General features: G+C 34.1%; 1 non-coding gene across 1 annotated transcript; it reads left to right on the forward strand.

Annotated features, from left to right (window-relative positions):
• Positions 1-26,310: 26,310 nt before the first annotated feature.
• On the forward strand, positions 26,311-26,416 carry LOC128292217 (small nucleolar RNA R71). Its single transcript, XR_008282202.1, has one exon. It is a non-coding gene; the product is annotated as a small nucleolar RNA R71 (small nucleolar RNA).
• Positions 26,417-72,089: the final 45,673 nt, after the last annotated feature.

Genomic DNA, 72,089 nt, shown 5'->3' on the forward strand with positions numbered 1-72,089 from the left:
ACATTTTTTCTGTAGTCACATCTGTTACGATCTACAAACTAACCCTTCTTGAATTTCTAATCATGTAACTCATGCCCGTAATTTAAGATTTCAACAGTTTTGCGATCTAGAAAGCCCACATCGAATCAACAGCCTCAACCGTGTGGGCCATTTAAATCTGATCACTATCTCCCTTAACGGAATCCAACTAGCCTTTTCCCACCTGGACTCGCCAATTTGTTTGCAAGAATTTGAATACAACACGGGCGACTTGACTTCCCAACTGTACGCCAAACAACTCAAATCCAATGTGCACTTTTTGAATTAAAATTAAATTAACTTTAAGGGATGATTGTGACTATCTCATATACCGGAGAGATAAAGAATACCGTGTTGAAAGGTTTCTAGTGTGGGTTCATATCTCACTATTATTTTGTTGGAGCAATAACCGGGTTAAAGTTAAAAAGGAATTAGTGAAACATGAGATTAATCATGCTAGTTGGTGTATGTAAACGGATTTAATGAGAAAGGTAGAAGGTGAAAAGGGAAAAGGACCTAGGAAGCAGTTAAACAAAATTTGTAAAGAAATAAGGAAATGGAATGAAAATGGCAGAATACTCTCAAGGGAAAGAAAATTGCTACAGACGTGTGAAAGAAAAAAGAAAGAAAGAAACGGCTTTGTATTTCCAATGTGTCTTTTCATGCCACAAACACTAAATATTTATACACATTTCTCATGCTAAATCTAGCAAGATTTTTCCTTAAAAATATTAACTAAAATCATATTTAAACTATTTATTGAAATTTGACAACTTCAAAAATCTAATTTTAACTAGCCTACAACTAATTCTTTAATTCTTCAATTTGGCCATCCTTTATACTTTTTGTTTCAATTTAGCTTATTTTGTTTGATTTTGAATTTCGACACTCCAATTTTGTCCTTGATAAGAAAGACACAATTTTTGTAGCATCTTATTAAAAAATTAGCCAAAAATAAATAAATTAAAAGCACGAAATTAACTTGCTATCAACCCATAACTTGCTCATCTTGTCCTCCCCTTTTTTCCTCTCTTTCCTTTTCTTTTGTTTCTTTCCCTTTGTCACATTTTTTTCATATCTTTCTCCATTTTCCCTTTTTACTTTTCTTTCTTCTCATATTTTTCTCCTTTTGGCTACCCCTTTCTCTTCTCCTTGCCCCCTCTCTTTTTCTTATGTTCCCTACTTTTTTGTTTACACCATATTGCACCACCACCCGCACCACCAACAATTTTCTTCTTTTTCGCCGTCCCCCTTCCCATTCCAACCCTTTTGCACCACCACCACCCGTCACTATGGCACTATTGCCACGCTACTGCTGCGCCGTCATCATGTCACCACCACCATCATTCTTCTTCTTGTTACCTCCCTTTTCTTCTTCTTTTGGTTGTAGCTGAATCTACCATTGTTCTTCTTTCTTTTTATCTTTCTTTGGTTGAAACTCTATTCTTCTTTTCCTTTTATCAACCATTTCAAATCTGTGTAACAAAAGTGTCCTCTAAATACATATCTAGTTAATAGATCTTATTTCTGTCTTGGTTGAATCTAATGTTAGTGTTAATCAAATGTGATGTTTGCTATGTGTATTTTCCGATTATGGTGCAGATCTAGACATGTTAAACCAAATTTGCATTGTTGGAATTGCTATTGTAATAGGACTGTAAACAGGAGATAGCATTTAGGTGAGACCTGATCAAATTGATAGCGAAGGAATACATTGGTTTAGATCTAGTATTGTTTGGACATACACAATAAGGTGTGTATCTTAACTAAGGCTTCCTTTGGAAGCCCACTAGCCTCCAGTTAGACATGATTGTTATGAGTTTTGGTGCAAATGCACCATTTTGATCCCTTTGGATGACATTTTAACTTTGGCCAGTAAAAGTTTTGACCTCAATGGAGTTGGAATTTTAGACGAGGGTATTTTGCTCCAATTAACTCCAATTACTTTTTCTTTTCGTCTTTTGCTCATAATTTTTTTCTTTTTCTTTTTCTCATTTTAGAGTTGCTTCATTATTTCATCTTTCAATAATGTTTTATTATTCTAATTTTTTAAATTTTTACTTATTTAAATTTTTATTATTTTAATAAATAATTAATACAATTAATAAATTTTATAATTAGATAAAATAAATATTTGATGTATAAATATTTATATATATACACATAATATTATTTCAAATAAAATTAGTTTCAATAAAATTTAATTATTTATTATATTTATAATAAAATATTTTTTATTTTTATTATTTAATATTAATAAAAATATTATTGGATATAGATATAATTTTAATAAAATTTAATCTATTTATTAATTTCATAAATATTAAATAAAATATAATTTTTGTTAAATATTTACAGCTTTTTTTCCCCTATTCTATTTATGTCTTCTAGATAAAATCTTTAATGGTCATTTTCTCTTTTCATTATAATTCACCTCACTGCTATAGCTGCGTTTAAATCCAAACACACACCCCACCGCTGTTTCTAATCTCACTACTATAGTATTCAATCTCACCATTACAGTAATTAATCTCACCATCATCGTTATTTTTAACCTCACTAAAGGTAAACATATTGCACATCCAAACTAAGCTTAAGTATATATCTATGTTTGATGATATCTAAGTGATTATATATATTATCTGTAACCAACCGATGGCATAAATGCCTTTGGAGTGATAGTGGAATGAGATTTGGACTTTTTGTTAGGGTTGGTCGTATTTAAGTGCCCCTAACAAAAGTTTATTATTTTGGTCGAAATTGTGTACACTACAATTATATGATTTGTACTATTTTTCTGGTTGGAAAGATCATTCAAACCTAAGGTAGGGAGGTAAATCAAGGAGGCAGAAACCCAATGCAAAATCGATCAAACCCTCCTTATCAACCTCCGCACATACAAAGATCTCAAGATAGATCCATAGGGGAGTGATTATATTGTATGTGGTTAACAACTAGATCGAATAAAAGGAGAAATACAGTCAATGAAAATGGATATACGAGAGGTACAATTGAGTGTACCTTAACCCGTAATGCCTTGACTGATTTTAAGGATAGCTTCTAGAACCGAATGAGCTATATGATAGAGATGATGATCAACCTTCAAAGGCAAAATGGTACCGGAATCCTGAGAAACACGGAGGATAATCCTCAAAAGGATGGGAAAGAGCACATGAACGCGATTGCCTTACGATCAGCTAAAACCCTTAATAATGTTACTGCTCTCATTCAAATAGGCAAGGATCTACAAAAATCTTTCCAAGAACCCCTAAACAAAAATAGGAGTGAAAAGTTGATCGAACAAGTAGCCAAATCGGTAGCTGAACTGGTAATCTCTAATCTTGCAACTACAAAGATACCATTCCCATCGAGGATCGAGGACACAAAGGAGCGTCGAAGCAAAGTTTGTAAGCTTTCTTAACTTACTTAAGTCCCTTAATGTTAATTTAGCGCTTTTGGAGTTAAATGTTAAAATACTAAAATATGTCAAGTACTTGAAAGAAATTATGTTGAGGCATAAAAAGTTGAAAAAGGTTGAGGAAATGAACTTAGATTCCTCTTGTAGTATTATCATTGTTAAGAAGATACCCCTAAAATTGAAAGATCCGAGTTTTTTTACAATTTCAATAGAGATAAGGGATAGATATTTTAGAAATACCCTTTCCGATTTAGAGGACAACATTACTTTAATGCCACTATTGTTCTATGTGAAACTGATATTAGGGGAACTAAAAAACACATCGATACCATTGCAATTAGTTGACAGGTCTTTAGTATGGCCAAAAGGTGTGCTAGAAGGCATGTTGGATAAAGTGAGAAATCTTATAGTCCTAGTCGATTTCATGGTCTTTGACTTCAAAGAAGATTAAGAGGTCCCCATGCTGTTGGGTAGACCATTTTTAGCTTCAATTAGATCCACCATTGATCTTGAAAGAAGTGAATTAACCATAAAAAGTAATAGTGAGATAGAGGTGTTTAAATGCAACCATGACTCCAAATATGAGGAAAAATTAGGTAACGAATGTTTTGTTGGATCTAGTGCCCTAACTGTAATATTTTTGTGAATATACACTAGTAAGTTTTTCTCGAACAGATTGGTTAATAAAAAAAATTATCAATATAATTTGTATAATTTTCCACACATGTTCCTCATTAGTTGTCTAAATGTTTAACTAATACTAAGCAGTATTGCGTAGTCGGATTGTAGTACGGAAAGATAGCTTGTATTAGTAGACAAACCTAAACATGTCCTTAGTCTAATAAAAAATGACCAAACTGATTAAAAGACTAATATGTCATGATGCCTTGTCTTGGGCATCAGAGTGGATGACTCCCTGAAGATAGAGACATAGATGTGACTGACTGGACCGATAGTAAATCAGACAGAAATCAAGAAGAATAAGTCTTAAATCCATTTATAGATTTATTCACTCCTGACTTTCATAGTGTGACATAACTAAATCCTGATGTAACAGTTTGGTTTAGACCCTAGTCAGAATAGTGGTTTTCGGACCACAAATCTGAGTCAAAAAAATTTTAAATATTATTTTCTGTGTTTAAAATATGTGAATTGACATGTTTTTAATTGACCATTGGATGTTTGAGTGGACATTAATAACCTTGTATGTTAATGGTTTAAATGTTAATTAACTAAGCATATAATGGTAAATGGTGTATTAATATGTGTTAAATAAAAGAAATGTTAAAATTAGCTCATTTTAAGTGTTCTATTGCTGAAAATACTAAGTAAAAGAAGAAGAAAAGTTCAAGTTAGGGTTCGACACTTGTGGTTGTTAATTCAAGGTTCGTTTCTGATCCGTTTTCGATAATTTCTATGTTTTTGTGATTGTTGCTTTGTATATTAACAAGCCCATGTCTCAATTTATGATTTTTTTGATGATTTTGAGTTGAGCCATTGATGAAATTATAAGCTTTTTGAGGTTAGTTGTTGGTAAATGAAAGATATGTTTTGGGTTAACATATTTTGTATTTGAATTTTTGCTGAATTTGAGAAAGTTGGACTAAATTGTGAATTTTGTAAATTTAGGGACTAAAATGTGAAATAAATGAAATATGTGGACTTGTATGAGTGCTATGAATATTCGACTAAGCATAAGTATAGCAAATTTTGTGTATTTTTTGATATTTTTGATTTGGGACTAAATTGTCAAAATATGAAATATGATGGTTAATTTGTAAAATTCCCTAAATGTGTGTTTGTGGATTGATTTGAATGGTTTGCTGAATAAAAGAGTTAAATTTGAATTTATATAGATCAAGAACTAAAGAAAACAAAATTAGATTGGGGAAAGTCGAAAGTTGTCGAGTAGCGATTCCGTCTATCCGAATCCGTACAACACAAGTTGATATAAAAATAAATGTGTTTGAATTGATTTATTCATGTATATATGTCATTGTATTGTGATGAATGATAATATGAGAGCTGAATATGAGATATCCGAGAAAGTATCGAAAAAGTTCCGACGTCTGAAAAGCCCCGTACGAACCTTAGGAATAGTTAGGATACATATGTCATGACATAGGATTCGATATGTGTTTTCGTGTAAGACCACGTCTGCGACGTTGGCATCGACTTATGATTTAAGTGTAAGACCATAACTGGGGTGTTGGTATCGTATTTGATTTCGTGTAAGACCCTGTCTAGGACAGTGGCATCGATATTTGTTTACATGTAAGACCATGTCTGGGACATTGGCATTGTACGAGAATTCCGAGCTATCCATGTATCCTTATGATTCCGAACTGTTCAACGGGCATTCCATGAAATGAATGATTATATGTGATGTATATTCGATTCAGGTACGTTTGAAATGTATACTATGTTTGAAAAAAAAAGTAAGTATATGTACAAGTGATGATATATGTTGTAAGTATGAGAAACTATGCTATATTGTAAATGAATTGGGAATATATTAAAAGTATATGAACTATGTGGTTTGAGATAGTATTTGGCCAGGGAGTATATGTAATTTGATGATGCTTTAATGTTTTGAATGTTAAGTTTATTTGTATATGGCTTACTAAGCTTTTGAAAGCTTACTTTGTGTGTTTTTCAACTGTTTTATAGATATCGTAGCTATCAAGAGCTCGGCGATCGTCAAGGATTGTCACCACACTATCGAACCTTATTTTGTTACCTTTCGACATTGTGAATATAAGAATATGGCATGTATAGGCTAGAAGTATTTGGATATGTTTTGTAGTGTATATATCATGCCATGTGATATGGCTAGTTTGTGGTTGAACTTATGGTTTGATTTTGGTATATGTTATGTGATGCAAATTATGCTTATGTGATGTATTTATGAATGACCAAATGAAACAGTCAATTTTGGTAAGTTTTGGAATGTGCATATTTGAGAAATTGGTAAGTTTATAGCATGTGATTAATGAAGTAAAATGAGGTTATGAAACAAATGTTTAGATATGATTTTGTCTTATGTTTTGGCATAATTTGGAATGACTATTAAGCATGAAATTGGTTGATAATGTTATGGCATGATTGAAGTATGTATTGGTTATGAAATAGTTGAGCATTTGGTATGCAATTGATGTTATGGTTTTAATGGTTGTAGGAAGGACCTTTAATGGGTGTCATTTTGGCCTTGTAAATGGCCTGTTTTTGTCCACACGGGCATGTGTCTCAGTCGTATTGCTCGAGGGCCATTTCAAAATGAGCCTGGGTAGACCACACGATCACACACAAGGGCGTGTGCTAGGCCATGTGGCCAAGTCAGTTTTGACCACGAGCTAGACACACGAGGGTGTGGTCAGTCGTGTGGCCAAGTCAGTAGCCTCCCTAATTTTTACACGGCCTGGCACACAGGCTTGTCTTGTGGCCGTGTGGACAAGTCAGTATGTATGCCCTGTTTTGACATGGCCTAGACACTCAGGCATGTCTAAAGTCATGTGAGGCACACAGCCTATTCACATGGGCGTGTGGCCTATACAACTTTGAAAAATATTTAAGTTTTGAGAAATTTTGTATGAGCTCAGTTTAGTCCCGACCCCTTTTAATTAATGTTTAAGGTCTCAATGACCAATATAAGGGACTATATGATAATGTTTGACTATGAATGTGAATGATGTATATGAATTGTCTGTAAATATTCCGATTTGCATGGTAACGCCTTTAATCCTAGTCCGGTGAAGGATACGGGTTAGGGGTGTTACACCTGAGTGGATGACGGACTATGTATGTGTGACTCGTACACTTTGATATAAGTAAAAACATGAGTTCAAATAGATAAGGAACCAAATGTTGGTGCATTGTTTTATGACTTTTGTAGTATGTATCATCATTCACAATAGTGAAATCAATAGTTGACTACCTTCGGACGTACTTACCGCCTCCGGACGTACTAACATCTAGAGTGTGAATACTACAATCAAAAATAGAATTACGAGGTGGTATATACAAGTATACGTGTCTAGTCGTAATATAGTTTTACAACAGCATGGCTGAGTACTTCGAGGATCACACCCAAGGGAGGTGATTCCTAGATCAATTCTAACCTACATACTAAAAGATCAAAATAGTACTTTAAATTTCGTTATAGTATGAAGAATATAAAATAAAGGATTTTTGGTGTTTTTATAATAATAGTAGAAATAAAATGATATAAAAAGATAAAATTCAAGAGATTAAAATGAAGATTAAATCAAATTTGATCATGGGTGATTAGCTTGCTTTGGTAATCTCTATCAACTTTTGTTTCGGGTTCATCGGCAATCAACTAGTCGCTACCCTAGAAGGATCTTCCGATACTCCACTAACATAAAAAGTCAACAAGAGTCACTTATCTTCCGACCTCACAATCCACACTAGTTTGGGTTTAAGTTGTTCATGGACGGGCAATACCAACTTTGGGTTAATTCTTACTTTCATGTCTTCTCGGGGTTGTCAAGCCTAGGGTTTGTTTCACGTTCTACCTTTCCCAAAGAACTAATCCGTTGAGTAGCCCTACAAAATAGTTAACAGATCATACCTTCACACGCTAATCCCCCACAGAGAGATTATTTCCTTATGGCATTCATAAACAATATATAATCGATGTAAAGAGAAAACATACTAATTAAACTGACAAGATACAGTAAATGAAAGAGCCTGATTGTATTGAGATTAAGCACAAATCCACAGAGTTTGAATGATTCCACAATCTAGATCTTTTGAAAGAAAACAATGAACAAATAAACTAAAATCAAGAAACATAAGAAAGAAAGAAAACGAAACTTAACCTAAGGAAATAAACTAGGTTAATGAAAAAGTGTCCATAACATGTGCCAAAAGAGCCTATTTATAGCCTTCAAGAGGTCGTCGTCTTGAACCTAGGTCAACTGACATTTTTTAGCTTTAAGTTTGATTTTACATACCAAAATGCCCCAACTTCATGTTGAATTTCCATCCCAAAGTCGATGTCGCAACACTCCAGGACCTGTGTCGCAACATAGAAGTTAGCATGCTTCACTTTGGGATGTTTTTAGGGGTCTGTCGCGACATCCTTAGTCAGTGTCGTAGCATCGAAGGTAGTTTCGTACTTTCTCTATTATGCACTCTATGTTGCGACATTGGGCCTCCCATGTTGCGACATAGTGTCTAGTATTGGCCTGAAATGCCTTCTAATAGTCTTTTGCACACTCACGAAGTACGTTAGCTCTCCCTTTGGACTCATTCGACCCTTAAGGTCAATAAAATACTCAATTCACACATTTTATTAGATATAAGTAAAACTAAAGAAACTTAATTAAAATATGACAGAAATGCTTGTATTCAAGCTCCTTAAGTGTGAAAACTGGTTTAATCTGCTACACCGAATTACAGCAGATCAAACTCCCCCCACACTTAAGTCATTGCTTGTCCTCAAGCGACATAAATAAAAACAATAAAATGAAGACCCTTGAGCAAATATGATACAATTATTGACTTTGGAGCATATGAATTAGGCATTTCATACTTACAAATAATCTTAACATGATGAGTAGTTAACTTACCACTTTTGACCACAAACATCTAAGTTTAGTATGTTACAAAGTATATGTAACAGCTCGGTTTAGACCCTAGTAAGAACAGTGGTTTCGGGACCACGAATCTGGGTCAGAAAAATATTTTAATATTATTTTCTGTGTTTAAAGTATTTGAATTGATATGTATGAAATTTTCGTACGAAAATTTCATCGTTGTGTGCTTGATTTAATAAAAAGGACTAAATCGCATAAAATGTAAAAGTTACATGCTATTAGTTAAAGGTGTCAATTGGTCTTGGCTTTTTAATATGATGGCCTTAAATGGTAAATAGCCCATTTATAAGATAGTGGATGATATTTGGTTTGGCATTTGTGCAAATATGAATTTATTTTAATGGTAAAATGGTAATATGTTAAAAAAAAGTTTAATTAAATAAATCAAAAGCCATGTTTTTTTGTCTTTTTATGCTATCATCTTTCTCCATAGTCGAATGTGAAAAGAAAAAGATGAGTTTGGAAGCTTTGAATATTCAGCACCTTTGGAAGCTTAATTCGGGTATGTGTTTTACTCGGTTTTTTTATAATTTTTACGTTTTTGAGATCGCTGCTTCGAGTACTAGTAAACCCATGCCTTAATTTTTGGATTTAATGAAGAATTTGAGATTTTTCATTGTTTATTATGTGATGAAATTGTTGTTTGATGATGAATAATAAATCTTTGATGTTTGATTTTCGTGTTTAATTAAGTGATTTTTGATAAAAATGTGTATTAAGGACTAAATTTAGAAATTTGAAAATTGAGCGGTCAAAACGTGAAATAAATAAAAGAAATGGGTTGCTAGAGACCTAAGATAAATTCGGCCTAACATGGGTTTGATGAAATTTTGAGTAATTTGTGTTATTTTGAAATAGGGACTAAATTGTAAAAATGTGAAATGTTAGGGGATAAAATGAAAAATGCCCAGATTATGTGTCCTTAGATAAAATTTAATGAAATGTTGAATAAGTGAGTTAATTTTGATATTAATTAGATTGGAAAAAGTGGAATCCAGATTTGGATTGGGGGGAAAATCAAAGTGGTTAATTAGTCGTCTCGTTTCGATTACCGTTGTCCAAGGTAAGTCTATAAGCAATAAATGTTTTAAAATTTGAATGTATATGATCTTTATATGCTGAATTTAATTGTGTGAATTTTTATTAGTTATAGCCGAACGTATAAATGTTTATGAGATTTGGGAACAAGTTCAATTCAATTAAGATATGATGTTTGAAAAGCTTAATATGAACATTAAGAAATAATTAGGATTTTCGAAATATGAATTATGTGTAAGACGACTTTGTATCAGTGATATTCGGGCTTTATTGCCTAGCAGGCTTTGGGCCGGTGTATTAAATCAGGCTTATTGCCTAGCAGGCTTTGTGCCAGTGTATTATATCAGGCTTATTGCCTAGCAGGCTTTATATGCCGGTGTATTATATCAGGCTTATTGCCTAGCAGGCTCTGTGCTGGTGTATTGTACTAGGCTTTATGCCTAGCAAATTTTATGTGAACAACGGTAAAAGTAATCAAATGTGTTAAATGAGCTAAAGTGATTAGGTATGTGAATGTGGTTTCCTAATTTGAAATAAAGGTAAATTGGCTGAAAGATATGTGATAAAAATGTTATGTAATGCTATTTTCTGACGCATGAAAAATTGATTTAAAAGGCTCAGGTATGTATTCATACTAAATTATGAAATTATGGCAAGTGGAATGTTCGAATTAATGATATAAATGTTACATGTTAATGTGAATTATATGTATGCATATGTGAAAGTATACATTCGGTTTACTTATGTATTCATGACATAAATGAGAGTATATATGTATAGGAAAATCTATAATTGGCCAAATGAAAAGTATAGGTGATTTTGTAAATGAAATGTATATGTTTTCATATTTGGCAATTGTAAAATATATATTCGACCACATATTATGTATATATATGTGTTATTATGGTTTGCTTTATGAAGATATGTATAAAAGAGTTTAAATTTTCGGTTATATATACATTGATAATATGGCTTTAAAAGGGTATGTTATTTTGATTATAGATACATGTATATTCGATCAAGGTAAAATTTGTACATGGAAGTATATGTTATATATGAAATTGTGAGCTTGAAAATAAATGTGATCATGATAGTATAAATTAGTTTGATTAAACTAAGTTGATATTAATATTGAGTTATTTATTTGCTTATGACTTACTAAGCTCTCGAAGCTTACTCTGTGTGTTTTTCCTATGTCTTTAGAGTTTCAATGAATTGCTCGAGTTGGAAGTTGTTGGAGACGTCATCACACTATCCGAATATCATTTTGGTAACTAATGCTTTAAGATTTGGTTATGTGGCATGTATAGGCTTGTTTTGATATATTTGGTTTTGAAGTTTGTATATTTATATATATAGCCATACGAAAATGGCTTGATTATAATGTTAAAGTTAGTGTGAATGTGGCTATGACTTAAACTTATTTTGGAAGTATCAAATGTGGTATAATGTGTGCTGGATGATTGTATAATATGGCTTGGTGATGAGGTAAAATGATGGATATATATTTGGTTGTAAATTGGCTTTATAGGTTCGGATCCAAACGGCTAGAAATAATGTTTATGATTATATAGATTTGATCATGATATATGTTCATATGGGGAATTAGGTTTCATGCTACTTATATGAGGTGTGTGTGATATATGAATCAATTTGGAAACTGTTTATAAAGTGTTGTGTATTCGGTTATGTGATGAAATTATATATGATGATTATAATCAACTTTGTGATTTGGCAATGATAGTTTAAATCATTTAGTCAAGTGTTTAGTAAAATGTTAATGTTAAATTTGTTGTATTGGTCTTATTATAAAGATTATTTATGTGTAAAATATATGTGTTACTATGCCGTGGAAATAGTTTAATTTAGATTATTGTGTTAACCTAATAATTCATGAGATGAATAAATATATATATATGAATTGGCTTGATTATTAAATTTGTAAATTGATTATACTTTGATTAGTAGTATGTGTTTTAAAATGGTTTATATTAATTAGGTAAAATGAGTACATGACATTGATGTTTAAAAATTTTATACTTGATCATTTGGTGAGGTTGATTATACCAAATGTGTTTTGGTTTATTTGCCATGTGATATTGCATATTAAGTATAATATGCGCATGTATTGGAATAAAATAAAATGCATGATTATATTTGGTTAAACTTAGTTAAAAAAAATTGTTGTAAAGGAGTTAATATTACTATGTGCATGATTGAATTGTATGACTGTATTGAGTGGTAATTTGATCGGTAATGCCTCGCAACCCTAATCTGGAGAAGGATACGGGTTAAGAGTGTTACAGTATACAAGTATTAAAGGTCTCACCTGTAGGAATCCATCAATAGATCATACAAGTAATTTTATTATCTGAGCAGAATACAAAGTCATTTATGCATATGTTCAGTGTAATGTCCATTCATGTATAAGGATATTTTAGGTCACAAATGACTTTTCAGCTTGTAACGTTCTGAACCTTAGGACAAGTATGAAATTCAAAAATAGTAAGCATAAAAAATGGTTACAAACACAAAAATAGTTTGACACATCGTATTGGTTTATACGCTTCCCCCTTAGTGACCTTTACCCACTCATCGCATAATTTCTCCTTCTCTCACCTTCATTGTCTCTCTATAGGAAATCATAGCATGACATAGTAACTATGGCTAGCCTTACAAGTTTTTATGCACTAACGAATGAGTTTTTCTTTCTTTTGTGACTTTTTTACTTTTCCCTTTTTCAATACATCTCACTCATGAATGTCTTTTTGCTAATTTAAGACTTTTTATAATCTTGCTAATTCCCTTTTTGGATATTTTTTTTTTGCACATTAGACTAACTTATAGTTCCTATATCATGCCAATATTTCCTATTTCACTCTATTTTTACGAACTCCACCATGATGTATTTACTTAACCCTCAATACGTATGGCCAAATTCTATAATCGTACAGTGCAGGACCAAAGGAAAAAGGCAAATACACATTAACATTTTCAGGTTTGGGGCTTGTAATGAGGTTCATCAAGAAGTTTCAAGAAGCTCAAAACTTGGTATTAAAGGTGAAATATAAATAGGACAACTTTTTGGCTCTTAATGGAGTTCCTCTTGTGATTGTGTTCGCTCGAACTATTTATGTCTCCTTCATGTTGGGTTCCTACATAGAAAATTTAGCAAAGGGAAACAAAATGAAAAATCTATTTATTATTCCTACTTCTACAAATTCTAAATTAAAATCATCCAAAAATTAATACAAGTCTTTATAAAATTAAAATAGTTCAATTGTCATCCTCATCCATCTCTTCAGTCCCATCATTCTCCTCATCGTCTCCTTCCTTCTTACTTTCATACACTTCTTCTTCTTGTCCTATATACATTGTAACACCCCGAATTTGGGCCTAGAAGTATTGGGCCTTGAGTGGGGGTCCGTAAGGAGGTTGTATATAGGTATTTAATTGTGCAATGAAATGAAACAATTAAATGTTTGCTATTAGTGGTTAATGGCTTTGAGAAGTGTTGGAGAAATCTTGGGTTCAAACTTGGGCTTTAGCAAAATTTTGGTATTAAGTGAAAAAAACCGGATGCTTGGATGAGGGTTTTTAAATTATTGTGTTAAATAAATGACACAAGGAAGCTTGTAGTCTAGTGGTTGTGGTGTCATTAAGGTTGTATGGGAGCCTGGGTTCAAGCCTTGGCTCTTGCAATTTATTTTGTTTTTTTTTTAAAGGAACCTGGACTTTGGCCTTTAGACCTTATAATTAATTGGGGATAAAATATGACACAAAAAGCCTTGTGGCTTAGTGGCAAGTAGCGTGTGGAGCATTTAAGGGAGGCATAGGTTCGAATCCCATGGCAAGCAAGGAGCATTTATTTTGCTAACAGGGGGCGGCAAGAGTTGGTGTTGAATTTAAACTCTAATGTTGGAGGATCCCACATCGGAAGCTAACATAAGAGTGGTTGTGAAGTCGGCTTTAAATAGAGGAACCATGAAGAGAGTAAATGTACCTTTCTTGGTCGATCCCTTTCATTGTATGGCGTGCTCGTTTGGGTTGGGCGTCGGCTAAGAGTGCTCGAGTGTGGATTAACTCAGGCCTCCTATCGTGTGTATTTCTTACTACTCTAGTCAGTAGGATGGCTACTTGGCCGCGATGGGTCGAAAGGGGTCATATGGGCCTAATGGGCCTACAAGCCCAATTGGATAAGTTGTTTGATTGTGTAGTAAATTTGGGCTAGGCTAGGTGAATCTAATATTTGTGGCTAGATTTGGGCTAAACGGCCACACGAGCGCAGGGCCCATTTGGTGAGAATGGGCTTTAGAGCCATTAGTATTGTTATCCATGTTTAAAATACTTTGGTTTACAAAATTACCAAAATACCTCGCTTTGTAAAATTACTAAAATACCATTAGTTTATAAAATTACCAAAATACCCCTAGTTTGTAAAACCAAAATACCCCTAGTTTGTAAAATTATCAAAATACCCTAGTTTGTAAAATTACCAAAATACCCTAATTTGTGAAATTACTTGAAATACCTCGACTGTAAAATTATTGAAATACCTCGACTTGTAAAATTACCAAAGTACCTCGATTTATAGAATTACTGCTTTTACCTCGATTTGTAAAATTACCGTTTTACCCTCGATTTATAGAATTACCGCTTTTACCCTCGCCATGTAATTACTATTTTACCTCGATTTATAGAATTACCGTTTTACCCCTAATTTACATAATTACCATTTTACCCCTGATTTACATAATTATCGTTTTACCCTCGATTTACAGAATTACTGTTTTACCCTCGATTTACAGAATTACCATTTTACCCTCGATTTATAGAATTACTATTTTACCCTTGATTTACAAAATTACTGTTTTACCCTTAATTTACAAAATTACTGTTTTACCCTCGATTTACAAAATTACTAAAATACCCTTGGTTTGTGAAATTACCGCAATACCCTCAATTTGTAAAACTACCAAAATACCCCTGTATGGTAAAATGACGAATATGCCCTTATGTTCCGTATGGTGATGTGCTTAGGATTTACATATATTGATATTGGAATAGTTAAGTTTGAGTGATGTGGTGGTTATCGAGGTGATTGATTATGGAAACGTTTCAACTTCAACCCGTAATGTGTGTACTAACCTCGTAATAGCTTAGATTAATATTTTTGAAAAGTCGAAAGCTTCATATTTTAGTGATTTGGGAATTAATATTTAGATCTATTTTCTCACGCATGTTTAAGTTGGATTCACAACGGATATGGGGTAGGAAGGTATTTGGAACGTTCTTCAACGAGTAGATCTCTTGGTAAGTATTCAACCTTCTTTCCATTTGTATCTTGTGGTTTAAGAAAAGTGAAAACCCTCCGTCGACTAAGGCTAAAAGGGTTTTTGGTGTTATTTGGTTTGTTGGTGCTAGTGAGGATTAAAGGCTACCGATCGAGGAGTGTGTGAAAAGCTTGGATCATCTGAGTGACTAAATCTAGTCATCAACTTGCAAAGGTATGAACCTAAGGGCCATTGTGGATGGTGGCGAATGTGTAAGTGATGATAATAGGTAGTTTTCGATTTGGTTTAATATTAACATGGTCTAATCTATAAGTGGTTGATTATAGGAGAAATCGCATAGGAGATCTCGTCAAGGAATATCGCAAATCGTGTGTAATGAACCCTTTTCATAGTTTAAAGCGATGAATGCGAAAGTCGAAATGCCAAAATTCGGCATTTCGAGGACTTGTGAGCAAGCTTAACGCTCACTAGTTAGTTAGAATCGATGAGATTATGATCGAAACATTGGAAACGGTAAGAACGTGATTTTTGGCATTCACGGTAAGTTGGGCCTCGAGGGTCGCAATAGGGCCCAATAGGCTTTCGGGCCCATTTGGGTAAAATTGGTAGAAAACGAAATCGTTAAATTGCATGATAAGACTATTAAAACCGTTATGGAATATAGGCTAAGTGGGCCTAGACGACGTAATTGGCTAAGTAGGGCCCATTAGGGTTTTAGGCCCAATAACCGGATTTCGCTAAAATGGGCCGTAATCACTGTTTGCACCCATGGATTGTTAGTAATCGTTAATGAACATGGAAACCCTAATTTTGGTAAAATTACGAGATTACCCTTATAATATGAAAATGACCGCTTTGCCCCTAGGTAAAATGACCATTATACCCCTAGGGTTTATGTATGATTTTAATACATGGGATTTTGATAAATATGGTATGTATGATATGCACATGAAATGTATGCTATGCACATGATATGTATGATATGCACATGAGGTAATCATAAATGCATTGGGTTGGGTTTTATATGGATGGAGGAAGTGAAAAGGGCTTATGCCCCGCTTATCAAAAGGGCTTATGCCTCGCTTATCAAAAGGGCTTATGCCACAGTTATCAAAAGGGCTTATGCCCCGCTTATAAAAGGGCTTATGCCCTGATTATTGAAAGGGCTTTTGCCCGCTTATTAAAAAGAGGCTAGGCCTCCGGTTATATGATAAAGCAACTATGCCGCCAAAGGAGAGTTTGGCGGGGTGGGTCGAGTTAATCCCCACATGGTGTGTTGGTTGGTACGGTGGAGAGTAGCGGATGGTGGGTTGAGTAGTCTCCCAAATGGGTTGCATTCGTCATTGAAATTATATGTGACATTGAAATGGGCCTAAGGGCCATACTGCTTATAGTAAAGGCTTGCCCAAGAATATGAAATATGAAAAGGCTTCGCCCAAGAATATGAAATATGAAAAGGCTTCGCCCAAGATATGAAATATGAAATATGAAAAGGGCTACTGCCCAGTGCATGATTGAGATTGGATTTGGGCTTAGACCCAACAGTCGTTATTGTTTTGGGCTCGAAAGGGGCTTGTTGCACATCGAAGTTTCCAAACTCACCCCTTTCCTTAACCTTGCAGGTGAGCCTTGATGTGGGGACTTGGGATTGTCTTTGGACTTTTAAATAAGTGTTGGTTTTCATTTAATTTCCTTTAATTATTATTTATTTTGGGTTGTAATAAGGCCAATTTTAACTTTCCTTTTATTTCTTTTCTAATTATTTTAATTTTAATAACTTTAAAATTGGTTAATAATTATTCAAATGGGCTAAACTTAGGACGTGTTTTCAAAATGATACTTGTTTTCAAAATATCTCAACACCACGATTAATCGATTTATCAAAGACGCCCACTTAAACAAATTTAAACTCGATATAACAAAGTGTGGCTATGGTTGTAGGCATGTCTAGGATTGGATCCAATTAAAGAGCTTGGTACTTAAGCGCCTTCATGGCTCACCTCCTCTGTCTCGGATACCTACACGGTGCCCGGCTTCCATACACTTTGTTAACTCAATAAAATGTATGGTTTTAAAACACTAAAACGGAACATGGGTTTTCAACTCCAATGTGGCACGCCGATTCGGCCACAACGTCTGGGCCGAGTTTGGGGTGTTACATTTAGTGGTATCGAGCTAAGTTGCAACAACTCTACTGTGGATCGGTCCGAAAATTTTTCAAAATTTAGGCCTAAGAAGGGTATTTTTGGAAATGGTTTTTGAAAAGTTCATTTTAAAGATGTTTTGCAGAGTATATATGTTAAAATGGTCCAAGTTTTTTTGTTTTAAATCAAGAGTTTTAAAATAAAGGGTGTTTTCAAATCAAAGTATTTAAATTTCTATTTTCGGTGATCAAAAATATGGTTTTCGAGTTTTAAATGGATTGAGAAAGAAGTGGCATGAATCCCGGCACCAAGTCTGTAAGTATTTCTATTCCTCATATTACACTGTATTAAGATATTACTGTAGATAGAACTGAGACCATATCATGACATTATGACTAGGGCAACCCTAAAAACTCTAGAATACCGAGACTGTAGCTAGGCTATGATTCTGTGAAAATAGAAACTTTAAAATACTATCTCTACATAAGACATATGAATAAATAGTAAAATTTTTGAGATCTTTGTAGTTAATTGATATGTGTACTTGGTAATGTAGAGTATTGATATGGATTCGAGGGTAAGCAAAGTCTACCAACTTGGGTTCTTGTAACTTCTGAGCTTGGTACTGAGGCACTGGCCGAGTTAGTAAGGCAAGTGGTAGAGGAAGTATTGGATACCAAACTTAAGGAAATTAGGGAAACGCTTCAAGCAAGGTGCATGGAGTGTAAGAAAAAGGAAGGATTCTAGTTCTTAGAAAACCAAGCCTCGTTCTGTGAAACATGTTAAGGCACGACCAAACTATCCAATCTACAAAGACTGCAACGGACGTCATCCGGGTGAATGCCATAGGAAGACAGGAGCATGTCTTAGATGTGGGTCCAAGGAGCATCGAGCTCGGGATCGCCAAGTTTATTTTATTTAAATATGTGTTACGAATTGTATGCGTGCTTGATAAATGTTTCTTTACTTTGGTAATTAGATGTTCTGGGTCGTACTAAGAATTATTTTTAATTAGAGTGCGTAGCGGAAGCATAGAGGTTTGACTTGAGTAATACGGTTAGTTGATAGTTGGAAATTTCGAGGACGAAATTTCTTTAAGGGGAGTATAATTGTAACACCCCGAATTTGGGCCTAGAAGTATTGGGCCTTGAGTGGGGGTCCATAAGGAGGTTGTATATAGGTATTTAATTGTGCAATGAAATGAAACAATTAAATGTTGCTATTAGTGGCTAATGGCTTTGAGAAGTGTTGGAGAAATCTTGGGTTCAAACTTGGGCTTTAGCAAAAATTTTGGTATTAAGTGAAAAAAAAACCTGGATGCTTGGATGAGGGTTTTTAAATTATTGTGTTAAATAAATGACACAAGGAAGCTTGTAGTCTAGTGGTTGTGGTGTCATTAAGGTTGTATGGGAGCCTGGGTTCAAGCCTTGGCTCTTGTAATTTATTTATTTTTTTTTAAAGGGAACCGGACTTTGGCCTTTAGACCTTATAATTAATTGGGGATAAAATATGACACAAAAAGCCTTGTGGCTTAGTGGCAAGTAGCGTGTGGAGCATTTAAGGAGGCATAGGTTGAATCCCATGGCAAGCAAGGAGCATTTATTTTGCTAACAGGCGGCAAGAGTTGGTGTTGAATTTAAACTCTAATGTTGGAGGATCCCACATCGAAGCTAACATAAGAGTGGTTGTGAAGTGGCTTTAAATAGAGGAACCATGAAGAGAGTAAATGTACCTTTCTTGGTCGATCCCTTTTGTTGTATGGCGTGCTTTCGTTTGGGTTGGGCGTCGGCTAAGAGTTCTCGAGTGTGGATTAACTCAGCCTCCTATCGTGTGTATTTCTTACTACTCTAGTCTGTAGGATGGCTACTTGGTCATGATGGGTCGAAAGGGGTCATGTGGGCCTAATGGGCCTACAAGCCCAATTGGATAAGTTGTTTGATTGTGTAGTAAATTTGGGCTAGGCTAGGTGAATCTAATATTTGTGGCTAGATTTGGGCTAAAAGGGCCACACGAGCGTGTGGGCCCATTTAATGAGAATGGGCTTTAGAGCCATTAGTATTGTTATCCATGTTTAAAATACTTTGGTTTACAAAATTACCAAAATACCTCGCTTTGTAAAATTACTAAAATACCATTGGTTTATAAAATTACCAAAATACCCCTAGTTTGTAAAATTACCAAAATACCCCTAGTTTGTAAAATTATCAAAATACCCTAGTTTGTAAAATTACCAAAATACCCCTAATTTGTGAAATTCTTGAAATACCTCGACTTGTAAAATTATTGAAATACCCTCGACTTGTAAAATTACCAAAGTACCCTCGATTTATAGAATTACTGCTTTTACCTCGATTTGTAAAATTACCGCTTTACCCTCGATTTATAGAATTACCGTTTTACCCTCGGTTTGTAATTACTATTTTACCCTCGATTTATAGAATTACCGTTTTACCCTAATTTACATAATTACCATTTTACCCAGATTTACATAATTATCGTTTTACCCTCGATTTACGTAATTACTGCTTTTACCCTCGATTTACGTAATTACCATTTTACCTCGATTTATAGAATTACTATTTTACCCTTGATTTACAAAATTACTGTTTTACCCTTGATTTACAAAATTACTGTTTTACCTCGATTTACAAAATTACTAAAATACCCTTGGTTTGTGAAATTACCGCAATACCTCAATTTGTAAAACTACCAAAATACCCTCGTATGGTAAAATGACGAATATGCCCTTATGTTCCGTATGGTGATGTGCTTAGGATTTACATATATTGATATTGGAATAGTTAAGTTTGAGTGACGGTGGTGGTTATCGAGGTGATTGATTATGGAAACGTTTCAACTTCAACCCGTAATGTGTGTACTAACCCTCGTAATAGCTTAGATTAATATTTCTTTGAAAAGTCAAAGCTTCATATTTTAGTGATTTGGGAATTAATATTTAGATCTATTTTCTACGCATGTTTAAGTTGGATTCACAACGGATATGGGGTAGGAAGGTATTTGGAACGTTCTTCAACGAGTAGATCTCTTGGTAAGTATTCGAACCTTCTTTCCATTTGTATCTTGTGGTTTAAGAAAAGCTGAAAACCCCTCTGTCGACTAAGGCTAAAAGGGTTTTGGTGTTATTTGGTTTGTTGGTGCTAGTGAGGATTAAAGGCTACCGATCGAGGAGTGTGTGAAAAGCTTGGATCATCGAGTGACTAAATCTAGTCATCAACTCGGCAAAGGTATGAACCCAAGGGCCATTGTGGATGGTGGCCGAATGTGTAAGTGATGATAATAGGTAGTTTTCGATTTGGTTTAATATTAACATGGTCTAATCTATAAGTGGTTGATTATAGGAGAAATCGCATAGGAGATCTCGTCAAGGAATATCGCAAATCAGGTGTGTAAGGAACCCTTTTCATAGTTTAAAGCGATGAATGCCGAAAGCGAAATGCCAAAATTCGGCATTTCGAGGACTTGTGAGCAAGTTTAACGCTCACTAGTTAGTTAGAATCGATGAGATTATGATCGAAACATTGGAAGCAGTAAGAACGTGATTTTTGGCATTCACGGTAAGTTGGGCCTCGAGGGGCTGCAATAGGGCCCAATAGGCTTTCGGGCCCATTTGGGTAAAATTGGTAGAAAATGGAAATCTGTTGAATTGCATGATAAGACTGTTAAAACCGTTATGGAATATAGGCTAAGTGGGCCTAGACTACGAATTGGCTAAGTAGGGCCCATTAGGGTTTTAGGCCCAATAACCGGATTTCGCTAAAAATGGGCCGTAATCACTTGTTTGCACCCATGGATTGTTAGTAATCGTTAATGAACATGGAAACCCTAATTTTGGTAAAATTACGAGATTACCCTTATAATATGAAAATGACCGTTTGCCCCTAGGTAAAATGACCATTATACCCCTAGGGTTTATGTATGATTTTAATACATGGGATTTTGATAAATATGGTATGTATGATATGCACATGAAATGTATGCTATGCACATGATATGTATGATATGCACATGAGGTAATCATAAATGCATTGGGTTGGGTTTTTATATGGATGGAGGAAGTGAAAAAGGGCTTATGCCCCAGTTATCAAAAGGGCTTATGCCTCAGTTATCAAAAGGGCTTATGCCACAGTTATCAAAAGGGCTTATGCCCCAGTTATAAAAGGGCTTATGCCCCAGTTATTGAAAGGGCTTTTGCCCCAGTTATTAAAAGAGGCTAGGCCTCCAGTTATATGATAAAGCAACTATGCTGCCAGTGGAGAGTTTGGCGGGGTGGGTCGAGTTAATCCCCACATGGTGTGTTGGTTGGTACGGGTGGAGAGTAGCGGATGGTGGGTTGAGTAGTCTCCCCAAATGGGTTGCATTCGTCATTGAAATTATATGTGACATTGAAATGGGCCTAAGGGCCATACTGATTTCTGATAAAGGCTTCGCCCAAGAATATGAAATATGAAAAGGCTTGCCCAAGAATATGAAATATGAAAAGGCTTCGCCCAATATTATGAAATATGAAATATGAAAAGGGTCATGCCCGATTGCATGATTGAGATTGGATTTGGGCTTAGACCCAACAGCCGTTATTGTTTTGGGCTCGAAAGGGCTTGTTGCACATGAGTTTCCAAACTCACCCCCTTTCCTTAACCTTGCGGTGAGCCTTGATGTGGGGACTTTGGTAGGAGGGATTCAGAGTGGCCACGGTGATTGTCTTTGGACTTTTAAATAAGTGTTGGTTTTCATTTAATTTCCTTTAATTATTATTTATTTTGGGTTGTAATAAGGCCAATTTTAACTTTCCTTTTATTTCTTTTGAATTATTTTAATTTTAATAACTTTAAAAATTGGTTAATAATTATTCAAATGGGCTAGACTTAGGACGTGTTTTCAAAATGATACTTGTTTTCAAAATATCTCAACACCATGATTAATCGATTTATCAAAGACGTCCACTTAAATAAATTTAAACTCGATATAACAAAGTGTGGCTATGGTTGTAGGCATGTCTAGGATTGGATCCAATTAAAGAGCTTGGTACTTAGCGACCTTCATGGCTCACCTCCTCTGTCTCGGATACCTACGGTGCCCACTTCCATACACTTTGTTAACTCAATAAAATGTATGGTTTTAAAACACTAAAACGGAACATGGGTTTTCAACTCCAATGTGGCACGTCAGATTCGGCCACAACGTCTGGGCCGGGTTTGGGGTGTTACATACATTGACTCAAACATTTTAGATTTATAAATTGGGATTCAGATGTTATTTTTCCATGAAAATTCTTGGAATCTTGGTCCCGACTCTTACATCCACTGTATCATCCAATCAAGCTTTGGATGGTTGCTTTCACCGACGTCTTGTTAAGCTCATGTCAACCTCTATGATAAGGCTGGTGTAGCGGCCACTTCTTTTGGTTGCTTGTTCCAATTCTTTATTTGTTTGGCTTACAATTCTATGTACTGTTGGAACAAGGTATTGCCAATAACAATTTTGGAAGGATTCAGCGACTTCTCAGAGGATTTCATAGGTATACTCGCCTTTTTGCATAATGTAGTCACTAGGTGGGGAAAAAAGATTTCCACCTTCCGGCTACCAATGCATCTTCTCATGTTCTGATGAATCCATTTACCTATATATACTTGTTTTTTTTACAAAATAGCATAGAGTAACACTGAAGTAAAAGTATTAATGTCAAAAACATTTAAAGCAGATACAATTCTTATGCATACAATTCAGATCTACATTTTGGCCTTAGGAAACATGATTGCTTGATCAAAGGATACTGGATATTGGTAACTGCGCGATATTTCCATTCACCCCTACCTTCAGTCAAGAATTTTATAATGTTATCCATATCTATGTCTCGAAAATATTTCAGATCAGCTTCATCAATAATTTTTTTCATAGTATGGAGCATTATGAAAGTCGCAAATAATACACAAGGTTACTCTAACCCCTTTCCCTCACACAAGGACCATATCCCAAATATAACCTTCAGTGTTTCTAGACTCTTGGTACCATAATGATGCATAAAATTTTTGAGCAACGGAGACCAAAGCACTCTCTTTAGGGATCGTCTAAAAATGTTCCTACCTATGATATCACATTAAAGGCCATATTTCCTTACACAAAATCATGGATGGATCAAATCACATCTCTTGGATGAATGTTTTCCTTGAAGTTCATTAAAATATTTTTTAACATTTTTATTTGGGAAAATAAAGGGATTTTGAACCATCGATGGCTCCGTTTCCATGGTTCGCCTAGCTTTCCTAAGAGGCATGATATTTCAATCCAAAGCAAACAATTCAATCGAACAGTAAAAATTTTGAGTTTAGAAACCCTTAACCTTTAATATATGGTCAAATTTTGTTTGAATTCATTACTTTTCGCTGATGTTCCCATTCCTTGTTGCCCCAAATATGGTTGAAGGGTTTGCGAAGAATAAATAGAATTTTTAAGAAATTGGCTTTTAGGGTTTAAGATATTTTGATAGATTTGAGAGAATTTAAAGGATTAGGGGTTAAGAGGTGTTTAATTAGAAGTATATATGGTTTTATGTTATAAAATAGGGTTTTAAAGTGTTAAAAATCAGGTTAAATGAAGAATAAGCTACTGGGTTTCGTAAATGGGTTGGGTTAACCCTTTAGAAAATTGTAGCGATGCCGCGACACAAGGGTTCCGTGTCGCAACATCCCTGGCAGTCACCGATGTCACGACACAAGGGTTCCATGTCACGACATGTTTGTCAGTTTGGAAGTATGAAGGAAATTGTCTGCTATGTCGCAACTTACTAGGGAATTTTCGCGACACCGACTCTGTTTTTACTAAAAAAATTCTAACTTTAAGGATGTTTCAGCTTAGAGATAAACCTACATCAAATAAAAGTCAAAATCTAAACTGGTGATTAGTTACATATACAATAATTTACAAAAGTTAAGCAGTTCAACTAATTTTTAAGTTTTACTATTGATTCATCCGACGGTGTCATCAGTTTATCGATGGAGGATTTTCCCATTCTGTCAGTATTGGTCGATCTTCCATCTTGCCATTCCGCCTGTACCCATTTGTCCCTTTCCTTAAACCTATTAATTTTTTCTACATGGATAAAAGGAAGCGCGTCCCTTGACTTGGGGACTTTCGAAATAAATAAATTTTTACATTGCTCCCCTAACTTCCTTCTATCGTCTGCGCTTGATTGATGACCACATTTAAACATTTCTGTCTCACTATTGATTTTTATAGTTAATTCATTTTTCTCTAAATCAATGGCGGACCTAGAAGTAGCTAAAAAGGGTCTTCCTAATAATATTAGTATCTCACGACCTTCAAAATCAAGTACCATAAAATCTATAAGGATAATAAAACTTCAAACTGTGACTAACAAGTCTTCCAACACCCCTTTTGGATGTGTCCAAGACTTGTTAGCCAACTATAATGTTATTTGAGTAGTTTTCAAATCCCCTGACTCGATTTTTTTAGAAATCGAGAGAGGCATTAAATTAATACTAGCTTCTAGATTGCATAAAGATCTATTAAAATGAATACTCCCTATCTCTATGGGAATAGTAAAACTTCCTGGGTCTTCTGATTTTTGAGGTACATGTCTTGAAATAATCACGCTACAGGATGCATTTAAAGTAACTTGTTCTCCTACCTTAATTTTCTTACCCTTGGCCATCATTTCTTTTAAAAACTTAGCGTATTTGGGAACCTTTTCAATTTACTCAATCAAAGGTAGATTAAACATTTAATGTTTTAAACAGGTTTAGAAAACTTAAAAATTCATCCTCATCCTACTTTTATTTTTCTTCCAATCTTGAAAGGAATGGGATTTTTGTACTGTTAGAATCTTTAGTTATTTCCTTCTCTGTTTCTATTGACGGTGTGATTACCTCCTATAATTCTGGATCATCTTCTGCTTCTAGGGGCATTTCTTGAGGTTCGTCATTCTTCTCCGCAATTGCCTCCGAAGTGGTGGTTTGTAGGCTACTCAATACTTTGCCCGATCAGAATGCAATTGCTTTCATATGCTCCTTACCTTCTCTCCATAGATTATCTTGCGTGTTGTTGGGAACACTTGTGCCTATTTGTCTTTTGATGTCACCCATTATGCTCATCAATTGGCTCATTTGAACCTCGAGTTTAGTCAATGTTCTTGTTAAATTGATGCACTCAGACTGCACCTGTTTGACATCAGTTCTTATTGACTGCATTTCTCCCTCAATTCTATCCAACCGTTGACCACATGCATTAGGGTCATTTAGGTTGACCCTAGAGGTTTATTCAAATAAGGATGTTGGTAATTAGTATTTTTAACTTGATTTGAATTGTTACCTCCTCATTGGCTTCCTATCCATCTTAAATTTGGGTGACCCCTCTAGCCAGGATTGTATGAGTTCGAATAAAGGTTTCCACCCATATTCCCAATGTAGTTTATATCCTAGGTAGGATTATTGATATAATGGAAGAGTGGCTTAACTCCTCCATGTATAGACGGCGTAGAAGTAGATTCAATATGGTTAAATCTATCCACTATTTTTTGGTATTTATCATCCTCCTGGATAGCTTTGACCATAGCTAGTTTCTAGCCATATTTAAAGCATTCAATTGGCCACTGATAAGAGTTTAGTCCAATGTTCTCAATGATTTCATACACATCCTCATATATTTTATTCATAAGGGCTCCTACTGCTGCTCCGTCTAATCCAGATCGTGCATTTGCATCCAACCCATTATAAAATACTTTTAGTCGTATCCATTCAAGAAATTCGTGGTGCAAGCATTTTTTAATCAACATTTTGAATCGTTCCCATGCCTCACAGAAACTTTCTCTCTCCATCTGCCTAAAAACAATAATCTCTCTTCTTAGTTGCACTGCTTTGCTGATTGGGAAAACTTTTGTAATAACTTTCTAACTTGTTAATCCCATGTCATGATAGACCCTGATGCTTGCGAGTCTAACCAAGAAAAAGCATTATCAATAAAGGAAAATAGGAACAACCGGAGACGAATAGCATTATCAGTGACTCCATTATACTTAAAAGTATCACAAAGTTGAAGAAATCATTTTAAATGTTGGTTAGGATCCTTTTTCATAGTGCCCCTAAACTGCAGATTGTTTTAAATCATTTGAATCTTAGTCGGTTTTATCTTGAAGTTATTAGTTGTAATCATCGCCCTCGCTATACTTTCTTAAACCATATCTAGACTTGGTAAGAAGTTATTTCATTCTGAGCTATCTAAATGTTTGTAGAAAGCTGTGGTGCTATTGGATTTCCTAGGGCGTTATTGTTAGCGTTGTCGAACAATGCATTTTCACATGGTACATTACCTACAACTAGTGGTAGATTTTGCATCTGTTGCTGTTGTTATTATCGGTGATTTCTTCAGATTATTCTTTCTAGATCTACACTAAACCCAAAAAGAGGAGATTAATAAATAATAAATGGAATCAAATCACATCTATAACTTACAAATTTCTTAATTATTCCTTTAAAGTGAAAAAATTAAAATTGATCTAGCGACATTGCCTCCTCGGCAATGACGTCAACAACTTGTTTGCCTCTAGATCTACTAACGTCCAGAGTGTGAATATTATAATAAAATATAGAATTACGAGGTGGTATCCGCAAGTATTTGGGTCTAGTTGTAATATAGTTTTCAAACGGTGTGGGTGAGTACTACAAGGATCGTACCCAAGGGAGGTGATTGCTAGATTAGTTCTAACCTACAAACTAAAAGATCTAGTTAGTACTTTAAATTTAGTTATAGTACGAAGAATATAAAATAAAGGATTTTTTGTGTTTTTATAACAATAGTAAAAATAAAACAAAATAAAAAGATAAAATTCAAGAGATTAAAATGAAGAATAAATGAAATCTATTTATGGGTGATTAGCTCCCTTCGATAACCTCCATCAACTATCGTCTAGGGTTCCTCATCAATCAACTAGTCGTTACCTTAGTAGGATCTTCCGATCTTCCACTAATATAACGAGTCAGCAAGTACTTATTTTCTGACCTCACAGTCCAGACTAGTTTGGGGTTAAAGTGTTCACGGATGGGCAATACCAATTTTGGGTTAATTTTCACCTTGATGACTTCCCGAAGTTTTCAAGCATAGGGTTTGTTTCACGTTCTCCCTTTCCCAAATAGTTGATCCCTTGAGTAACACTACAAAACAGTTAGCAGATCATACCTCAACTCGCTAATCCCCCATAGAGGGATTAGTTTCTCATGCCATTCATAAACAATATGTAATCGATGTAAAAAGAAAGCATGTTACTTAAATCGACAAGAAAGAGTAAATGAAACAGCCTGATTGTATTGAGATTAAACACAAATTCACAAAGTTTGAATGGTTCCACAATCCAAATCTTTTGAAAGAAAACAATGAACAAATAAACCAGACTCTAGAAACCTAAGAAAGAAAGAAAATGAAACTAAATCTAAAGAAAGAAACTAGGTTAATGAAAAGGTGTCCATAACATGTGCCAAAGGAGCCTATTTATAGCCTTCAAGTGGCCATCGTCCTTAAACTAGGTCAGTTGGCATTTCTGAGCTTTAAGTCCGATTGTGCAGACCAAAACGCCCTTACTTCATTTTAATATTTGTCCCAAAGTTGATTTCATGACACACCAGGACCTGTGTTGCTACATAGAATTCAGTATGTTTCTCTTTGGAGTCTCTTCAGGGGTATGTCGCAACACGCTTAGTCATTGTTGCCACATCGAAGGCAGTTTCATACTTTCTCTATTCTACTCTCCATGTTACGAGATCATGCCTCTCGTGTTGTGATGTGGCATCCAGTATCGGCTTAAAATGCCTTCTAATGGTCTCCTTGACACTCATGAAGTACGTTAGCTCTCCTTTAGGCCTCATTCAACCCTTAAGGTCAATAAAAAACTCAAGTTACACATTTTATTAGATATAAGTAAAACTAAAGAATCTTAATTAGAATATGACAGAAATGCTTGCATTCAAGCTCCTTAAGTGTGATAATTGATTTAATCTACTACACCAAATTATGGCAGATCAATAGCCAAAAACATGGGTAAATGACATCCTCTCATTGGCATTACATGGCTGATGAAAAGTAAACGTGGCCACAGGTCGTCCATCTTTGTGATAGATGAATTTATGACCATTTGATAGTGATTGACTTTTCATGAAGGAATATGTAATAGTTACCATGAGATAAAATATAATCATATTGGGAGAACAAATATTATCCCAAAGGGATCAAGGATATCCTATGAGGATAATACTCTTATGACAATGTTATTGGACGAGCACTGAGTAGTTGTTTTCATAATGACATGTCATTGGGGAGAGTTCAGTCACGATACTATAATGGGATGACTTCGTGACTAAACAAGTTTATAATTAGGTGAATAACCGGAACTTAATTATAAATCACTTGATCCTCAACTACATATATCCAATCATCCCTCTGCTAGCTCGTTGAAACCAGAAATGATTTGCGTGTTTGAATAGAAATGAACGAAATGAATAGGAAAAGAGAAATGGAAAATATTCAGGAACGCTTATATTTTTCTTCGAAATGAAGATATGGAATCATTTGGAAATAAATGTAGATTTCCAAAAATGGAAATGATCTATTTGCAATCTTATATAGATTACTTAAAAAATGATTAGAAGAATGAGTTTATATTTTTGGATTGTTTTGAAGCCCGAAAATAAAAAATAAACCATTGGGTCATAGTGAACATGTTGAGTTGTGAAATATTAAATATATTTTCTTGAAATTTTACTAGGGGCAAAATCATCAAAATTTTACCAAGGGTAAAATTGTCAAAAAATTTACTTGAGGTAAAATAGGGATGGGAAATTTTTTTTATATATAAATATTAAAGTTTATTATGGGAAATAGAAAAACTGAATTGGGTTGGATTACATTACAAAGTACTGGGTTAAAAAGGCCCAAGAAGTACTTGTAATTAGACTTGATGTGAGAGAGGCCCAAAAACCCCTATTGGACATGAAAGGGCCGAAAACCCTAGTTAGAATACTAGGGTGTGTAGTCCACCTTAGTCCTATTCTGCGCAGGATGTTGTTTTTATATTTGAAATAAACCATTAAAGCTCAACAAGGTTTCTACCTTCTCTTCCTATATAAATATGGCATTGGTAGAACTATTAACAGAACTTTGAGAGATTGTTATTTTGTCAAAAAATAAAGAGAATTTATTCTCTCCTATTCCATATTTTTTTTTGGAATAACAATTCTACCAGTTTCTATTAAGATGAGAGGGTTTTCCTTTTCACCCTAAAATGAGAGAAAACTTTTTCTAGTTCTATGTTTCAATTCAATTGGTTCGAGCCCACATTCGAAGTAGTTCATGATACAAGAATAGCGAAGAAGATCATTTGTTTGAAAATCGAGAACAACGAACTTCAGCTAAGCCAAAAACAGATGTACGAATTCAGTTAAGGTTTATTGCTATAAATATCACAAATCAGGTCAATTTTCAAAATTTTAATTTTCGTTGTTTAAGAAAACTATTTTCAAACAGAATTTTTCTCACAATTGGTATCAGAGCAACAGTTTGTGCTATGTTTATGCTATAAACCAAAACCGAATCTCTCTCTTCATCTTGTTTGATTAATATTTGATAAGATGTGGCATTTTTGTAATTATTGACATGTTTAGGGAAATGTAAGTGTATGAATGTAATATTATATATATTTTTCATATAATTATTATTTTTTGCCAACTTTTTGGTTCTTAAGAAAAAGAACGTGGATTATCATCTCCACATCCACCTCCACGTAGGATTAATTATTATTTATAAAATTCTTGTGAGCCGGAGACGGACATAAGACATAAATGTAATTTTTCCATAAAGGAGTCCATGATGAGGAGAAAATGGAGTGATGGCAATTGAAGACACAAGGAATGCCTTGTGGTGAAAAACTATATATATCTTTTGTTTTTCATTTATTTTCTAGAATTAGAACCATGGAAACCTTAGCTGGAAATTTTATTTTATTACCCATCTATTTACATATCTGTTTAATAATTATTTATGATATAATTGTGATATATATATGTATGAGATGATCCATAATTGATCTATTAAAGATAAGAAGTGTGGTAATGAGAAAATGCATTTGTTGCATTGTTTCATTCACTTCTTTAGGTTATTCGATTACTATGAGATGTGTGGTAATGAGAACGTGCATGTCTAGGATTTGCTCTAGCAAGGAAAGACTTAGTTTTTAAGTGGTCAAATACGACTCACCTCCCTTTCCTAGGAACCTACCTGGTGCACGATTCACATTCACTTCTTTAATTTTTCCCTTAAAGAAAAATTGTGGAGAACAAAAATTGTTAGATTGAATCCTGTGAATAATTGAATGTGAATATTATAAAATTGCCGTAGCATATCATGCATATATGAGATAAGCATGTCATATAGTTTAAAAAAGAATGTCACATGTACTTGTCCTGCATATGCTGATTATACATGATTAAAACCGAAAATTATAAAAGCCTTGCATGTTTTTGAAAATATTGAATGGGGGAAGGTCTCTAAACAAGACCTATGGCCTCCACCAATGGTCTCTTATGATGGCATGGCAAGTGTGCTACCCCACGATAGGATTTCTATGTGGATTTCATTGAGGATATTTCTTGATAGTAAGAAGAATTCTCTTGTGATCAAATGATGATTGAAATATTGTGGTAGGCATGGTCATGCAATAGGTTAAAAAATTCTATCTTCAAAAGAGGAAAACTAGTCAGAGCATGATATTTGGTGAGATTGTCCCACTATGACTCATTTGTGGTGCATGATGCGATATGTGTTGAGTTGATAGTTATACACTCAAGATTTTCTAGTTAAGTAACTCTACACGAAACTCTACTTAAGTTAGAATGATGGTCAAATGCTACACGATTATTAGTATGTGTGAATGCCTAAGGAATTAGGTTTATGTAGTAATTGAATAGAAATCAATGTTCTTACTAGTTGATCATGACGACCCCATGGTGCCTTGATTCAATAGGTATAGAATTATTGTTGTAATGTATTACAAATGTTTTCAAGGTTTAATGTAAGACGCATGCATCATCTTAGTGCATATTGTAATGTTGCAAAACATTCTCAAACATTTTCTTAATACAAAGATATTAATATATGATTATTTTTATTTTCAATTCGAAAATGGTTCCAACTCCCTTATTGAAAATACTCACTGAAAACAAACTAAACGGAACCAATTATAAGGAATGGAAAAGGAACTTGATAATTGTCACTGGAAAAAGGAAATTGATAATTGTCCTGAGCTGTGAGAAACTTAAAATAGTTCATGATACTAAGTGCCCTTTGACCACTCAAGCTTAGGCTAAAAAATGCTTGGAAAAGTCTGATGAGATAGCCTATTGCTATATGTTGGCAAGCCTTACCAGCACTCTGTATAAGCAACTAGAGTGTTGAAAGACTGCTAAAGTGATTTTAGATAAGCTAGAAGGTATGTTCGGAGGCCAAGCTACCTTGACTCGACAGTCTGTAATAACTAGGTTAATAAATGCCCAGCAAAACCCCGATAACTCCAGTCAAATACCATATAATCACTCTTATAGGCTAATTTACCAAAGTTGCAGACAATGAGGCTGATTTGGACCAAAACACCCAAATAGAGATGGTGTTCAAAAGTTTTTCCAAGGATTTTTCTGATTTCAGGCTGCGTATAACCTTGGCAACAAAAACCTGATGCTTATGTAACTCATGAAAGAGTCTTTGAGTTGATGTTGAACGGCGGTCAGTCAGTCTAAAGAGAAAAATCAAATATATTTGTCTCTTCTTCTTTAAAAGGGAAGGGAAAGCACACTCAAAAAGACAAGACTAAGGTCTCTAGGCCACCATAAGTGAAAAGGAAGAGAATTAGAAAGCCAAAAGACTTATCTAATCCTAAATGCTTCTTCTAAGCAAGAAAAGGCACTTCAAGGCAAACTGTAAAGAATGGAAATAGTACCTAGCTACAAAAGGCAAAGGTATGAAACTCTTGATGATAGAAGTATATTTAATGGAAGACTAAATAGACCATTGGTTCATTGATTCGGGAGCCATTAATCATGTATGTTTTTCTATGCAGGGGTTCGAGGAGATAGAAGATCTTAGAGATCAGAGCTTATTGTTTCTGACTGGAAATGGGACAAGTGTAGCAACTAAAGAAATGAGATGTAAATCTTTATTTTGATAATTTTAGGGAGATCATTTTAAAATACATTTTCTATATACCAAGTTTCAAAAGAAACTTAATTTTTGTTGCATGTTTATATAAAGACGACTTGATCGTGACTTTTAATAATAGAATTGTAATATTTAGAAATCGTAATCTTACCTGTAATGGATAGATGCCAAATAATCCTTTTTTTTATCAAACCAAAGATGTACACACTGCTTGTGACTGAAATATCGAATGAACGAATTAAAACTTCTCACTCTAGTGAAGCATGCCTTTAGCATTTGAGATTTGATCATATTAAACGAGAAAGAATCACTAGACTTGTGAAAGACGACATCTTGCTTGGAAGGTAAGATGACTAAGCGATCTTTTAATGTAAAAGGAATGAAGGACAGAAAACCCTGGAACTTGTGCACATTAATGTATGTGGCCCCATGAACGTTAGTGTAAGAGGTGGTTATGAGTATTATGTAACTCTATTGATGACTATTCCAGATATGGGTACGTATACCTGATACACCACAAGAGTCAAAGCTTTGATAAGTTCAAAGAGTTTCATGCAGAAATGGAGAAACAACTAGGTTTACCCTTAAAGGCACTTCAGTCTAATTGAGGTAGGGAATATTTATTTGATGATTTCTTAGGGTACCTCATAGAGAATAAGATTCTATCCCAGTTAGCCATGTTGAGCACTTCACAATAGAATGGCATGATCGAGAGAAGAAATCGAACACTGTTAGACATGATACGTTCGATGTTCAAAGTTGCTAGTATTTTTTAGGGGGTAGATTGTACAAACGACTTGCTATATTCTAAATCAAGCATCAACTAAGGCAACATTGAAAACCCCCTACTAATTATGGCATGGTAGGAAGCCAAATTTTAATCATTTTAGGATTTGGGGATGCCCGACCCACGTATTGGATAAAGATGCGAGGAAATTAGACTCACAAATAGAATTTTGCATGCTTGCAGGATATCCAAAGGGAACAAAGGGTGGTTTGTTTTATAACCCAAAAGAGCAGACTGTTGTAGTCTCAACTCATGCTACTTTCCTTAAAGAAAGTTACATGAATGACTTCAAACCTTGGAGTAAAGAGGTACTCGAGGAGTTTTTGGGAAATATAAAAAACCCTATTGAAATGGTTCCAGAACCAAATCATAATAGTAGACCTACAAATGATCAGCAACAAAAGGAGCATCGTCACAGTGGGAGGGTCTCTCATAAGCCTGAGTTCTTCGAATTAGGTGGAAGTGTTTTTAATACTGAGACTACTAAATAGGAAGATAATAACCCACTTACATATGACGAACGATGCAGAATGTTGATTCTAAGCTCTGGGAAATAGCTATGAAAGCTAAGATGGACTCTATGTATTCCAACTCAATATGAGAACTTTTAGACTTACCAGAAAGGATAATACCCATAGGGTGTAATTGGATCTACAAGAGGAAAAGAATTACGACTGGAAAAATGGAAACTTATAAGGCTAGACTTGTAGCAAAATGTTATACTTAGAAAAAAGGCATCGATTATGAAGAAACCTTCTCTCTGGTTTCTATGCTCAAGTCAATTTGCATATTACTATCCATTACGATGACTCTCTATTACGAGATCTGGAAAATGGATGTCAAGGCAATCTGTTTGAATGGCTATCTTGAAGAGAGCATCTACATGATGCAACCCACCAGATATATAGCTAAAGGAAATGAGCATAAAACTTGTAAACTGTTTACATCCATATATGGACTAAAGTAGGCGTCTTACTCATGGAATCAAATATTCGATCAAGCAATTAAAACTTTTTGATTTAAGTAAAATGTAGATGAATCATGTGTTTATAAACGTTTAGGGGACAAAAATGTAGTTTTTCTCGTTCTATATGTCAATGATATTCTACTCATTGGGAATGATGTAGGGACATTGTCATTGGTTAAACTATGGTTAACTCAAAAATTTAGCATGAAGGACGTGTGAGAAGCTAATTTTGTTCTAGGTATTCAAATCTTGAGTGATCAAAAAAACAAAGTGATAGCACTTTCTCAAGCTTCATACATAGACAATATATTGGATCGTTATGCAATAACTGATTCGAAGAAGAGAAATCAACCCTCCGTATTAAGATTTCATCTCTCTTTAGAGAATTTTCCTAAGACAATGAAAGAAAGAGAGAACATGAGAAAGGTTCCTTATGCTTCGGCAGTAGAAAGTCTCATGTATGCTATTTTATGCACACACCCAGATATCTGTTTTCTAGTAGGGTTGGTAAGTCAATATCAAGTGAATCTAGAACAAAAGCATTGGCAAACAGTTATTCATATACTCAAGTATTTATGGAGAACAAGTGATTCTACGCTTCTATATTTCAGAGGAAACTTTACTCCTATTGGATATACTGATTTTGACTTCCAAATGTGTTGAGATTCGAGGAAATCAACATGAGGATGTGTTTTTTCCCTAGGCAATGGGTCAATTGTGTGGAGAAGTGTAAAATAGACTTGCACTACTAACTTCACTATGGAGGGTCAAAAACTAAATAAACCATATAAGGATAAAACACAAAAGGAAGATGAGAGTGTTTGATGGAATAGTAGATATAGTCAAAAATTGCATTTGAGGACAAACCTGGGGATTTGTTTAGCCAAGACTCTTATAGTTAGAGACTTTTTGGGAAATATAAGCAGGGCACAAAAATGCAAAACGTGACTTATCTGCTTCACTAGGGCAAGTGAGAGGCTATTGGATCTGGTAACCTAAGTGTATTATTTTCATTAATATACACTTGTAATTTTTTGGAATAGATTGGTTAATAAAACAAATTCATTGATTACATTAATATACATTGTATAATTATCTTCACATGGTTTTTGCATGCAAAGCAAAATGGAAGCAAATGTTGCTCATTAGTCGTCTAAATGTTCAACTAATACTAAGCAGTATTATGTGGTTTGATCGTAGTACGAAAATAAAACTCGTATTAGTAGACAAACCTAAACATGTCCTTAGTCTAATCGAAAATGAGCAAAGCAATTAAAAAACTAATATGTTGTCTATCAAGTCTAATTGGGGAGATGCCTTGTCTTGCGCGTCGGAGCTGATGCCTCCTAGAAGATAGAGACATAGATGTGACTGACTAGATTGACAGTAAATTAGACAGAAATCAAGAAGAATAGTTGTTGAATCCATTTATGGATATATTCACTTTTGACATTCATAGTGTGGCATACCTAAATCTGAGTGGATAGCGGACTATGTATTTGTGACTCGTACACTTTGATGTAAGTAAAAGCCTGAGATCAAATAGATAAGAAATCAAAAACTGGTGCGTTGGGTGTACGACTTTTTTAGTATGTAGCGCAATTCACAAAATTTTAATTTATAGCCCAAAACTGGGTAAACGATATCCTCTCATTGGCATTACATGGTTGATGAAAATTAAATATGGCCACGGGTTGTTCATCTTTGTGATGGATGACTTGATCATTATTTGAGAGTGATTGACTTCTCATTAAGGAGGATGTAACGGTTGCAATGAGATAAAATAGGATCATATTCATATTGGGTGAGCGTATATTACCCCAAAGAGATCAAAGATATCCTATTAGGGTAACACACTTATGACAAGGTCTTTGGACAAGCACTGAGTAGTTGCTTTCATAATTGTATGTCCTTAGGAAGACCTCAGTTACGATACTATAGAGGAATGAACTCATGACTAAATGAGTTTATAATTAGGCAAAAAATCAAAAATTAACTATAAATCATTTGATCCTCAACTACAAATCTCCAATTGGTCCCTTCGCTAGCTCGTTGAAACCAGAAATGAATTGCATGTTTGAATAGAAATGAACAGAATGAATAAGAAAAGAGAAATGGGAAACATTTAGGATTGATTATGGTTTTCTATGAAATGGATAAATGGAAAAATTTGGAAATGAATGTTGGTTTTCAAAAATGGAAATGAAAATGAAAATGGAAATCATCCATTTGCAATATTATATGGATTACTTAAAAAATTATCAAAAGAATGAGTTTAGGTTTTTGGACTGTTTTGAAACACAAAAATGAAAATGAGCCATTCGATTATAGTCAACATGTTGAGTTGTGAAGTATTGAAGATATTTTCTCGAAATTTTACTAGAGGTAAAATTGTCAAAATTTTGTTGGGGATAAAATAGAGATGAGAAAATTATTTTATATATAAATATTAAAGTTTATTTTGGGAAATAGAAAAACTAAATTGGGTTGGATCACATTATAGAGTACTAGGTCAAAAATGCCCAAGACGTACTCGTAATTGTACCCGATGTGAGAGAGGCCTAAAAACCCCTAATGAACATGAAGGGGATGACAACCTTATTAGGAATACTAGGGCATGCCGTCCAGCCTATTCCTATTCAAAGTAGGATGTCAGTTTTCTATTTGAAACAAACCACTACAACTCAACAAGGGTTCTGCCTTCTTTTCCTATAAATAGATGGCAGAGGTACAACTTTTAACACAACTTTGAGAGATTGTTATTCTGTCGAATCATAGAGAGAATTTATTCTCAACTATTGCATATATTTTTTCCAGAATAACAATTCTACCAATTTATATTAAGAAGAGAGAATTTTTATTTTCACCCCAAAATAAGAGAACTTTTTCTAGTTCTGTGTTTCGGTTCAATTGGTTTGAGCCTACACTTGAAGTAGTTTGCGGTACAAAAATAGTAGAGAAGATCGTTTGGTTGAAAGTCTGGAACAATGAACGTCTACTAAGCCTAAAACACAGGTATGAATTCGGTTAAGGTTTATTTATATAAATATCGCAAAATGGGTCGGTTTTCAAATTTTTAATTTTCAACTGTGGAAGAAAACTATTTTCAAACCAAATTTTTTCCAACATGTTTTGCATTATATTATGTAACCCCTAATAGCCTTGATCGAAGGTATTTTGGAGTTTAATGTGTACAAGAAAATACGATTCAAGGGAATGAGGCAAGTGTAAAGATCTGGTATTGATAGATTTTCACTAGACGAACTGTGATTACAGATAAAGATGCAAAAAGTCAATGACAGAGATTAATGGGTTGCCGGATGAATTCGGTAGCCATACTTGGAAAATTTTATCATTGAACTTTATTATTCCTATAAATATTGTAATTGTGTGTATTTTGGATTTTAAGGATTGTAGTTTTGGATATTTAATTTTAATTAGGATAGGAATTAGGTTAGTTAGAAGAAAAGGTGACCATAGGAGTGTGTTGAAGCGATTAGGTACAACTAAAAGAGTCTAACACATTCAAGAACATCAATTTTGCACTACCCAGTACGTGTAGTGACACAGGACCTTGTGTGTTGCGACATGAAATTTTGAAACTACACTCTTTGGAAAATACAGTACGTGTCACAATTGCAACACAAAACTTTGAAGCCGTAGAGTATGAAAGTCCCAGGCTGTGTCACGACATAGGTACCATTGTGTTGCAATTTCAAAATTCAAACAAAAAATCTTGAATATTTCAAGTCTGTGTCGGACACGCCTAGGCTTGTGCATGACACTGCACATTGTACCAAAATTCTTGGAAATTAGGGCTGCGTGCCGCGACACACATTCCCCTGTATTGGGACACGACATCGAATTTCTACAATTTCTGGCTCATTTTTGCGCATGGGCCGGCAGATTTCCTATATATACTAGACTATTTCAGCCATAGATGTTACTTCCCAAACACCCTAACAGTCATTCAAAAGTTCCTAGAGCTGCCGCACCTCTCTTCCATATCTGCTATTTTGATTTTTCACATCCGATTCTTCATTTTTCCTTAGTTAATTCTATTCCCTTCTCCTTGTCAGTTTGTTTCCTTTTCTTTTTCTTTTCTCTTGCAGGCATAACTGTAACACGTAGGTTTGTACAAGTGTACAGAGTCATTATCAAGTAAGTATTGAGTTATCGTCTTCACAGGGATTTTATTTGTGTTAAATCACTTAATTGTAAAATTATACTAACAACTTGGTAAATAAAAACACAATCTGGTTGAGAAGTGATGGTTAAAATTAAATAGATTTAGAATGATCCCTAATGCAAATTATCCTAAGTATGCAAACGATATCAATGAAATAGATTTAGCAAAATTAAACACAATTTGCAACAATTATAACATAAATAAACTAGGACAGTTACTTAATTAAACTCAATTTATTATCAACATGCTTAATAACATTCAGAAAAACATTCCATGGCAACTCAATCTTTCATGAGTTTGGAAACCATATTAGGTCCTTTCGGAATCCTTTACTTAGTAAATACGCATTTTACTGATCCTTATTTACTAAGGGTTTCATAGGGTTCGTGTGAGGTAACAAGGACGTGTTAGGTTTGAAACAGTTTAATCACACAAATCTAAAAACTATGCGGATAATAGAGCTTGGTTAGAGTTGTTATGCAACCTGCAATTTAATCGGGCCAGGATCTAAATTGAGCATGCACATTTCAATTATGCGTCCACTAGCTGTCGTCTGGTTAGGATCGTTCAGCTAATTCAAGTGTATTCCAATCACGTATGAACGAAATACAAACTTGATTTTAATTGAAAACATGATCGATTGAGGCAAAAACATTATAAGCATGAATCAAATAAATATTATTTAATCAAAGCAATCATCCTAGCTAAAATAAAATTAAGCTAACATTGTTGTAAACAAGAAAAAAGAACACATAGCAAATATTTTTAGATTAAATTAAAGAAAAGAAAGATTAAACCTAAATCAGAGTGGCTATCACCCAAGACTCTGACCTACGAGACTCCTTTGCTCCTTCGTTTTGCTCCTTTGCTAATAGCTCTCCAAGGTGGTCGACCAAGGGCTCTTTCAAAGGATTAATTACTAAAAGAGTTTATCTTGGGAAGTAAAAGAGTTACAAAAAAAATGGGTATAACGAGTGAAAGTATTATGGCATCATCACAGTACAAAAGAGGCAACGTGGGAGCCAAAAGAAACTATGAAATCGTATTACCCTAATCTCTTCTCAGGTAAATTTTTCTTAAGGGGGAGATTTGTAATAGTCTGATTTTCAATAATATCAAAAAACATAGTTTTAGAACCTCATTTTGATAAATTGATTCTGTGAATATTCAATTTTAATATTTATGAGGTCATTATAAAAATGTACTAATGTTTGATCTAGTAATTTTGCCGAATCGATAGTTAATTAAGGTATAAGGATTAAATTGTAAAAGTTAAATCACTATATATTTTTAAATAGCTAGAGGTGCCAAATGGTAATTAAACCAAATTATAAAGTATGATAGTGGGAAATGATGTAAGAAATCACTAGTTCCTGTTTAATGGTGAATTAATTAGTTAAACAAAGTATAAAATTTTAAAAAAAATAGATGTCATCTTATTTCTTCATCTCCTTCACTGAAACTTGAAGAAATAAAGGGGGGAAAGCTTTTTAGGGTTTAACAATTGGTCCTTCAATTGTAAGTTAATTTTAAGTCATTTTCTTATAACTTTTTGTTTTTGAGGTCATGAGAGCTTGAATTAGCTAGCCCATGTACCAATTTTCAAAACTTTTAAAGTTTTTGAAAGTTTTAATTGTTTATTTCTTGAAGAAATTGGTGTTAAATTGTTAGGTTTTAAGGTTAGATGTGAAAAGGACTAGATTATAATGTTTAAATGTTAGTTTTTCTAACATAAGGACTAAAGTGTATAAATTGTGAAATTGATGTGAAATTTCTGTAATGATAGACAATAGAGGGCACTTAAAAAATCAAATTAAACTAGTCCATATATTTTATGGGGTGATATTAAAATGTTTGGTAATGATAAATTGAATTGAATAGTTGTATAGATTAGAATTGAACCAAACCGAAGATAATGGGGGAAAAGTCAAAATTACCGACTAGTCCTTGCAAATTCAACTTGTTGGCTTATTTGACCAAGTAAGTTCATATGGTATGATTGTGTTTAAATTTTTGTGTATTTAAATTATAAATATGTGTATATTTGGTTATATATTGCATTTCTTACGAATTGATACAAAATGTGAGTTATGGACTAAATTGTAAAGAAATGTAATATGAGTTGAAAATGCATGGATGAGCTTAAAAAAGGTTTTGTGCAAAATTGTATGGATTGATTACCAATGGTTACCGATATCCAACATTTTTTGTGGACTCAAAGATACATGTGACACAGGTAACCTAATGTTGTTTCAAAGGTTTAGCTTGGACTGGTAATCTTATATGTATATTTTCAACTTGACCAAGCAATAGAATGTGTCATTAAAGCTTTAGCTTGGACTTGTAACCTAGCACAAATATATATTTTCAGCTTGAACGAGCAATTGGTGTATTGAAGATACTTGTGACACAGGTTTAGCCTAGATTGATAACCTGATGTCAATTTAAAAGTTTAACCCAGACGAATAACCTGACATGTGTATATATTCAACTCGGACCACTGGTGTAACAGGATATGTAACACCCCTCACCAGTATTCAACGCTGGAATAGGGTTACGGAGCATTACCGAACTTACAACACATTTATATATACTTTTCATATACATTTAATCAATTCATACAATCATTATTCAATCTCAATCAATTTGTCCCTAATACGAGCCTACGAGGCCCTAAACATGCTTTGGGAGTGGTTCGAGACTAAATTGATAACTTAATAAACTTTCATGAAACTTTGAAATTTTTTCTCAAAACAGGGGACACAAGCCCGTGTGGTCAAGCCGTGTGTTTCACATGACCACCAGACACGCCCATGTCACAGGCCATGTGGGCATTCAAAATGGAAGCACATGGCAGTGTCCTACCCCATGTAACTCTCTAACTTGGGTCACATGGCCAACACACACGCCCGTGTGGCTAGCTCGTGTGCCCTAAAAATGGCCATACATACCATTGTACTAGGCTTTACGCTAGACCATGACAAACCTGTAGGGTATACTAACTTTGCCACATGGCCAAGTCATACACCCGTGTGTGAGGCCGTGTTGAGCATACTGACTTAATTTCTAAAACCATATTAGGGGACACACAGCTGTGTACTTGACCGTGTGTCACACACGCCCGTGTGGACAAAATAGGCTATTTACCAAGCCAATTTGCCACCCAAATTTGCTACCTACACAACTCAAATGGCATCAATTCATAGTATAAATGAACATCTAAATCAGCCACAACCAAGACTTAAATGTACCATTTCAATATCAATAAGTAACATACTTATAACCTCAAATCTTACTCATCAAAACATATACCAAAACACATACTAATCAACAAACCAAAACTTTACCAAACATACATCATTTTACACCAATTCACAAACAAAATTCAGATCTATTATCAACCATTTATCATTTACTATATCAAGATCCACAAACTTCATAATATGAGCCATTAATATATCCATCCATGAACTCAAAATATCAACCATATATGCACATATATGCACATAACCAAATCCACCAAATTAAGCCAACACTCATGGCCATATTTACAAACCAAAACATATGTCATTACAAGTCATTGTAAATAACCAAAATCACTATCAACCCATAATCAAAATGACTCAAAATGCCTATACATGCCATATACTTAAAATACCAAAGTTCAAAGATACCAAGTGATAGGTGGTAGTGTGAAACAAACTCCGACGATCCCCGAATCTGAGCTAGCTTGATAACACTATAAAACATGGGAAAAATAAACAAAGTAAGCTATAAAACTTAGTAAGCTCATATGAAATAAACTTAATGCAATCACATAAATACAATTCAATAATTTGAATACATTAACATGTAGCTTACATTAGCTAACAAACCTTTCAAATAATCATTCACAAAACTATATACTTTCTTCACCATTTCTTCGATTCAAAGCTAATATGGTTTATGCACATACCTGTACCATCTCGTACTAATATCATACACATTCTCATCTTTCATTTACCCGTTGAACCATTTGGAATAGAAGTCGGATACTCAAGGGTCTCTTACGATAAGTACCAATGCCATGGTCCGAAACCAAATCAAGGTAACTTATCCAAAATACTGATATCATGGCCCGAATCCAAATCAGCTGATATGCATGGCCCAAATCCAAATCGGTATATCTCACACCCGAAGTTCTAAATCATTGCCTGAAGCCAACACTAAAGTATCCCTAATGACATGTCACTAGAATCTTAAGTTATTCTTAAGGTTCAACAGGGATTCCAACTGTTGAATTAGTGTTGAATCATTTCCAAACTTATTCGTAGTCACATAATCACAATTTATGCTATATTAAAGCATATAGAATACATTTTAAAATGAAATTATAACATACGAACTTCCTTGGATGTCTACACGAAGAAATTATCGATTACTTGAGTACTTTATCTTTTCCCTGATCCAAGTCTATATTTCTCCTTTCTTGATCTAAATATATTCAAAATTAACTTATTTAATCATTTATTCATTCAATTTAGTCCAAAACACATTTTAAAACATATTTACACTTTTGCCCCTAATATTTCACTTTTTTTACAAATTAGTCCTTCTTTCATAAAATCACAAATTAATGAAATTCCAAATATACTCATGCTAGCCGAATTACTCTTTTGCCCCTAGAAGCCCATATTTTTCATTTATTTCACATTTTAACAACTAACTTTACACATTTCACAATTTAATCATACTTTGCATTTTCACCAAAAATCACTTAACAAAACTTGTTTAACTATCAACAACCATTCAAAATCTATCATCAATCATCAAAAATCATACATATGCATAAATGGTAACTTTCAAAATCTTTAACAATTTCGCAACTTAGTCCTTGGGCTAGCTAGTACTAGCTGCAACGATCTCAAAAACATAAAAATCATTAAAAACGAACAAAACACATACCAAATTGCACCAATTTGCCTTAGCCAAATGAATTGGAGAAAAAAATGGCTTCTCTTGCCCTAGAAAACGGTTGGATAAGATGATAACGGAATAAATTTGGTTTTATTTTATTTAATTAACCTTTATTAACCAATTTACAAAAATAACCTTTACGAACGTTAATTATTTCAAATTTACCAAGACACTATCATCCATTATCATGTTAATGGTAAAATTACCACTTAAGGACCTTAACTTTAAGGTTCTATAGCTATTATACACCTTTAACTAATAGAACACACTTTTACGCTTTACGCGATTTAGTCCTTTTTATCAAATTGACCAGTTAAATGATAAAATTTCTTAACGAAATTTTCAAACCAACATAATATCATACTGAAAACATTAAAATAATAATAAAATAAATATTTTTACCTCAGATTTGTGGTTCCAAAACCACTGTTTCGATTTGACCAAAAACGGACTGTTACAGGATACCTGTGTATGATATGAATTTTATGTTCAAATGGTTAATTGTTGAATTGATCATGAATATGGTATTGAGATATTGATTTTGAAATTAAATGAATTGGTATATGTTTATATGACATTATGGTTAATTATATGTTATTCTCACATTATTTTTGTGATTTGCCATGTTAAGCAAACTTTTCCAAGTTAATTAGTTTGTTATGTTTAATTTTAAGATGAAGTAAGTTTCTTATTTAAATACCTATGAACTTACTAAGCATTCAATATGCTTACCCTATTATTTTCCCTTTCCTTGTACATTTTTACTTTATGAAACGTGTCGAGCGGATCATCTAGAAGCTCACACTATCCTATTATAAAATTTGTAGCTTTTCAAACATTTTAAGTCTAATTTTGTGGCATGTATATAGGTGTCTTGGATTCTATATTTTGTTAAAAGAATATGTATAATTATGGCAAGTTTATTCTATCAATTCTTAGGATGATTAAAATGGTAATTGGATTGCATATGGTAAATGCCTTACATGAGTTTCATGGTAATGGTATAATGTTTCCAAATGTATATGAAATGGCATGTTCAAAGTAGTTTAACAAAGGTAAGTTTGATATTTAATGCTTGGATAGTTGATAAAAATGGAATTTGTGACAGCCCTAATGTGACCCTAGTCGGGAAGTGGTTTCGGGACCAGAAAACCGAGTCATAAAAATAATTAGCTGTCATGTTTGATGCTTATTTTATGTATATATGCGTGTGTGAAAATTTCATATTTGAATTTTGTTAATTCTAGGTGAATTTTAGTAAATAGGATTTATGTGAGAAAATTTAGAAATGTGCTAGGCAAATGTAAAGTGGCCTAATAATGCATATTATAAAAATGATGGGTTTGCATGTCAAATTACCCAAAAAATTGAGCTAGTGGCCGGCCATGCTATGGGTGGAAACATGTTGTAAACATGTTGTGTTAGTGTGTTATGTTAGAAAGAATAAAAAAAAGGGGGTTAGTATTAAAGTAATGCAAAGGGAGGAGTGATGAAAAAAAAATTGTCTCATCCATGTTCCCCCCCCTTTGCCGTGAATTGAAGAAAGAAAACAAAAAAAAAGAGAGAGAGCATTCGGTGATGAAAACAAGTTGTGTTCTTTGGTTCTTCTTGGCCGAATTGAAAGGAGGAAGAAAGGAGTGAAGCAATCGGTCACCTTAGGTCAATATTAAGGTAAGGAAGTTGATACTAGTTCTTGAAATCCTAGTTGATATTGAGTGAGATATCAAGTTATTGTTGGTAACCCATGTTGAAATTGTGATTTTGGAATAAGTAAGGTTTTCGGCTATGGAGATTAATAAGGGTGATGGTTGTGTTTCATGCTAAATCTAGATGAACAATGGTAGTTTGCTTACATCTTGATATCTATGAGGTCCTTTCTTGGTTCTACCTTAGATCCATAAGTATGATTTATGCTTGTTATGTTACTCATGGTTAAAATGATTCGGCTATGGTTCATCTAAAAATAAAATATACATGTGAATTTGGTTATTATATTTGGTTGAGGTGTTATACATGATTTGGTATTAAATGATATTAGGTTATATTCGAACATAGAAAGAGTTTATTTTGGTATGCTTATATTTGGTTAATGATTTATTCTTGTGAAGTATAAATTTGTAACATGAATTGAGTTGGAAGCTACTATAATGTACTTGTGCATTCGGTATATGATGAAAATATATGAGGTGGTTATAATCAAATTTATGATTCGGCTCTTGCATATATATATATATATATATATATATATATATATATATTTGCACATGATGTATTGGTATGATATATATATTATCTCAAGGTATATATTTATATATGATGGTGTTTCAGTTATGGAGTAAATCTTTGGGTGCATATTGAGTTATAATATGTAATGCATTAGTTAGTAAAATGTATGCCATTTATATGTGGTATTAAGTATATAATTAGCCTCAACGTAGACATGCATATTCGCCACATGAGATGGATTGGTGTTGCATGTATTCGGTTAGAGGCAAGCATATTGATGCTTTTATCTTGGCTTAGATAATCGGCTAAAAGAGAGTGTGGGCTAATATGTTGAGTTTGATTCATGATTTCATATATATGTGACTCTAATGTCTAATGTATATATGGGTTAAGAACCTTGAGTTTCTCTTTTTGATGTTCAAATGATTAAATCAATTTATTTGTTAATATTAAGCTCAAGAGCAAAGGGGAACTAAATCCGATAAAGGGAAGGAAAAAGTGATTGAATAGCCGTCGAAATCGTTCGACAACATCCGAGGTAAGTCTTTGAGTAATGGAGCTTGGATTATGATTTGATTAGATCATGTTTTAAGTAAATCAAAATCATACTCTTGTATGTAGCTATTGAGCCGAAATGATAATGCTTGATAAGTGACTTGTGTTTGAATTCTAGTTATGAAATTGAAATAGAGATGTGTCATGATTTTTTGATATGTGCATAAATATTCGGATGATAACCGGGCTAAGTCCCGAAGGCATTTGTGCTAGTGACTAATTCCGGGCTAAGCCCGAAGGCAATTGTGCGAGTTATTATATCCGGGCTAAGTCCCGAAGGCATTCGTGCGAGTTACTATATCCGGGCTAAGTCCCGAAGGCATTTGTGCGAGTTCCTATAACCGGGCTATGTCTCGAAGGCATTCGAGCGAGTAGCTATATCCGGTTGAATTCCGAAGGTACTTGATTTGTGAATGAGCGATCTTGCTGTAATAATTTCAATTAATACGCTCGTAAAATCCTAGAGGTGAGGTATGTTTCGTATATGCATTGAATTGGTTGATTCCTTACAAATAGTATTTGCTCAGTCGATAAATGAGCTACCGGCCTTTGGCTAAATTGATCTTTTGTGTATGAATATAAGGGTCGGTAATGTGAAGTAAGTATGATATTGAGAATTTGTGCATATGAAATTATCCGTTTAGCCATACGAATGTTATACTTTAGTTGTGTCTAATTTCATGGCTCAAAACTTACTAAGCTTTAAATGCTTACTCCGTTTCTTTGATTTTCTGTTTTATAGATTTTGGTTCGTCAGCTATCGGACTCGGGATTGTTGAAGTCGAAGTCGTCCACACTATCAAAGCCCCTTTTGGTACACTTTTGGTTGAACTTTGAAATGGCATGTATAGGACTACCCTTTTTGATGTTGGTCATGTACCTTTCGGTATTGTACAAATTTGGATAGCCATGCGAAAATGGCTTATATATATTTTTGAGCATAATGTTATAATCATTTTGTATGTATATGGTTATTGAGAGGTGTGGATATGCTTAGCAATGATTGGCCATTGGAATGGTTAATCACGATCATACTCTGTGCTATATATGCTAAAGGGTTAGTTGAATCATGGAAACTATGTAATAGGTAAAGTCTACCTTAAAGGCAGATCCTGACAGCAGCAGTGGTGTGAATTTTAAAAATCACTAAAAATAGTTGGAATGGAATTAAATAGTGAATAAATTATGTAATCGAACCTTGATGAATCTACTTCCATATGGAAGAAACGAAACGGTCATATGAGTTGTATTTTAAGAGATATTTAAGTTTTCGTGGGATAGGGCTAGAGCGATTTTCTAGATCCCCTGATCTGACTTTGGAAATTCATTATAAATTAACCAGAGATAATTAGAAGTCATTCCATATATTTATAGATTCCTTTTTGAGTCTAGTTTCATTAAAAAAAACGAAATAAGTATTGAAGCCCTGTATAAGGAGTTATCTAAGTCGCAATGCAGGAAGGTCAGTGTAGTCGAACCCTATAACAGGGGAGACTTTAACTAATAAATTGTACTAATTGGCTCGACCAAAAATTCTAGAAAAATATTTGTGGATGGATATATGAGTCTATTTTCAGGGAAAAATTACAAAACTGATTTTCAAGTTTTGGAACTCAAGATATGATTTTTAAGGTGACAATGACGCAGTTAGCCAGCTGTCTGGAAATTTTTAAAATGGACTGTGAACATACATGAATTATGTCTGTTAGCACCTGGTGGTCGCTTCCGACAACGGTCTCGGGTACGGGGTGTTACAGAATTTGGTTAAATGGAAGGAATTGGATGATTTATAATAATTTGAATTCATATTGACTTGCTGATGAATTGCAATGGTAAATGACTTGTGTTTGTATGAAACATCGTGAGTTTTGAATGGTTTTTGGTGCACATCATGTCTAGGTTTGGTTTGGAAGCATGAAATAGGTTTCAAATGGTATTTTAACTAAAATAGGTACTTAGTGGACTTTTTTTAGTATCGCAATACCACACCTTGGATATCGCAATATCCATCCTGAATTATTTTGTAATCATTGCAATTTGGTCCTCAGGTTGGGAAGTTTGGCTATTGTCTTCAAGATTGTGATACCAAGCCCTAGATATTGTAATACCCACATAACATATTTTGATGTTTTTGCTAATGTCTTTGGGATCGCAATACCAAGCCCTAGATATCACGATACTCGCTTATCACATTTCGAAAATTTTCATTTTAGTACTTATTCGACCTCGATATGGTATTGAGCTTTCGTAAGTTTGATTAAGACTTGAAAATGATTGTTTAACATATTTTGAACTTGATTAACTCTTGATCATAATGCTTGTATATTGTTTGATTGATCGTAGTTGCTCCGGTAATGAATGTGGCATCCTATAGCTCGAACCCAATAATAAGGTCGGTGAGGGTTGTTACATTTAGTGGTATCAAAGCAATGGTTTAGTCCATTCTAGGATTGAAATGTAGTGCATATTGAGTCTAGAAATACATGCCGCAATAACCTGTGATAGTGTGACGTCTTTTAATTCGAATTGACTCTGTTTTCTTATATAGATAAACCATGTTGGTCAAATCAAATCAAGTTGTTTCTGATGAAGTTGAAAGTAATATTCCCATTTTCAAATAGGAAGCCATTCATAGAGTGCCCGTTCTAAAAGGGCTAGGGAATGAGGAAGGAGATGCATTCCTCCAAATGATGAACAAATGTTTCACCCAATACTTAGGAGCTACCCCTTCAACTCCACAACCTCAATTGCACCCTCCTCCCTCGTTTGTGCCTCCTGTAGCACCCCTTCGTCCTCAAGGTCCTAAACCCGTATCTATAAATTATCCACCGATTAATAAACCTTGAAAATGTGGGGCAGAAAAATTCTGAGGTAAGAAAGATGATGATCTAGCGAGAGCTGAGTATTGGCTAGAAAATACTCAAAGGATTCTCGATGAGTTAATGTGTTCCCTGGCAATGATGCCAACCACTTGATTGCCTCCAAACGAGTGAACGTTTAGAGTAAAAATCATGCAAATAAACTATATATAATTAAGTGTGGTATTTGTAAGTGAACATGTCAAATTGTAATATAGAAGTTTTACAATGGAACACCAGTAAGTATTCCGAGGATCATACCTAATGGATTTCAAATTGGAGAAATTTATTATTAAATTAATTATATAAAATAATTATTAACCTAATTGAGTCACAACATAGTAATGTGAATCCAAATTAAATTATTTATTAAACTAATTAAATTAACCTAAATTAACCTAATGGAATTTCCTATTCCTAATGTCAACAACATGAGCTCCCGGCCTATGATCGATTAACAAATAGAAGATCAACTTACTTTAGTGGTCATAATTAACTTTAGAATTTGAGTTTTATTACTGAATTAGTTATTAACTAACTAGTATTACCTTTCAGCCTCTAATAATTAATTATTCGACCAATACTCACTTATCTCTCGATCTCACTCTCTTAATTGGGATAAATCACGATTTGCTTGGCAAAACTTATCTCCCAAACTCATTTAACCTAGATTACTTCCTAGGGTCGTAAATCCTAGGGTTTAAGTACACATAAATTTATACCAACTAACTCTTATAAGAAACCCCCATTCTTCCGTGTGCTTAAACCCTACAACTAATGACCCTAAGAAGTAATCTAGGTTAAACAAAGACGAGAGATAAGTTTACTGAGTAAATTGTGATCTATCCCGATCAAGAAATTAAGGTTGAGAGATAAGGGAGTATTGGTCGATTAATTAATTAGTAAAGGCTGAGAGGAATTATTGGTTAGTTAATAATTAATTCACTAAAAACAACTGAGTATTGAAGTTAATTACAACCACTAAATCAAGCTGATTTTCTAATCAATCATAGGCTGAGAACTCACATCGATGACACTAGGAATATGAAATTCCATTAGGTTAATTAATTTAATTAGTTTAATAAATATTTTAATTTGGATTCACACTACTAATTCGTGACTCAATTAGATTAGTAATTATTTTCTATAATTAATTTAATAATAAATTCTCCTATCTACAATCCCTTGGTTACTAACCTTAAAATACTTACTGGTGTTCCATTGTAACACAAAACTATATTCCAGTTTGATTAGTATACTTGTGGACATCTCTGCTTTATTATTTATCTTTTTGTTGCAGTATTTCCAGTCCAGACGTTCGCACTTTTGGCGGTGGTCAAGTTGTTGGCACTGTTGTTGGGGATTACGATGGTGAAATTTTTTATTAGTTTAATTGCTTTATAAAATAATATTAATCGAAAGACAAACGAGTTAGATAGTGTACTAATTTTTTTATCTATTTTTATTTTCATTAGTTTTGGTTATTTTCATTTTTATTTACCTTGTAGACTAGCAGAATTAATCATGGATGAATTTGATTACATGTGGTTTAATGATGAGAGGACTTTTTGGGATGACAAATAGAACTACGTAATGGGTTGGTCGGACAGAGCCTCAACAAACCAATGGAGTCATGATGGAGCATACGATGTATCTGAATAGTCGGAGGGAGTATACGATCAATGGGAGATTATGTTTAACTAAATATCGCTCATGATAGAGCTACTCCAACGAAGATATGAAGTAATGACTCCATTGGAAGTGTCACACCCATTCATCTTTTATGTCCTAAAATTTCAAGGAAGTTAGGATTAAATTAAATGGATTGGCGAATTGTTAGTCTCCACTGGGAATTTGGTAAATTTTAGTGGCTATATTGTGTTTAGTTGGATCTTAAATTTGGTTTAGTTAGTTTGGAACTGACTATCTCCCTAGTAGGACACAAAATAGTTAGCGGTGATTGACTAAAATGGTCTAGAAGATTGTGCAAACTTTGGTTTTATATATATATGAATGGTGAGGAAAGAATTCTCCTGAATTTAGTCTATAATCTCCTTCTCATCGGAAACATCTTCTTCGGTTGCTTCGAAGAAGAAAAGGATGCTCAACAAATCTCTGCATGAGGTGGAAAAAGTGCGATTCGAAGTTGGGGAAGTTAAGAATTAGATAAGCTAATAAGCCCTAAGCCTCCATGTACTCGTGGATTAAAGGAAAGAAAAGAAAGAATACTTGAAAAGTTTCTATATAATTATAGATTTTGGGTTTTAATGCTTGAATACCTTCGAGTTAACCAAAAATGGTTGTTATACTTAGCTGTTAGGATGAAAGAGAATCTGGTGTTTGGACAAGCTAAGTGAACGAGGATAAAGGAAACAAGGTGAGTCTATGTACTCGAATTTTGGGTGATTGTTGATGTTGTTTTGCTTGCTTGAACCACATCTATGTCTGCTTTGAGTTGTGTCATAAACTTTGGTCATGAATAAAAATGGAGGATAAGAAAGCTGTGTCTGCATATGATTGCAAGTGTATTTTCTTAATGGTGTATGGTTGTGACTTAACGAATAGATGCATGATATTTGTAATAGTAACTAGCACACAATAAATTTTTTGAGATACATGAATATAATGTATGCAAAGTATAGAGGTATTGTAATATCCTAATTTTGGGCCTAGTCGGAATAGTGGTTTCGTGACAACAAAATCCGAGATAGAAATAATTATTTTATGATTATTTTAAGGTCTATGATATAATTGCATGATTGTGCGAAAATTTCGTGAAGAAATTTTATGCATAAAGTGCTTAAATTGAAATTAGGGACTAAATCGAATAATTTGCAAAACTTGTATTCTAGAAGTTTCTAGTATGAAATTGTTTTGAAATATTAATTAGGAGGTCTTAAATAGAAATTTTACCAATTTCTAAGTCTATGGACAAAAATTGGACATGGATGGAATTTTGGAAAGTTTAGTAGTAAGGGCATTTTGGTCATTTAGGGTAAAATGAATTAAAATACAAAATTAAAAGCCAATTTTGCTCATCTTCAACCCCATGGCCGAATATAGCAAGGAGAAACCATGGATAGGGTTTTCAAGCTTCCAAGCTCGATTGTAAGTCCGTTCTAGCCTCGCTTTTAATGATTTTTACGTTTTGGAGTTAGGTAGCTCGATTTAGCTTATGCTAGCAATAATTTAACCTAGGGTTTATATTTGGAAAAATACCCATAGGTGAAATTTGTGTATTTTGGTGTTTTATGATAGAATATGAGGTTTTAAATTATGTTAGACAACTTGTGCTACTCGATTTTAAGTGAAAACGAGCAAAAGGGCTTAATCGGTAAAAATACCTAATAGTCATAAGTACATGTTAGAGTGAGAATTTGATGTTGCCATAGAAGGGAAAAATGATCAGCATGTCATAAAACATAAGAAAATAGGCTGAAGTTTAATTTACGAGCTTTGGGGCAAAAGTGTAAATATGCAAAAGTTTAGGGGCAAAATTGTAATTTTTCCAAAATATGATTTTGGGTCAATTTGAATAATGTGAGTCCTAATTAGACTATATTTTAAATGATAGAGCAAGGAAAACTAAAATTCGGGCTAAAATGGGGAAAATACCAAGTTGTGGACGAAATGGTAAAAGTAGCCATTTTCGCATACGAGGTAAGTTCATGTGTAAATAATGTAGCATAATTGTTATTTTTAAGTTATTGATGTTAATTATATGATATGCTGATTTTTTATCGTGAAATATTATGCTTTGTGGTTAATGTTGAGTAATATGCAAATTATGTTTACTACTTGATAAATATGAATTGCTACCGAATATCGGTTCCGATATTCCATGGAAGACGAAAAATGTGAGATCGAGGGAAAAAGCCCGTTTGAACCTTAGGAATAGATTAGGATACAAGTGACATGTCACTAGGATGGTTGAGCATCCGAACTCGTTGAGTTGAGTCCGAGTTCACTTATGGATGCGAATGTCCGAACTCGTTGAGTTGAGTCCGAGTTCGAGAGATGTAACTAGGCATCCGAGCTCGTTGAGTTGAGTCCGAGTTCACTTATGGATGCGAACGCCCAAGCTCGTTGAGTTGAGTCCGAGATCACTTATGGGCGGGTTACATGGTAGCTTGGCTACATATGTGGCACTTATGTGCAAACTTTCCATGTATCCGAATTATATTCCGATGTGTTCAACGGGTAAAGTTATACTGAAATGGAGGAATACTCAAGATGAAAGGGACGTATTGGTAAGTGTTGTGAAATGGGTACTTTGAACAGGTATGTACTTAACCCTCAGGTTGAAAAATCGATATAACAACAATATGGTAAGATGATAAATGAAAATGTGATATGAATGTCTTAGTGATGATTATGCAAATGATGTTTTATGTTTGCTTATATGGTTATGTTACTTGCTATTTGCATGTGAACTTGTTAAGCATTTATGCTTACTCCCTCCTTTTCATTCCTTGTAGTTTTGACAAGCCAGCTCGGAAATCGGGAACGGTCGGAGGCTCGCTCACACTATCCGTATACCATCTTGGCATAATGGCTTGTATATTTTGAGTATGGCATGTATAGCATTATAATAATTTTGTATATATAGTCTTATGATATGGTTATTGAGTGGTATGGAAATGCTTGGTAATGATTAGCTATTGGAATGGCTAATCATGATCATATTTGGTGTTATGTATGTCAAATTGCTAGCTAATCCATGGAAACCATGAAATAGGTAAAATTTACCATAAAATAGATTCAGACAGTAGTAGTGACGTGAATTTGAAAAATCACTAAAAATAGTAGAAATGGAATTAAAAAATGAATAAGTTATGGAATCGAAGCTTGATGATTATATTTTCATATGGAAGAAGCAAAACAGGTATATGAGCTATATTTTATGAGATGTTTAAATTTTTGTGAAACAGGGCCAGAGCGATATCTCGATCCCCTATTCCGGCTTTGGAAATTCACCATAAATTTTACAAAGATAATTAGAAGTCATGCTTTATATTTACAGATTCCTTATTGAGCCTAGTTTTATTAGAGACAAACGACATAGTCATTGAAGCTCTGTACAGGGAGATATCTGATTCGTAATACATAGAGGTCAGAGTAGTCAAACCCTGAAACAGGGGAGACTTTAACTAATAAACTGTACTAATTGTCCTGACAAAAAATTCTAGAAAAAAATTAGTAGATAGATATATGAGTCTAGTTTTAGGAAAAATTTACGGAATTGGATTTTGAGTTTTGGAACTCGAGATAAGATTTTTAAAGCGACTGTGATGCAATTAGCCAGCTTGTCTGGAAATTTTAAAATGAATTGTATGAGCTGTTTAAGTAATGAATTAAGTCCGTTAACACCTCGTGTTCGACTCCGGAAACGGTCTCGGGTACGGGGCGTTACATTTGGTGGTATCAGAGCAGGTTTAGTCGGTTCTCAGACTAACCTAACATGTGTAAAAGTTTAGCTATACATGCCACTGATCTGTGATAGTGTGATGTTTTTCCGACGCGTATGAGTACCGTCTTATTTAGACAGGGTACTCTCCAACCGAGCTGTGCCGACCATGTTCAATGTTATTTAAAGGTATTTGAGTAAAATTATGATTATGATAAGTCTCGGTTCAGAAAAGTATGAATAAAGGTTTATGATACATATGTGATAAATATTCATATTTGCTTAATGCTCATATGATGTAGTGTATGTGGCTTACTTGATAAGATGTATGGAATAAATAGAAAGTAGTAGAGGTATGAATAAAGGTCATAATATTATGATACGAATGAAAATGTCCTTGTCTTGATTTGGACGTCGAATGTTGATGAATGCTAATGATATATAATTTTTATGAGATAAAGGATTATAATGAAATGAACTTATCTATGTTAAATTGTTGGACTGAATTATATGATTGTAATGATATGTACATGATGATGCACGAAATGAAAGTTGTAATTGTGGTGCAAATATCTATGTTTGTTTGGCCTTGTATGATGTCATGAGCATGACTTAATTTAATTAAATGAATGGATAAGTAAAGCTGTAACAGCCCAAAATTGACCCTAGTCGAAATGTGGTTTCGGGACCACAAAACCGAGGCATAAAAATAATTAAAAATTTATTTTGATGCCTATAATATGTGTGTGCTCATGTATGACATTTTATGATGATTGATTTAGTGTTATAAAGGTGAATTTCACTAGAAAGGACTTGTGTGAGAAAATTTAGAATTGAGATAGGCAAATGTGGAAGTGGTCTATTGATGCACACTAGGAAACGTTGTCCTTGCATGTCAAATTCCCCAAATTTGACTATAGTGGCCGCCAAGGTGGGCATGATGGGCAAGGGAAAACATGTTTCCAACATGTTTGGCTAGTGAGTTATGTAGGAAGTATTATAATAAAAATAAGCATAAAAAATGAAAAAAAAGAGAAAGATGAGCTTGGATGCCCTTGTTGCCGTGAGTGTGGAGAAAGAAAGAAGAATTTTTGTTCATCATTTTCATTTCCTTTGGGCTGAAAATTCTAAGGAGGAAGGAAGGAATTCTTGTTTCATGTTGGTTTGGAAGAGGTTTAGGAGGAGGTTTGGCCATACTTGTACCTAGATTAAGGTAAGTTTGATGTTTTGCCATGAGATTCATGTATATTTTAGTTGCTAGCTTGATGTTCTTGTTAGCCCATGGTTCAAATCTTTGTTATGTCATGGGAATGAAATTCGCCAAAGTGAATATGGTGTTAATGCCATTGCATGCTAAATATCAAGCTTGATAATGATTCATGTGATGGTAGATTGAGGATTCTTAGATTTTCTTTTAGCATTTTTGAATGAGATACTAAGTTCTTTGTTTAACCATGACCAAATTGAAACGGTATGGTGTTGTGGTATTCGCCATGTTGTATCCATAAGTATGATTCATGCATGTTGCATGGTAAGTAAGATTTAAGCTTTGGATATGTGTGTATATTTGGATATAAGCCACTTGAGAATTCGCCATTGCACCTACATGAATATATGTTTGCACATGATGAATTGGTATGACATGTATACTATTTTAAGGTGTCTATTTGCTTGTGATGTTGTTTCGGTTATGAAATAAATGAGAGATGTGTATAGAACTACAATATGTAATGCGTTAATTAGGAAAATGTATGCTGTTTTTTTGTGTAGTATTAAGTGTAAAATTAGCCTCCACATAGACATGCATATTCGCCAAAGGAAGTAGATTGGTGTGCATGTATTCGGTTAGAGGCAACCATATTGAAGCCTTATCTTGGCTTAGATTGTTGACCAAATGGGTAATAAGTGAGGATGGTTGCGAATATACAAACATACATATGCATGTGTAATTGAATTATGAATGTTTAGCAAGAGGGTTAAACTAGTTGATTTATTGATTAAGCTCAAGGAGTTAAAGAAGGAGAATCAAGCAAGGGAAAGACGAAGGTCATCGAGTAGCCGACTTGGACTGTTTTACCCAACACAAGGTAAGTCATTAAGCGTATATTTGGTGTTGATTTAAATGATCAATATATATATGCAAATGTGTTTAAATGAGTTGGTGTGTAAATGGAAATGTATGTGTAAGGAATGATGCCATTGTTGAATGTATAAAGGCAGCAAAATACATAAGGTATTGGTCTCGGCACTAAGTGTGCGGGTATAAATGGACACGGTGACAAGATTGGCACTAAGTGTGCGGGTTTAAAATTGTACAGCACTAAGTGTGCGAGTTTGATTATATAGCACTAAGTGTGCGAGTTGAATACATATAGCACTAAGTGTGCGGATTCACTATATGTTCTTGCATTACAATTGGCACTGAGTGTGCGACATTATCGAGCTAATCCCGGACAGCGGATCGGGTAAGTACCTCGAGCTCTTGACGAATAGAAAATATGTTCATGCTCGGGGTTGAATTTGGTAAGCCTTAAATCTATGTGATGATTGAAATTGTATGGTTGTGCTGGAAATTGAGTTAATGTGTAAAATGCTTGATTATCTTGTTGTGTAGAATATGAAATGTGGATGTATGAATTGGTGCGAGATTGGACCGAAAGGTCCGAGGTATTATGGTATAGATTCGATATGGACGAGTATCTAGCCTCATTTGTTGTACATGTAGTAGTAACTTTATCGTGGATTGACGAATGCTTATGACTTACTGAGTTGTAAACTCACTCGGTGTTTTCTTGTCACCCATTTTAGGTCTCTTGGACTCGTATTGTTGCGTGCTCGGAACCGTCGTTGAAGTCATCACACCGGCTGAAATCTTGTGGTATTGTTTTTTGTTGTTGAAGAACATTTGGCATGTATAGGCTATTATATTTTGTCGAATTGTGGGTTGTAAACTTTAAGCCATGTGAAAATGGCCTATGTGGTCGTCGAGTGGGATGGTAGAACCTATAGCCACGAGTCTTAGAAACTCAAATTTTGTTAAGGTGGCCATAATTTGTGTCATGTATGATGGATGATTAAGGCCAAGGAAAAATTCATGAAATTGGCATAGTCTACTGCAGTAACTGTTACGGACAGCAGCAGTGAGATGAGATTGAAAAATCACTAAAAATAGTAGAAGTAGAATTAAATAGTGAGTAAATTATGGAACTGAACCTTGATGAATCTATTTTTATATGGATGAAACGAAACGACCATATGAGCAGTATACTGGGAAATATTAAAGTTCTCGTGAGACAGGGCCAGAACGATTTCTGGGTCCCCTGTCGTGACTTTGAAAATTTACCATAAATTATCCAGAAATAATTAGGAGTCATGCCTTATATGTACAGATTTCATTTTGAGTCTAGTTTCATTAGAAACAAACGGCACCAGTATTAAAGCCCTGTACAGAAAGATATTCAAGTTGTAACGCGCGGAGGTCAGAGCAGTCGATCCCTGTAACATGGGTGACTTTAACTAATAAACTGTACCAATTGGCCCAACCAAAAATTCTAAAAATAAATCCATGGATGGGTATATGAGTCTAAATTCAGTGAAAATTTACGAAACCAGTTTCCGAGTTTTGGAACTCGAGATATGATTTTTAAGGCGATGGTGACGCAGTTTTCCAGCCTGTCCAGAAATGCCAAATTGGTCGGTACTTTAAGAGGATTTGTCTCGTTAACCCCTCGTGTCCGACACCGGCGTAGGTCACGAGTTAGGGGTGTTACAAAAGCTATCTAGAAAACATAGAATGTGTGCATAAGTATATTGTCTAAATGGGACAATAGGAAAATTGGTGTAAGCCGACATGAATGAATGACATGATTTTGATGATGTTGTTATGATGATGGAAGTTGTGTCATATGTCTATGGATAAGAAAGTCGAGTGAGAGGTCCTACAACCCCTCCCCCTTACCGAAGTGGTACTTATAATGGAATTTCATGAGATTTGTATTGAATAAGTTTCCGGTTGAGAACCCAAAGAGTACAGTGATAAAATAATTATAAGTATCATCGAGATTGAAAATGAGTCGATAAGTAAAGTCGAGCCAAGAAAGTATCGGATTGATATAAAGATTATTGGAATTATGCACTGTCCCAGTTAGAGAAGGAAATTCTCTTTGGTAAATCGAATTACTCAGGTGCAAGGTCGAGAAAAGTGTAAATCAAAATTTATTGAGAACTGACCTTCTTTAGTGAATGGTTTAATATGAAATTTGTGATGGCAGAACTAGTTGGGGAAATGATAATTGAAATGTGAACTATCTGAGTGTGACAGTTATGACTGGACAGATTTAGCAGTCTCTTTTGAGATGTTCTATGTGTTTACACGTTCTCAGAAATATTTCTATGGCTATTGATCTTCTCAAGAAATTCTTGTTATATGGGAATGTCTTCTAATTCTGGTGTTGGATGAAAGCATTGGTAGTCTGACTGGTTTATAATTTATATTGCTCTATTTCATCGGGTATTCTATTTCATTTCGTCTGATAAGAATTGATGAGAGAATACGTATGATATTATGATTTTGTTTCTTCTACTTGATGCTTCATCTGATATATATGTATGGGAAGATATATTGATCTTGTTATATTTGATTTGATGGGATTAAATGATGTTTTCTTCGGACTTTCTTTCTTTGAAGAATTATCGGGTATTCCGTATTTTCTCTATGAGTTTGGTTTTCGATTCTCCAAGCATAGTATCGTATCTTGGGTTTCTTTATCCTAGATCTCTTTATTCGGATTTCTTTATTCGGTTTTCTATCTTGGATTTCTTTATTCGGTTTTCTTGTTATCTTTGTTCCATAATTTGTCAATTACGACTCATGTTCAAGTGGGTTCTTCAATTCGTGATAATAATGTAAAATATGACTATACTTCTAATTTGATCTTAGTAATGTGGTGATTTTAGTATTGGGATTTTTCTAATTTCGTAAGGATTTGACATCAATAAAGGCATAGGTGATAAAAGCGCGAGTTTCAGTCGGTATGGTAAATTATTTATTTGAAAGATTTCATGTGACAATTATGTCAGGATTATTTTTCCCAAGTCTGATAATACAATTTCATTTTGTACGGATAAAAGAGTAAATAGTTTGAACGAGAAGTGTATATTTATTAGAAAAGAGTTGGATATTAGTTTAAGTCACTACGAATGATAAGGTTTCCATCTTTTGAAAGCTGAAAAGTTTATTACATGTTGAAAGAGTTCGGATAGATGAGAATATTGGTAACCGAAGCGTCTAAACTAGGCTAGTCTACATTGAGCAAAGACTTCCTGACTTTCAGTAATGTACTGTTGTATGAATTGTGATGTGTTTCAAGACAGTGAGGTAATGTGATAGTTTAGAGCATTCGATGTTACATAAAATTGGAGTTGTTAAAGGGGTTAAAGCCGAGCATTGGAATCTATCAAAATTATCCTTGTCAGTGTTGACATTGGGATGGAAATGAGAAAGATTATTCTTGAGGCCATATCAGAATTAATTCCATAGCAGAAAGAGGAAAATGTGATGTATCCTATTGTTAAATGTTTAGCGAGATCTATAAATCATATCTGTATTGAATGAATTCCTACTCATCAGATTCATGGAATTTTAGGTCTCTTTGATTGTTGGATTTCTTAGAATTCCGGTCTCCATTAATCAAGTTAAGATCCGAGTTTTATGTCATGATATCATGGGAAACTGATAAGGGTTGAAAATTTAAGAACAGTTGAGAGTTGAGACTGTAAGCTTTTAGATCATATGAGAAATTAAAGAGATGTATTGGAGGTACAGTCTAAGTGAAAGTTCTTTGGCACCGAATATGAGATTAAAAGTGAAGACCACTTTTCTGGTAAGATTTTCGGGGACGAAAATCCCTAAAGGGGGGGAGAGTTGTAATATCCTGATTTTGTGCCTAGTCAGAATAGTGGTTTCGTGACCACAAAATCCAAGATAGAAATAATTATTTTATGATTATTTTAAGGTCTATGATATGATTGCATGATTGTGCGAAAATTTTGTGAAGAAATTTTATGCATAAAGTGCTTAAATTGAAATTAGGGACTAAATCGAATAATTTGCAAAACTTGTATTCGAGAAGTTTCTAGTATGAAATTGTTTTGAAATATTAATTAGGAGGTCTTAAATAGAAATTTTACCAATTTCTAAGTCTATGGACAAAAATTGGACATGGATGGAATTTTTGGAAAGTTTAGTAGTAAGGGCATTTTGGTCATTTAGGGGTAAAATGAATTAAAATACAAAATTAAAGGCCAATTTTGCTCATCTTCAACCCCATGGCTGAATATAGCAAGGAGAAACCACGGATAGGGTTTTTCAAGCTTCCAAGCTCGATTGTAAGTCCGTTCTAGCCTCGTTTTTAATGATTTTTACGCTTTTGGAGTTCCGGTAGGTCGATTTAGCTTATGCTAGCAATAATTTAACCTAGGGTTTATATTTGGAAAAATACCCATAGGTGAAATTTATGTATTTTGGTGTTTTATGATAGAATATGAGGTTTTAAATTATATTAGACAACTTGTGCTACTCGATTTTAAGTGAAAACGAGCAAAAGGGTTTAATCGGTAAAAATACCTAATAGTCATAAGTACATGTTAGAGTAAGAATTTGATGTTGCCATAGAAGGGAAAAATGATCAGCATGTCATAAAACATAAGAAAATAGGCTGAAGTTTAATTTACGAGCTTTGGGGCAAAAGTGTAAATATGCAAAAGTTTAGGGGCAAAATTGTAATTTTTCCAAAATATGATTTTGGGTCAATTTGAATAATGTGAGTCCTAATTAGACTATATTTTAAATGATAGAGCAAGGAAAACTAAAATTAGGGCTAAAATGGGGAAAATACCAAGTTGTGGACGAAATGGTAAAAGTAGCCATTTTAGCATACGAGGTAAGTTCATGTGTAAATAATGTAGCATAATTGTTATTTTTAAGTTATTGATGTTAATTATATGATATGCTGATTTTTTATCGTGAAATATTATGCTTTGTGGTTAATGTTGAGTAATATGCAAATTATGTTTACTACTTGATAAATATGAATTGCTACCGAGTATCGGTTCCGATATTCCAAGGAAGACGAAAAATGTGAGATCGAGGGAAAAGCCCGTTTGAACCTTAGGAATAGATTAGGATACAAGTGACATGTCACTAGGATGGTTGAGCATCCGAACTCGTTGAGTTGAGTCCGAGTTCACTTATGGATGTGAATGTCCGAACTCGTTGAGTTGAGTCCGAGTTCACTTATGGATGCGAACGCCCGAGCTCGTTGAGTTGAGTCCGAGTTCACTTATGGGCGGGTTACATGGTAGCTTGGCTACATATGTGGCACTTATGTGCAAACTTTCCATGTATCCGAATTATATTCGATGTGTTCAACGGGTAAAGTTTTCTTGAAATGGAGGAATACTCAAGATGAAAGGGACGTATTGGTAAGTGTTGTGAAATGGGTACTTTGAACGGTATGTACTTAACCTCGGGTTGAAAAATCGATATAACAACAATATGGTAAGATGATAAATGAAAATGTGATATGAATGTCTTGGTGATGATTATGCAAATGATGTTTTATGTTTGCTTATATGGTTATGTTACTTGCTATTTGCATGTGAACTTATTAAGCATTTATGCTTACTCCTCCTTTTCATTCCTTGTAGTTTTGACAAGCCATTTCGGAAATCGGGGAACGGTCGAGGCTCGCTCACACTATCCGTATACCATCTTGGCATAATGGCTTGTATATTTTGAGTATGGCATGTATAGCATTATAATAATTTTGTATATATAGTCTTATGATATGGCTATTGAGTGGTATGGAAATGCTTGGTAATGATTAGCCATTGGAATGGCTAATCATGATCATATTTGGTGTTATGTATGTCAAATTGCTAGCTAATCCATGGAAACCATGAAATAGGTAAAATTTACCATAAAATAGATTTAGACAAGAGTAGTGACGTGAATTTGAAAAATCACTAAAAATAGTAGAAATGGAATTAAAAATGAATAAGTTATGGAATCAAGCTTGATGATTATATTTTCATATGGAAGAAGCAAAACAGTATATGAGCTATATTTTATGAGATGTTTAAATTTTTGTGAAACAGGGCCAGAGCGATTTCTGGATCCCCTATTCTGGATTTGGAAATTACAAAGATAATTAGAAGTCATGCTTTATATTTACAGATTCCTTATTGAGTCTAGTTTTATTAGAGACAAACGGCATAGTTATTGAAGCTCTGTACAGGGAGATATCTGATTCATAATACATAGAGGTCAGAGTAGTCAAACCCTAAAACAGGGGAGATTTTAACTAATAAACTGTACTAATTGGCCTGACAAAAAATTCTAGAAAAAAATTAGTAGATAGATATATGAGTCTAGTTTTAGGAAAAATTTATGGAATTGGATTTTGAGTTTTGGAACTCGAGATAAGATTTTTAAAGCGACTGTGATGCAGTTAGCCAGCTTGTCTGGAAATTTTAAAATGAATTGTATGAGCTGTTTAAGTAATGAATTAAGTCCGTTAACACCTCATGTTTGACTCCGGCAACGGTCTCGGGTACGGGGCGTTACAGGTATTTTACCTTAACGAGTTAGATGAAGTTAGGAATAATTGGCGAAATAGTGGAATGGGAAGATTGTTAAGGGATGACAAGGAAGCATGGCAGCGTCATGGAATTATATCGACTAGTTACTAAAACGACATCGTGATGACGGTCTATCAACTCTATGGAGTAACACCGGGACGAGGATTATCGACTGGCACATTAATGTGACACCGTGATGACGGTCCCTCAATTATATGGAGCAACATTGCGGCAACGATAATCAGATCCTTCAGGGCGACATCTCGAAAAAGGTTTAATGTGTAAGACCATAGCTTGACTATGAATAGATTCTATTAAGACAATAAACATGAAATTCGCAACGTGTAAGACCATAACTAGGCTATGGAATCAAAAGGAATCTGCTAGAACATTAAACATTGGTTCACACTCTATAAGACCATAGTTGGGTTACGACATCAGGTAAATTAAAATAGGAAGTTGACAGGACAAGGAAAGGGAGATTGTTGTCTGACTCGTACAGAGGGTAGTATGATCGGATGATTACGATGCATCTGAGGATGCGAGTAAACGAGACAATCCAAGGATCTACCAAATTTTGAAGATAAGAGAAGCGGATTGAAATGTCTTAAAATGTAGGTAAGTCTATTGAAGAGGGATTCCACCAAATTATTATGAAAAGGGAACTGAATAAGTGACATTTAATTGTACAAAGGAAATAAGAGGGCTAACTATGTTGAGGTATGAAGTATCTGCGGGTATAAGATCGCAAATATTGGCGAATAAATCGGGTTTGGAGTGATAATAGGATGATCATGCGAACCTAAGCCTAAGGGTTCGTGAATAAAAGGTCAGTTAGGAATAGGTAAATTCGTCAAAATTCACTTGGAGGTAATGATAGCTTCAATGGTCTAACTGGTAGCATCTACCAGAAGTCTACAGAGAGAAAATATGTTTGTCTAGGACTATGTAACGCAGGATAGACCACATGGGGCTAACAGTGGAAAAATTCCTCCAAGGGTTACTTTAGGCAGACAAACAGTTGGAAAGCAGTGAAGGAATATTAGAACAAAATGAATTAACAGCTTAGGACTAGATTTCAAAGTATGAATCCACCAGGATGATGAGGAGTCCAATTAGTTAGCTTATCAATGTGTTTAGAATTGTGAGATTAGACTAGAGGAAGTGTTAAGGATTAAATACTAAGTTTAATCTAGTGTTTGATGTACAGACCAGGGTAAGGATCCGAATTTATGGAGAACATAAGTGGGAGGATAATTGTGAGAGTTTAACATGCTAAGTTATAAAAAAAACTAGGATCAAGTAGAATAAAGCTAGGACCATAGAGAACCATTAACATAAAGGACACATTTAAGTCTAAGATGGAGAATAAGTTTACTAGAGGCGAACTACGGAAAATGGCAAGGCGTCAACCATGCCAACAAAATCTGTAAAAGGCCAAAGATAGACAAGGAGTTTGAAATCTCTGCTTCAAATTTTATTTTTCTAAATATTACGAAATGTTGTTGTTGCACTACTTCATAGGATATCACTAGGTTGATTTGAACTTATGGTATTACTTCGTATTTACAGGATAAATGTTTTAAGTTGGTAATCAAGTGGAGGGACCAAGCCAGACACCACAATATTTGAGGGTTAGATATGGAAGTCATCCATGTGTATAGAGTGGCTCCCTTAGAGGCCTTACCTCGGGGATTAAGTTGGTTGTAAAAGTTTTAAAGCTTTAATTTAAAAACTTGTAAACATTTATTTGGATCAAAGTTGTAATAATTTACCATTGAATCTTTATGGGACTTAATAACAACTAGATTTATATTTATATTTATATTTAATTTGATTAAGTGTGTAAATAGAGAAAATTCATAGATAGTTAAATTAATCGGTTCATTATATCATCTGGTACTCAGACTTGGTGACTGGTTCAGGCATAGGGTGTTATAGGAAGACGTCGTGCATGATGTTCCCAACTATAATAGAAAAGACCATTGTATGATTGTCAACCATCTTGAACCAAATTGTAAAATTCAACAATAGTCGGATTTAATCATGAAAATGTACATAGGCAGATACATGAGCAACATTTAGCGATGTCTTAATAGTTACTTGAATCTCATTATGGCTCAAATGAGATGTACTCGTAATACGATGATGATGATGGTTTAATTAATAGCTAATTCATATTAAAACCTAAATTCTAAAATTAGTTAATCTTTTTGTTTATTAATTAGGGATTTAATCGATATAAGTTAGAGGCTTGCATTTTCGACACTAGGACTAGGAAATTTCATTAGGTTAATTTAGGTTTATTTAATTTAATTAGTTTAATTAATACTTTCATTTGGATTCGCACTACTAATTCATGACTCGATTAGATTAGTAAATATTTTCTGTAAATAATTTAATAATAAATTTCTCCAATCTGCAATCTCGTGGGTATGATCTTCGAAATACTTACCAGTGTTTCGTTGTAAACTTTACTATATTACAATTTAAACTGTACGCTTGCGAACACCACTGATTTAATTTAATATATATTTTGTGTGATATTTATACTATAAACAATAACACATTTATAGGCGATCAAGTTCTTGGCACCGTTGCTGGGGATTGCCATGGTGAAATTTTTATTAGAATGATTACTGTAAAATAATATTAACCAAAAGATGAACGAGCTAGATAGTGTTATTGTAACAGTCAGAATAATGGTTTCAAGACCACAAATTCGAAGTAAAAAATTTTATTTTTATTATATTTTTATGGTCTACAATTTGATGGAATGATTTCAATAAAATTTTGTTCGAAAATTTTGATGTTTGGGCACCCAATTTGATCAAAAGGTCTAAATTGTAAAAAGTGCAAAACTTGAGTTCTACATGCTAGACGCGTCTAATTGCTATGAAATTTTAAACTGGAGGTCCTTAAATGGTAATTAGACCATTGGTTAAGTTGTTGGACAAAATGGACATGGTTAGGTATGTTTCTAAAGTTTTTCATTAAAGTTATTTTAGTAATTTGGTAATTAAATGAATTAAAAAGCCAAAATTAAAAGTCAATTTTTGTCCATCTTCCTCCATGGCCATATTTTACAATGAGAAACCATGGCTAGGGTTTTTCAAGCTTCCAAGCTCGATGTAAGTCCGTTCTAGCCCCGTTTTTACTGATTTTTATGTTTTTGAAATCCTCGTAACAAGATCTATTTATTTCGACCACTAATTTAAGACATAATCAAAGTCTAAAACTTTAACCATGATGCGTATTTGTGTATTTTGATTTCTAATGGAAGAAAATGTATGTTTGGTGTATGATAAACGACTTTTGCTAAGTGATTTTCGGTGAAAATGCCTAAAAGGACTTATTTGTAAAAGTTATAAAATAAGTAGTAAAAGTGTGATTTAATGAAAAATGTGGGCTGGTATGAGTACAATAAAGGTTTGGCTAGGCTTGGGTAATGAAGAAATTTGATGAAAATCATTTTACGAGCCTAGGGACTAAAATGTAAAAATGTGAAACTTTAAGGGAAGAAATATAATTTTTACCATAATGTGATATTGGGCTGATTTGAATAGTTTAATGATTAAATAACTTGAATGTGATAATATAGATCGAGAAAAAATACGGTTCGGACCTAGAACGAGGAAAAACGAGTATTTGACGGTTAATTCCTTTTCGCCATTTTTTATGTCGAGGTAAGTTCGTATGTTTAATAAGCATTAAATTATGTATGTATAATTGCTTAATTGATATGATTGTGCTAAACGCTATATTATTGAAATAAAATGTGAATGTTATTTAGTACGACACTACGAAAATGATTGATAGAGGTTCGACACAGAGAAAGTCCCAAGTTGAACCTTAGGAATAGATAAGATACAAATGTCAAGACATTAGGGTTACTAAGACTACATGCAAAATCATATATGAGATATGGCATCGTATGAGATTTCGTGTAAGACCATATCTGGGATATGATATCGATATGAGATTTCGTGTAAGACCATAGCTGGGCTATTGGCATCGATACGAGATTACATGTAAGACCATATATGGGATATGGCATTGGTATAGTACTGTGAGTACAAGATTCCTGAGTATCCTTTAGTATTCCAAGTGGTTCAACAAGAAATTCAGTGGGTATGTCAAAGAAGAGAAAGAGTATGTAAGTGTTACAAATTTGTACAGGTATGTACATAAGCTTATAAGCATTGACTTCATGATATTATGAGTTCATGGTTTCCATGAGAATGTTTTTGTGAAAGCCTTATGATTATTGGTCTATACTTGTGATGTATGAAATACATGGTAAATTTGGTTGGCAATTGTATAATTGGCTTTCGAGCCAAATTGAGTTATGATATAATATGTTTTATTCACACAAATTGTGATTTATCGGATATGAGAGAAAGGAATCTTTGGCATAATTTCCTATTAAAGTAGTAAATGAAGACTAATGAAGGTGAAATTGACATGAATGATTTATGGCATGACAAATGTTGTGTGTATGATAGATGTTGATATGGTATTGATATATGATGGTTATTTTGTAAATAGCCTTGGAAGTTGGCTAACGTTGATTATGAGTATATTTGTATTAATGTCATTTGTGAATGTGGAAACTTGCATAATTTGATGTGGAAAGGTTGATGTTTTAAGCATGTTTGAAAATGGTATGAGAATGACATGTTATTGTCTTGGTTGTGATTATTTGGTTGCTCTTCATGTTTGAGTTTGTGCCATGTGATGTTGAATAAATATGTGCAAGTGAGGGTGACAAAATGGCTTGGTAAATAGCCTTGTTTTTGTCCACACAGATAGACACACAGGCTTGTGTCTAGGCCGTGTGTGACATACGGTCAACCCCATGGGCATGTGATCCGGCCGTGTGTCCCCTGCACCTAAACTGTTGCAAAACAGAATCTCAGTATTGAGCACACGGGCAGAGACACAGGCATGTGTCTTTGCCGTGTGAAGGACATGACCTCAGGACACGGGCGTGTGTCTTGGCCGTATGACTTCAATTTGTTCTTAGGTGACAAACAGAGAGTTACATGGGTTAAGGACACGGGCGTGTGTGACCACAAGGCATGCCCACACGGGCATGTCCCAAGCCACATGGGCGTGTCACGCAAAACATATAGAATTTTTGTGTCGTGTCGCGCTATGTATTCTTTATGGTGCGACATACCCTTGATAGAAGCAAGAATAGGGGAAAAACTAGTGTTCTGTCGCGTCATGCCTATCCTATGGTGCGACATGCTAATCATTTCCAAAAACTTTCCATCCATGTTTCTGCGTGAAATTCAGATATATTCTCTAAGTTTGCACTACTACTCAAACCCTAGACAGCCTCTTTCTATTGTCTTTAGTAGCAGTTGCATCTTCGAAGCCTTAACAAGCAACTATGCAACCCTTTGCTTCTCTATGCTTTGAAATTCTACTAATTCTATGCTTTTCACTTGTTTCATAGTCCTAAAATGATGAGGAGCAACCTTTCAGATGTTAAACTAGGAGCTGATAATTTCAACGAACTTTGTAAAAGAGCTTGAAATTCATCTTCGATCCATTTGACAAAAATCTCCTCTTCAAGAGAAAGGTTTAAAGTCCTCGCTTTTGTTAAACAGTGAAACGAGAGAGACATTTCAGTTCAATAGATGAGGGAAGGTTTGTGCCATCCTAGAGGGACGAGCTTGTATGCCAATCATCCAAAAATTTTGCACTACCTTAAGGGATATTGAGACGACTCAACAATTGGATGTTCCATGGTTGTTGATCTTCATTCAAGGGAAAGAAATTTTCATCTCACCTCTCGAGGTAGTGAGGTATTATGATATCCTTTTATCTCTCAATGATTTTATGCAATGAATGGATCTCATGCATTCTCGAGAGAGAATAGGGAGGAGATACTTAACCTCCTAGTGGAAAGATGAGGAGAATGGAGACACCATCTAGGGAAAAATTTCCCAAAATCCTTCTACAAGAACAGCTAACTCCGAGGGCAAGAATGTGGTTACAATTTATCAGTACTCAAGTTTGCCCAACCTTGGACATGTCTAACGTAGATAGTTTCCAAGCTAAATTACTATATGCCATATTACAGAAAGAAAGAACCTGTGTCGGGACACGAATTTATCAGAGCATGTTGCATTGTACACGAAAAAAGAAGGTAGAGTTGCTTTTTCCACACTTAGTTACTGCTTTCTGTCTGCAAGCAAAGGTACCAATGGGACAAACCAAGCATTAATTACAACCAATGAAATATCCAATATGAGAACTTTGTGTGAAGCATTTGGTGGGAAATCACAAGTAGAAAAGAGCTATCAAAACAAAGCCACATCTAGGTGAGACAATGTTGCCACATTCAGAATGGATAATTAGATGGATGTAAGAAGTAGGACCAATCTACGAGGATTATGCACAAAAAAGTGAGTTAAGGTTGCCTCAATTCCCAATAGCAAAATACGAGCAAAGGTAGAGTCTAACAAGATAGAGGTAAGAGAAGATCTAGATGAAGATCCAGAGGAAGACCTCGAGGAAAACCTAGAAAAAGATCCCAAAGAAAATTCGGATTCAGAGGCCGACCCAGATGAAACTAACAAGGAATCGAAGCTTGATTGCAACTAGTTCTAAACATTTTTTAGGGGGGTTGATTTTTTTAGTTAGTTTAATTAGGATTTTATTTTATTATATATATATAGTTTGTCTTTCGTTTTTCTTTGTAGGAACCCCATATTTTTTACGGTACTACAATCTCAAATCAAAATCACAAGGAAGAGTAGTCCCACCAATTATGTTGAACGTACCATGCCAATCTGGTAAGCTCTTTCCTTTATCTTTTATTGCACATTCGGGACAATGTGTCGAATAAAGTGTGAGGTGACTTAGAAAATGTTTAAAATTTTTCTGTTATTTTTCTTTGTTTTTAATAGTTTTTAAAATTTTTATTGTGTGTTTTCTACGTGCTTCAGCTTGTAGAAATACATGTGATCGGTTAGGAGCATTTTAATAGGATTTTGTGAATAAACTGTAAATTTAGTTTGATAATAATTGATTATAAATTTTCTAATTTTAGACTAATTAGTTTGATTTATTACACTGGAAGAGATTTAAGATGTTGAGTATATCACATGATAAGTAAATATATAAATAGCATGCATGTTTAATTGAATTATAGGTTGTATAAATTTATAGATTTGGCCAATTTAGTCCATGTATTGAATTACCCAGGGACGACCTAAGGCATTGTTTGGTAGACATTTTCGAGCCAAAAAGTTATCCCGTACATATTTCCCTAGTACCGAATTTAAGCCTTAATCAATTTTTCTGATGAACCAAAAATGAAACCTTAAGCCTAAAGAATATTTTACTTGATCCTTTAATTCTTGGTCCTTGCATGAATTTAGATGTCTGGCCATTGATATTGAGGGATTAGGTGGAGATATCAAGGGGGTTTCAAAAGAGAAAAAATGAGTGAAACTAAGGAATTGTATGGTATAGTGAGTATAAGGTTTTTGAGCTTGTAGAAAAATAAGGCAAAATACCAAATCGAGAAAATCTTCAAGAAAAGAAAAAAAATACAAAAGCAAAGTGAGTTGGAAAAAAATACGCTCAAATTTGTTCTAAAAAATCAAGGTCAAATGATTGTACTCATTAATACTATTCTAGGCCTTAGTAAATAGACAGAAAAAGAAGGTGAGAGAAGTGGATATAAGGTGGTAAGATTATTCAAAATTGGAGGAGTATTGGAGCAATATAATGTGTCAAACTACATTCATGCTTAGCCATTTTGTCGAGCCTATTCGTTGAATTCCGAACCAACTTAAACTGCAGAACATTACAACTTGAAAAGTCCTATGTGATTTAGATAGTACTTTATATAGATGACGTTGTACCAAGTTTTGATGTTTTTACCACTTAAATTCATTTCAACATAATTATGTATTTGTATATCTATTTTGATGGATACATATACTTAATATTCTTTTATTTGTTTGCTTTGAAATTTATTGAATTAACCTGTCTAATTTTAGAAATTGTGAGTCAATTGTATATCACTCTAGACTTATATGTTTATTTACATTATCTTATTACTATATTTCTGTCAAATTTATTGTATCTAGCTAGCTCAAGTACATTTTCTTTTCTTTGCATGTTTATTTCTTGTTTTCAATTTAGTTAGTTTTTAGTTTTTATTTTATTTTCGTTTAGTTTGCTTGAAGGCAAGCAAAGAATTAAGTGTGGGGGTATTTGACCCGCCAACCAATGTAGTAGTAAATTCGATCTATTTTTGCAATTAGGCAATTTAGTATTTATTATTACGTTTTTGGAATTTAGTAGTTAGGATTAAATATTATTAAAAAAAGGAATTTTTTAACACATTTTTTAGTGTTGATGATCTATTAGAATGACATGGGCCTAGGTAGATTTAATTTGTGTATTTAAGTATGTAATAGACTTAATTTTAGGCCAAATTGAAGAAGAACTTGGGACAAGTGTTGCACAAGCTTTCCGAGCTGTGAAAGCACAAAAAAACGTCCAAAGCCATAAAATGATTGCTATGGTGCGACATATAAAGTCTATGGCTTGACATGCACGTTGTATTGAGCCATAGCAGCCTATGTTGAGTAATAGCCTGAACATGGGTTACAAGCAAGGATGACGTCAACAATCGTATTTTGGCAAATTCCTACAGATTTTATTTCTTACTTGCACCCAAACAATCAGGGGCATATCAGGCATAAAGTGCACA

This window comes from Gossypium arboreum, chromosome 4 (assembly GCF_025698485.1).
Source record: "Gossypium arboreum isolate Shixiya-1 chromosome 4, ASM2569848v2, whole genome shotgun sequence".
Taxonomy (NCBI): domain Eukaryota; kingdom Viridiplantae; phylum Streptophyta; class Magnoliopsida; order Malvales; family Malvaceae; genus Gossypium; species Gossypium arboreum.